General features: G+C 34.8%; 5 protein-coding genes and 1 pseudogene across 6 annotated transcripts; 4 read left to right on the forward strand and 2 right to left on the reverse strand.

Annotated features, from left to right (window-relative positions):
- The first annotated feature begins 20,360 nt into the window (after positions 1 to 20,360).
- Positions 20,361 to 22,470, forward strand: LOC108995839 (protein ELF4-LIKE 3-like). 2 transcript variants are annotated; one of them, XM_035694383.1, is made up of 2 exons: positions 20,361 to 20,607; positions 21,786 to 22,470. In XM_035694383.1, exon 2 carries the CDS (start codon positions 21,827 to 21,829, stop codon positions 22,169 to 22,171), a length of 345 nt encoding a protein of 114 aa, XP_035550276.1. In that variant the 5' UTR covers positions 20,361 to 20,607; positions 21,786 to 21,826; the 3' UTR covers positions 22,172 to 22,470. The 2 variants fall into 2 exon arrangements, with proteins under 2 accessions (XP_035550276.1, XP_035550277.1); XM_035694384.1 differs by lacking the exon at positions 20,361 to 20,607 and adding an exon at positions 21,154 to 21,619.
- Positions 22,471 to 29,868: 7,398 nt separating this feature from the next.
- Positions 29,869 to 37,752, forward strand: LOC108995838 (40S ribosomal protein S3-2-like). Its single transcript, XM_018971470.2, has 6 exons — positions 29,869 to 30,057; positions 30,242 to 30,389; positions 30,477 to 30,648; positions 36,823 to 36,877; positions 36,967 to 37,098; positions 37,252 to 37,752. The coding sequence occupies exons 1-6, from the start codon at positions 30,028 to 30,030 to the stop codon at positions 37,429 to 37,431; spliced, it is 717 nt and encodes a 238-aa protein (XP_018827015.1). The 5' UTR covers positions 29,869 to 30,027; the 3' UTR covers positions 37,432 to 37,752.
- A 2,857-nt stretch (positions 37,753 to 40,609) lies between these two features.
- LOC108999595 lies at positions 40,610 to 42,133 on the forward strand (annotated as a pseudogene).
- A 201-nt stretch (positions 42,134 to 42,334) lies between these two features.
- On the reverse strand, positions 42,335 to 43,086 carry LOC108999594. The gene has a single exon (XM_018976494.2). It carries the CDS (start codon positions 42,851 to 42,853, stop codon positions 42,485 to 42,487), a length of 369 nt encoding a protein of 122 aa, XP_018832039.1. The 5' UTR covers positions 42,854 to 43,086; the 3' UTR covers positions 42,335 to 42,484.
- Positions 43,087 to 52,308: 9,222 nt separating this feature from the next.
- Positions 52,309 to 54,534, forward strand: LOC109020210 (HVA22-like protein j). Its single transcript, XM_019002632.2, has 6 exons — positions 52,309 to 52,533; positions 52,869 to 52,948; positions 53,077 to 53,175; positions 53,938 to 53,994; positions 54,076 to 54,139; positions 54,285 to 54,534. The coding sequence occupies exons 2-6, from the start codon at positions 52,917 to 52,919 to the stop codon at positions 54,489 to 54,491; spliced, it is 459 nt and encodes a 152-aa protein (XP_018858177.1). The 5' UTR covers positions 52,309 to 52,533; positions 52,869 to 52,916; the 3' UTR covers positions 54,492 to 54,534.
- An 11,062-nt stretch (positions 54,535 to 65,596) lies between these two features.
- LOC108995855 (mechanosensitive ion channel protein 10-like) lies at positions 65,597 to 70,047 on the reverse strand. The gene is made up of 5 exons (XM_018971491.2): positions 68,347 to 70,047; positions 68,128 to 68,251; positions 67,429 to 67,722; positions 67,145 to 67,347; positions 65,597 to 66,200 (listed from the first exon to the last, which is right to left on the reverse strand). The coding sequence occupies exons 1-5, from the start codon at positions 69,831 to 69,833 to the stop codon at positions 65,930 to 65,932; spliced, it is 2,379 nt and encodes a 792-aa protein (XP_018827036.2). The 5' UTR covers positions 69,834 to 70,047; the 3' UTR covers positions 65,597 to 65,929.
- Positions 70,048 to 72,089: the final 2,042 nt, after the last annotated feature.

Raw genomic sequence — 72,089 nt, forward strand, 5'->3', positions numbered from 1 at the left:
CCCGTTCCATACCTCACCCAAACCCCAATAATTCTGTTCTAGACCAAAACATGACTATTTCCGAGCTCACTCTAGAGGAGCCAAGGCATTGGAACACCCTACTTCTCAACACCCTTTTCTCGAAAAACTCCTCAAGGAAAATCCAAAAATTCCCTCTGGCCAATCACAATTTCCACCATATCCAAGACAAGATCAAATGGCTTCATCATTCTTCTGGAAATTTTTCTGTCAAATTAGCTTACGTTGCTCTTGTTATTGAAAACAACTCCTCCAATCCCAACAATCATCTCTTAAACTAGAAGAGTTTATGGTAATTGAAACTGCAAGATAGAATGAAATTACTTCTCTGGAAAACAAGTCACAACATCCTTCCTACCAAAACTTTGATCAATAATGTCATTCATCTTGAGGAAGATCAAATCGCTTTTCCTTTGTGTAAAACAGAACCAGAAGATCTCTCACATCTTTTCCAAAACTGTATTTACTCTAGAGTAGTGTGGAGACACTCAATATGGCCAATTGATACCACCCCCTTTGCAAGACAGCCTTTCTCTATTTGAATCAAAAACATTCTTAACCCTTAAGAGAACCTCAAAATTCCAAAGGAAGAACACCATTCTTTTCAAATTTTTGCTACCATTGCTATGGACAATCTTTCGTTCCTTAGAAACAAAATGGAGTATAACCAGACTGCTATCATCCCCTCTCCCTCTGTCTTTGTTGAGTCGGTACTCACAACCTTCCAACAGTACTCAAGAGATTGGTTCATAAAGAATAATCATATTGGAATGAATGAAGAAAGGCACCCAGGTGGCTATTATCTCATCATGTTTGATGTTGCAGTTAGAAATCAAGGTAGCATCTTAGCATCCTTATGCTGGAACGACTCAAGAGAAATCATTTTTGCAATAATAGATTCCATTAATAGTGTGAGCCCAAACCTTGGGGAAGCCACAGCAACTTTGATGGCCATCAAAGAAGCGAAAAGATTGTGTTTGAAAAAAATAATCCTAGAGGGAGGACTCAAGCATTACCATAGAAGCAAGCAATCTCAAACTCATCTATCGCACACGATTGGACCATGAGCCCCATTATCAGCGACATCAAATATCATCTACTCTCTTTAAAAGAATGGAAGGTCAAAAAAATTCATCGATCACAAAATCGATGCGCGCACAATCTGGCACAATGCGCAGCAACGACACAAGCATTTGGCAACATTCCTTTAATCCAAATTCTACCTTCTTAGTTGAATTTCCATAGTGGAAAAGACCCACCTTATCTATCTGTATAATTAAACACTGCTACTTTGTCCTCATGTATCATGGTTTTTTTATATTAATGCAGCTAACTTGCTCAAAAAGAAAAAAGAAACTTGTGTGGGAACCTAGGACTCTTTCAGTTTCAGTTGTACACCACAATCGCTTTATATCGGGCTCAACCTGCCAGCTATGAGTATCGTGTTCATGGAAATGTTGGGAACTGGGCCAAACCCACCAAGAAAGTAGGCCTGAGGAACAAGAAAGTGTGGTTAAATCACCTCACTCGCCTCTTTGTTGTTTTCTGGGTAATTCTTTTTGGGGTTATCTCAAAGGGAATCTATTGCTCGCATTTGTTGTTTTCTGGGTACATCCTATTTTTTTTTTATATAAACAAAATAAAGAATAGAAAAGAAGAAGAGATGAGTACAAATTCATGCCACCATACGAATAGTTTATTGTTTTGATATTTCTCCAACCATTATTTAAAGCCCCAATGATTTCAATGATTATCTGTACCCTCCACGACTGGTTTTGTAAATAGGAGACAATCTAAAGACAGCTGCTTCACTTCCACTTGTTATATAAACTTGCTTGTAGTCTTTTCTTTTCTTCTCTTAACACCTTGCGTGTGTATAGTTGTTAATTGTACATCTCCTTGAGGCATAATGGTTTCTATACGACAAGAGAATCGTTGATTTGATCGACCATGTATGCAGGAAAATGCATCTATAATTGATTATAATTTATAATAGAGAAATAATATATGCAATTTTATGACGTATAAATCTCGGACACTCTTTTTAAAAAATTAAATAAAATTAAAATTTATATAAAAAATTATTTTTTTAATTATGAATCTGACACGGGTCGTGATAAATATTACACATTCAATGGGCAATGAATGAGTTCGATTCCAACAAGAAAAGAAAACCAAATCAATTCCCACAAACACAATCAAACATATATATATATATATATATATATATATATATTAAAAGAAACATTTAAGATGTCACTAAATTAATTGTTATTATCTCAAGAGATCATTAATTTACATAGAAATAGCAAGGCCTGATTAATTAATATGAATGTAAGACTATGTAAAACAAGAAAGGAGCAAGGTCAGATGGTGCTAGCCCAAAAACAGACAAAAGGAACATAGGCAAAGGCTTTTATTTCCATTGCGCAGTCAAACAAATATAATAAGGTATGAGTAACTCATCCTTTGCGGCAGTTCTACGCATAGTAATAATAATTATATATTATGTCGAAAAGCAGCTTCGTTGTTAGAAGGCCTAGTTGGGAGGCATATTCCCAAAAGCTTCTTGTCTTTGTATTTTGTATATACAATGTTTAGTTGTTTACCCAGCTGTAACGGGTGCAAGACTGGACAAACTTTTATTCCCAAACAGAGTAGCATAACTTTTCTTTTTCTTTTTCTTTTTTAATAAAATAATTAACCTAAATGATACTTTGTATATTTTTAAAAACATAAAAAAAAAAATGAAATCGCGCTCGATGTTTTGTGCATAAAGATGTAATCTACTTGAGTTTGAGTGAATAGTGAGTGATGAAACCTTATTCGTCTCATTTTTATTCGAATATGAGTCGAACTTAAGTTTTTCATTGAGTTGTATTTTATGTTCATCATGGGTAGTCTGTTTAATATTTAAGCTAATTCAAGGTTGGTCGTAAGTTGCTTCATTTAAATAAAATATATTTTTTATATTGTATTTTATAACTTTGTTTACAAAATTTGACAAATAAACATTGACTTTTTGCTAGTATCTTTATAAAATTTATATACACATATGTTACTGATTATATTTATAATGATTCAAGTAACATGCTTATGGAACATGATTTCCTCTAATCTATATAACTAAATAAAATATATTTCATTATAAATATGTTGAGTTTGTGGAGCCTCGTTCGTGACTTGAGCGGAGGCTAGTCGAAAGTTCACTCGATAGAAAGTTCACTTGAGACTCGGTTGTCAGTTGGCTTGAGCAACAACCAGACAGAAAAGTTTGCTCAAGGCTCGCACAACATTTGGCTAGAGCGAAATGCAGTCAAAGAGTTTGCTCCATGCTCACTCGACAGTCGCTCAAGCGAATAATCCAATAATTGTGAAATTAAAATTTTTGCGGTATAACCATATATATATATATATATATATATATATGTATCTAATGAATAGTATGGCCATTCTAAAAAGTGTCTCACCCCCACAATGTATTTTGTCATTCCTCAAGATGAAACAATATTCTGCAGCTCCATGGATGTAGGCACGTTACTAAACCACGTAAGTTTTGTGTCGTGTGTGTGATTAATTTATGTTTTCTTTACTTTTTTGTTATTTTTTTTTCAACAATTGGTATCAAAAGCCAATGTTTGAGTCTAAAGGAGAACGATGCCAGGAGAAGAAGTGAAGGTATTTAAAATCAAGAAGTTTGACTGCACAGACTTCGGGAACTGAAAATGCAGATCGAGGACTATCTCAATGGGAAAAGACTCATTCTTCCTTTGTTGGGGAAGAAGCCAAAAAGCATGGAATATGCTGATTAGAACCTGTTAAATCAACAAGTCTTTGAGATTATTCTACTAAATCTATTAAGACCAATTGCACACAACGTTATTAAGGATAAAACCATAGTGGATCTTATGGCAGCTTTGTCTAGAATATATGAAAAGTCATTGGAGAATAAAAAAGTGCATCTGATGAAGAAACTATTCAGCCTGAAGATGGCAAAAGGTACGTCGATTACCCAACATCTAAAAGAATTGAATACTATCACCAATCAATTATCGTCAGTAGAAATTGAGTTTGATTATGAGATTCGGGCATTGATCATGTTGGCATCATTGTCGAATAATTGGGAGGCCATGAGAATGGTTGGAAGTAATTCTGCAGCAAATGTGAAATTGAAATACGACGATATCCGAGATTTGATTCTTGCTGAGAATGTGCGCAGAAGAGATCTTAGTGAGATCTCGTGTTCAAGTTTTTCCATGAACATTGATACCCGGGACAAGGGACATGACTATTCAAAATCCAACAACAGGGATAGGAGTAAATCAAGATTTGGGTAGCAGATCACTTGCTGGAACTATGGCAAGGCAGGTCACTTCAAAAGAGACTGTAGGAATCCAAAGAAGACTGAGGATGACATTGTGAATGTTGTGACTGAGGAAATATAGGATGCTCTACTTCTTGCAGTTTACAATCAGTTGATGATTGGATTTTCGATTCAAGGGCTTCATTTCAAACAACTTCACACTGAGAAATCATACAGAACTACTATGTTGCAGGTAATTTTGGTAATGTGTATATGGCTGATGGAGAAGCACTTGATGTAGTGGGAATGGGTGATGTGCGTATTATACTCCCAAGCATGAATGTGTGGACTTTGCAGAAACTCAAGTATATTCCCGAGCTAAAGAAAATCTGATCTCTGTGGGACAACTTAATGATGACGGTAATTCAATAGTTTTTTCAACGGTACGTGGAAGGCCACAAAAGATGCGATGGTCTTGGCTCTTGGTCAAAATAGTCTATATATGACATCTAAACCGAGTGATGTGATTGTTATCACTAAAGCAAAGAATAATACAGAGTTATGGAATCGCAGGCTTGGTCAAAGGAGGAGGCCTCATCTATTGTTTCTCTAATATATGATATGGTCTGTACAAGACCAGGCATTGGCCATGTAGTGGAAGTTGGGAGTTGCTCTAGTGATATTTTGACAAAAGGTGTTACACTTGACAAACTAAAGCTGTGTGCAACTTCAGTTAATCTTCTAACTTGAAGATATGGGCTATGAGCTGTAAAGGTGGAGGATCCGATTTTAGAGCTAGATGTTGATCTGTTGGTCATACCAATCTCCAAGTAGGAGAACTATTGGATTTGCGGAGCCTGGTTTATGACTTGATTGGAGGCAAGCTGAAAGTTCGCTCAACACAGCGCTCGAGTGAACTTCGAACAAAAAGTTCACTCAAGGCTCGCTCGTCAATTGGCTCAAGTGAAGACCTGATAGAAAGTTCGCTCAAGACTTGCTCAACATTTGGCTCGAGTGAACCTCGGTGTGAAGCCCACAAATCTCGTTTGAGATTTGACGGAGCTTGAAGTATCGGGACATGCAATACAAGGTTTCATACCCCTGTTCATGATAGTTAAAGATGCAGTGCACCTAGCATGCATCTAACAATATGCAATATTTATAACAGATATTTTTTTTCTTGAGCAATACACAATGTTATAACCCATAAGTCAAAATATAGTTCACATATCCCATAAGTCATAACATAGTTCCTACCAGTTTTCAAACTAAATAGACATTGTACTGGAGTTGGAACTCCTTAGTTATAGACTAACATATGTCTAGTCTATATGTTAAGCTGCTCACGCAGCTCGGTTATCAGTGCCAAAACCACATTAAAAAGTTAAAGTATCATCCTCATTAATTCTTCGAGGCTTGTCCACGATCTACTCAACGTCATCCAATCTGGGACACGATGTTCCATCTAGCTCTAACATAGATCTTACCATTTCGGGGGGAATGGTAGTTGGGACTACCAAATGAGATTTGTTTATAAATCTCAACAAGCTACCAACAGTATACATATGCATGCATGACAGTAACATATTGCATCATGACATGAACTTAAACATGTGTGGCATGACTTGCCAAGTAACACGACATGTACTTGACTTGAAAATAATGTGACTACACATGGACATAACATGATTTGACTGAACGTAGCATGACTTGACATGAACGTGACATGACTGGAAATAACTTGACTTGACATGAACATGACATGATTGCTTGTGTAAATTGGATTTGTGTATTCTAACTGAGAATAGGAGTACTCAAGTAGTTCGCACACCTTCACACTGAGTATCCTTTATATTACGGCAAATGTACGCCCTTCACCGTAGCACCTAGTAGCTCATGTGTCTTCACCGTATTACTCGGTAGATTGTATCTTCTTGACCATAATAACATTTAACTTGATAATTGTTTCATGCTGGACTCGTAATATTTTATTGCAGACACTTATGCACTTGGGGTCGTGATAACATAAAAGACTCATGCATGATGTTAATGTCGTGTTTCACATGCCTTTGGGTTGGGTTCCAGCAACTCGGGTCTTCGGTCTTTCACCTGCATACTTAAACACACACAAAGAGCGATGGGGTCTTGGTGGTGGCTAGGGAGTCTCTGATGCTAAAGTCAGTATATCTTCTTAGTAGTTTGTGTGTAAACTAAGAGGAATCAGAGAGAGTTTCTCGTACCTGGGAATCGACTTTTATACTAGATTTCTGGTGGGGACAGCTCATCCTTGACTTTAAGGAGCCTATGTCATTTTTACTGTTCATTTAATCATAATTCTTTAATGCGGCGTGGCTCCATGACTCACTTTACCTAACATGCTCTCCCTGTTAAGCCTCTCCATGCCTACTGTCAATAGATCACGAGTTCTCCATATTTTCCGCCCACCTACCTGTGCATATTCCCAATGGTAGTTTGTTGTTAGGGTGGTGTCAGGGCGGTGAGTCTCATCTACCCTTCTTATCCACTTTCTTTACGCATGGGTTGCTTCATAGGTGGGTTTTGCTCGTGGGCCAAATATTCTACAGAGGCTCATTGACTCCTTTTAGAGAAGAATCATTGGGCTTGACTGGGCTTGGCCAGGCTCTCTGACTTGCTTCCCTAGTGGTCCCTCATAGGCTTGCTTTAAGGACGATAGGGGGAAAGAACCCTCTTACAGTTACCCCGTCAATTCTTATGGGACTAGTCCAATGGGAATTCCTATTTGCCTTCATCTTCATGCTATCACTATCACTAAGATTCTCATCCCTAGAAATGGGCAGTTATTACTCTCCCGACTCTTCTACTTGTTAGGTTTTAGGCTCTAGATCATGCTCATGTGGCTCTTTTGTTATTTTAACGATGTCAGGCAACAATTCCTCTTCTGACTTCATTAGCATGTTTTCTGACGATTGGACTTTGCATTTGATTGCGCCCTTCAGTCCTCTCAGCATTGAAGGTGTCAGGCAACTCCTTCTCCCCACGTCATGTCGCACAGTACATACTGCGAGATTCATGCATATCTTGCCAACTTCGTGGGACGCATGCGTTCCCATGATTTTGGAGCCCATTTTGCCTTCTCTTCCTTTCTCAAAGCTCTACGCGCTTCTTCCTTTTCTCTTCAAATCTCCCTCTGTGTGTGTCCTGTTTCCATTCTTCCATATCCACGTTCACATGGCTCCAAAGAACTCTTCACGTCTTGCCCTTAAAAACCCGAAGCTGGCCAAGCCTCCTAGTTCTTCGCATGCTTCCGGGGACCTAGATCCTCCTGAGATTAGCACCAGAGATCCAACAGGTTCTCGTGGCGGTCCATGCTAACTCCTGGTCATTGAGGCCAACTTATAAGGTGCCTAGCATTGTAAATTTTGAGGTGTTGTCTCCCAACGAAGGCGCCTTGGACTCCAAAAGGTACGCGTCGAAGGTGGCTGTGTACCTTAGCATGTTCTCCAACGTCTTTAGGCTGCCTTTCTGCCATTGAGCTCGTGATGTGTTGGACTACTTGCATTTGGCGCCTACCACTCCACCCAAATGCATGAAGGATCTTGGTATCAGGTTGCATCATCTAGCGGCTAGTGCTGGCCAAAATTTTACTGTGCGTGAGTTCCTCCTTACCCACAATCTCCTAAAGCGGAGTGGCAATACTTGCAGTTTCATATCCAATCAAGCGATGGCTCGTTTGGAGCCACAATATAACAGGGTGAAGGGGTGGAGCCGACCCTTTTTCTTCTTGTCTGATAGGAGATGGGAATTCCAAGTCGGGTAGGTCAAGAGCTCCAAGGGTGGGCGATGACAAGAGCTCCAGACCCTCGACGACTCTCAAGGAAATGAGTCAGATCGAGGTCGTTCGCACCTGGGTGAAAGCCCACCCGTACAATGTTTTTTTCCCGAGGCCCTATTGGATGAGGGCAGTCTTTGGCGATACTTGCCTCCTTCGGCTAACATGCATTTTGCCAACTGGACCATGCCGATACAGGCGTCTATGCCTCAGGTCCGTAGTCATTCCCCAGCCCGCCTGTAGAGGGGAAAGGGAAGAAATCCAGGAGGGAGTCTCCTACCAAAGCTGACTCCGACGAAATGCCCATTCCCCCTCTGGGGCAATTTCGATTGCGGTGCTCGTTCAGCAGCCAAAGTCGAGGTCACTGAAGAAGGTGGTGGTGACCGAATCACCTCCTCGCGCAAGCCTTTTTCTTCTCCCTCATGCGAGGCGGGTGGCTCTAATCCTCTTCAGTAGGTTCAGGCAAATCCGTCAATGGCCAACCTCTCACAGCACAAGGAGGTTCTCCCAACTATTTTAGAGGCTTCTTCCCTTACCCGGCGAGGCAATTTTGGGGTTGCGGAACTTTCCCCCGGAAAGGAGTTACTCTTTATGCGATTTTATGGGGTTCTTTTGGACCATCCTGTTCAGGAGTCCCAAATAGTTCCCCCATCTCCCGACATTGATCTCGAGAGGGTTCCTTCACCCTTATCAGAAAAACGCCCCACTGGGGGTGAAAATCTCCTTGACTGGGTTTCCATCCCATATTCTCCCATCACTTATTCCCCTGAAGTCGAGGTTGTCTCGACTGAACCTAGCTTGGAGGGTGAGGGGGTGATGACGTGGTGCCCGAGAGGGAGATAACGAGGGTCATGTCGTGGGCCGAGGGGGTTCTATTGGATTTACTCGAAACTGAGGTCGCGGTGGTGTTAGTGGAGGTCAACGAAGCTCCAACTATTGCGGCCGATGCAGAGGCTCCACTGCCCTTCACTTACACCATCCTGACCTTAGCTTCAGCAAAAGTGGGAGTTAAGGTCAAAGTTCACAAGGGTGGTGAGGTCGCGGCCACAATGGAAGATGCTGGTGTTTTCTTGGCCTTCCATGACACCATCCCAAGCTTGGTGTCGATGAGGGCTGATGCCGAGGTGGGGATGATAGCGGCCAAGGAAACCAAGGGAGTCCCCCTCGACCTTGGTACAGATGTGCCGGCTGGCGAGGCTCCAACAGTTTCAGTGCGAGGTTCATCCCCCAAGGGGGGGTGGTGATGGCATTATGCTTGAGAACCCTTGTAAGGAGAGGAGGATGTTGCCCCAAAAATAGTGGTAGGCGGGGATCGTTATCGACTCGCCAAGGCCAAAAGGCTCAGGGAGTTCTTCTCCAAGGTCAGTTATCGACTCGCCATATTTCCCCTTTAAGCTTTCTTGGTGCCTTTTCCTTCATTGCTAACTTGGAATTTTCATGGCAAGGTGCAGGGCAGTTGGCGGCATTCATTATGGACGACTGAGAGGCAGTAAAAGTCAAGAACTGGGTGCTCTGATATTTGGCACGTTTGACCTTTCGTTATGCCAAAGAAGTAGGGAGAGAAAAGGAGTTGGAGGAAACCCTCGTCAAGGTGCAGTTCAGTTGATGGCAGAGGCAGAAGAGAATACTCCAGCTTTGTCGACACAAGGCCCAACTTAAGTTCGACATGGCGAGGTCAAGGGAGGAGGCCGGCTCGAACCGTCTTGAAGTAGCGGTATCCGAGGAGGCCAGGCACAACCTTCAGGAGTAACTCGATTTCCAGCAGGAGGAGTTGGACTAGTTGCAAGCTGACAACTTGAAGTTTCTAAAATAGCACGACTCCGACTCCTTGCCATACAAGTGGTTGGATGGGAGGTTGGAGGAGGTCTCCAAGTCTCCGCAACAAAAGAGGGATGCTCTCAAGGCCAAAGATAAGAGAGTGAAGGCCTTGGAGTTTGAGAAAATTGAGGCCGATCATGTGATAGCCACCCATGAGACCACCATCTTGGACTTGCACTTTCACCTTGATAGCATTGAAACCGCCCTTCCTTGGCTATGCGAGGAGTTGTCGCATGTCCGCTTGGTCCATGACGACACCTGGAACTATGGCTACTTGGAGGGTTTGGAGAGAATGAGAGATCGTGTGCTCTTGAATCTCTAAAGCAATTTGAGGGCACTGAAAGTGCAATAACTCCCTTCCGACCCAACGACGCTGAAGCGTGGTGCCTTGATAAGAAAAAAACTCATCCCGAGCGAGCTCTCGAACAAACCCCGCTAGTGACAACCTCACCAGTCAAACATTTCCCTTCCTATACCGATGTATTTCTTTTTCTTTTGTTTGTAAAGTTATGTACATTATTTCCTTTCCTTGTAAAGAACTCTGACCAAGTAACTTTAGACGCCTTTGCGGCCATTTGCTCATGCTTTGTATACATCTAACTTATCAATAAAATTGTCTTTTTCTTTGCTACTAGACCTTGGATGTTTTGTTTCTTCCTTAATATTCTTTTCCCCCTGCTTTTTTCTTCTATTAGCCTGGCGAGCCTGAAGCGAGAGATAAGTCAAATCTGTGGAGATACGATACTTGGCTTTCCTGGTCTTCTCGTTGGTCTCGTAGACTGAGACAAGGTTAGAGCAAGTCCGTGAAGACATGGTACTTGGCTTCTCTGGTCTTCTCATCAGCCTCGTAGACTGAGGCAAGGGTTAGGCAAGTTTGTGGAGACATAGTGACGCCTGGAACCACAACTATCTGAAAGGTTTGGAGAGATTGAGAGATCACGTTCTCCTAAATCTTCAAAGAAATTCGAGGGCACTGAAAGTGTTAGTACTCCCCCCCCCCCGGACCCGACAACATTGAAGTGTGGGGCCTCAATAGGGAAGGAGAGCTGATCCCATTTGTACTCTCAAGCATCCCCGCCAGCTGAACATTCCCATTCTTGTATCGACGCATTTCTTGTGTTGTGAAGAGAACGAGCCTATATTCCCAGGGGAGAGAGGCCGAGATGCCTTAGGCTAAGCCCCTTCTTTGGCCTCCTAGGGGGCATGAGCTGTCGTGTAGTTGAAGAGTTGTCTCGCTCTAGATTTTCATTTGGTAGAGGAGGAGTTCGGCGAGAATTATGAGGCGCTATTTGTCTAGTGTTCCGTCGTTGGAGATGGCGTTATGTCAGACAGTCAAAGGACTAAACCCGTTCTCCACTAGGAGAAAGGGTCAAGATGCCTTAGATCAAGCCCGCCCATTTGGTCCCCCCGAGGAGGTAGTTCGCCAGACGATAGAAAAGGTGGTCCACTCTTCGCCGTGAGGCGAGTGGGGACGTCTAATATACCGCTGGATAAAATAAATTAGTATAATTTATCATTGATCTACGAGTGCGAAATTTGCAAACCTAGGTTCTTTTGCCGGAGACATGAGGCATTAGTCTGTTGGTGTTCCATTTGGTGGAGAAAGAATGAAGTGAGGAGTCCAAGGCGTTGCTCATTTGGCGTTATGTTGTTGGAAATGATGTAATGTCAGGCAGTCAAAAGTTTAAACCCACTCTCCACTGGGGTAGGGGTCGGGATGCCTTAGGCTAAGCATTGCCCCTTTGGTCCCCCCGAGGAGGTAGTATGTCGGACGGTTGAGAAGATGGTCTGCTCTTCGCCTTGATGGGTGTGGGGTAAGTTGTTGGGCAGCCAAGAGGCTGGAACCACTCTCCCACACGAGGGAGGTTGAGCCACTTGCCCACATATTGATCCTCACAAGGAGGTAAGTCAATGAGTAGATGGAGACTGGACTCGCTTCCACTCGTTGACCTCACAGGGAAGTGTTAGGTTAGACTAGCACCAATCCAACTCTTTGTCGTGGTGAAGGTCAGGATAAGTTGTCAGGCAGCCGAGGGGCTTGACCCGCTCTCCGTCGTGGAAATGACAAGATGGATTTGAGGTGCATCTCTCCTTGCGCAGTTTGGGACTGGACTTGCTCCTGCCTATTCACGCTCACGAGGAAGGTAAGTGTCAGGCAACCAAGGGTTGGCCCGCTCTCCACCGCGAGAAGGATTAAGCAGCCTTAGGCATAACTCATCTCTTTGGTACCCCACAGGGAGGTAAGTGTAGAACAGCTGAGTAGCTGGTCCACTCTTCACTGTGATAGGGGCGGGGTAAGTTGTTCTGGTAGCTAAGAAGCTGGACCCACTCTTCCTGGGAGAAAGGCTGTGCCGCCTACCCACCCTTTAGCCCTAATGGGGGGTAAGTAGTCGGGAAATTTGGGACTAGACCCACTCCTACCTGTTCACATCACTGGGAAGGTAAGTGTTGGGTCAGGCTGGTGTTGATCCCACTTTTCGTTGTGGCGGAGGTTGGGGTAAGTTGTCAAGTAGCCGAGGGGCTGGACCTACTCTCCGTCGCGGGAGGGATGAGATGATCTTAAGTTACCGGGCCGTTTGAGGCTGGACCCACTCCCGCCTGTTGACACTCACATGGAAGGTAAATGTCGGGCAGCCGAGGGTTGGCCCATTCTCTGCCGCGAAAGGATTAAAACAACCTTAGGTGTAACTCATCCCTTTGGTGCCTCGAGGGGAGGTAAGTAGTCGTCGATGGAGATTTCGTTGATGAAGATTATGTTGATAGAGATTACGTTGATGGAGATTATCCTGATGGAGATTACATTGATGGAGTAAGGATTTGAGATAGGCAAGATGCATTTTATCTCTTAAAAGCCATATTCTCATTAATAGAATTTACATTATCAATGTGGAAATATAAATTACAAGTCATAAGATTGTTTCTCAATAAAACTTTTGCAGATGCTCAACATTTCATAGGCGTGAACCACGTGCACCCCGCCATCTTTTGGCTTTAATTCTTGCGTGTAACACTCCCACGCCAGGAATTGTTCTCCTTGAATTTTTCCCACCCCCTGAGAGGTTGGGGACTTCACCTCCAAATTCATTGTTTATTAATTTCGACTCTCTCTCTCCCGTGATTTCTTTCTCTTTCTTCTTCCCCCTTTCTCTCCCACGTTTCTTCTTCTCTTCTTCCTTCTCTTCTTCCCTCTTTCTCTCTCGCGTCTCTTCATCTGTTCTCTTCTTCTATTTTTTTTTTCTCTTCTTTCTCTTTTTCCCTCTCCCGCATCTCTTCCTTCTTTCCTTTCTTCTAGTTTTATTTTCAATTCTTCCCTCTTTCTCTTCTTCCGCAACCATTCTCTCCTGCAACCATTCTCTCTCGCGACGGCACTCTCTAGCACGGCACAACAGCAGCTTTTCTCCAGCACGACAAGCACACGATAAGATTTGAAACCCTAGCCTTGATTTTACTCTTAATTTTTATTGTTTGGGTTTGATTTTGTTGATGTTGTTTGGATTTGATTCGAAACCCTAGCCTTGATTCCACATTGGCTTATTGTTTGGGTTTGATTTTATTGATATTGTTTGAGTTTCCCGAACTGTCGATTGAATTAATTGGAGCGTGGGCTGAGTTTCTTGAGTTCCCCTGTAGTTGCATTATGGTCTTGGGTAGTTTGAAACATGTTTGTAAGTTTGCATTATGGTCTCAAGTACTTTCTTTGATATCGCTCGTCTTCATGTTTGTAAAGAAGAGGATACTAAAATGTGAGGAGTGTGTTAAAAGAAGCAAGGAAAAAAAAATTGAAATTAGAAGTTTTAGCATGTATACCGTAAAAAGAGAACCTGTCAAGTAATTACACATTAAAAGAGAACCTGTCAAGTAATTACTCATAACAGATTTCTGTCAAAATTATCTCTATAAATATGTCAAACCGCCACTCCACCCCATGCAGGTCTTTAGCCACAAGCTCTTGAGAGGGCCTCTGCTGCTTGTAATCCTGAAAAAATGGAAATTCAATCATTTTTACAAAACTTTATCAGACTGAATCAGCTAAGTTATGTATGTTATAAGGTTTTACAGAACATGTGAGGAATAGACTTTGTAGGTGATCCTCCAGCTCCATCCTCATCCACCCCCAACTCCCGAAACTCTTTTCCATTTAAGTTTTTTTCCCACCAACTAGAGAACACCGAGAATATCATCACAATAACATATATTTGAACTACTTGATTAGTATTCTAAAGAAAATTTAACTTCAAAACAATAAGAACCTTACATGTCAATTGAATACAACCTCTACTGAAAAAGATAAAAATTTCTCGACTTATAACACTGATGGTTTCTAAAACCAAGCAAGAATAGTATGAAATTAAGAATAATACCTCTGGCGGAGCAAAGTAACATGTGTATAGACCTCGTCATTCTCCCTGTTAGCCTGTTTTAAGAGAAAACAAATATTATTACCAAATTAAAATAAACAAAAAGATGTTAAATTGTGTGAAAGCAAAATTGGAGGAAGCTTTAAGAAGGAAGAACACAGCATTCAACCCAAAGAAGAAGAAAAAAATCCTTGGAACTCACAAGTAGTTGGACATTTACAACCCTGCAGAAGATCTGTGGTTGGAGATCAAAGGTTGGCATCTCCATGGGTGAGAAAGGAGAGGCTGAGGCAGCCTGTTCTAAATGACCTTGAAGCAAGGAAAAAATTGACTCATCCATCTGCAAATGACTTCAGACTTTTTCCACAAAAATGACTTCAGACTTTTCCACAAAGATGATTTCTTGTTTGTAAATGTTAGCCCTGCTGTGAAATTGTTTAATATACCTGTTTTTTTTAAATCAAGTATTGTCTTTAAGCAATGGTTTGCTATTCAGTAGCAGTGTTTATGAGTCTAGTCCTGATTTTTTACAATTGTACTTGAATCAAGAATGGACACCGCATTTGATGAAGATCCCTTTTTTACCACTCTATTGCAAAGTGGTGAACAAGGGAGATCCACAACCGTAATGACTAGTAGCCATGATAATGTTCCACTCCAAGCAACACTATTGGAAGGTGAAAAAAGGCCATCTAGTAAGAAAACACAACGAGGTGTGTCTTTCACCGTAGAGGAGGACAATCTCCTCGTGTCGGCTTGGCTCAATATTAGCATGGATGCTATACGGGGGACGGATCAAAAATATTCTCAAATGTGGGAGAGAATTAGCAATTATTACAATGAGCATAAAAATACTAGCATGGAAAATCATTCTGGAGGTCATTGACCAATCGATGGTCGGTGATCCAAAAATGCACAAATAAAATTTGTGCTACTCTGGCTCAAGTAGAATCTTTACATCCAAGTGACGCGACAGACCAGGACAAGGTATGAGCTTCTAACTAAATTTCATTTTAAATCTTCTTGCTGAAATTTTATTCTCACATTCTTGTTTCATTCGCATATTTAGATTGAAATAGCTAAAATCATGTATAGAGAGACTGAGAAGGCCACATACAACATGGAACATTGTTGGTGTCTATTGAGACACCAACTAAAATGGCAACAACACGTGTCCATATTGTCTACAAGAAGGAAGTCACATGGGAAACGCCCTGCTATGGTGGAGTCGACTCCACTAGGAGACGACGCGATAGATGACAACGTAGAGGTCTTTTTTTAGAGACCTTCAGGCAAGAAGGCTGAGAAAGAAAGGGAGAGAAAAAGGAAGGTTGCAGAATCTTACAATTTAGAATTTGTTGAGGCCTTAAATTGCATGACAAATGATAGAGCTGTCTTCATGTCTGAAAGAAGACAAGTGACCAGTAAATTGGATGCTGATAGGGCTCAATTACTAGCGGAGAAAAATAGGAGAAATGATATGGAGAATAAGAAGATCGATATGGAGATAATGAAAATGGATCTTGCAGGCATAAATGGAATGCAACGAGAGTATTTTTTGAATCTTCAAAAAGAGGTTTTTGAGAAATTCAGGAATCGATTTTCATCTTCATCTCTATCTTCATCTTTTAAATATGTGTAACCTTTTGTTGGTGAAACATTTTGGGGTTATTTTGTATATTGTGATTGTATTTGTTTTGGGGTTGTAGCCCATGATTATTTTGTGACTTTTTGTTATTTTGGATCACAAATATGGGTGTTTGAGAATGTGGGCATCAATTAGGATGGCAACCTCTAGGATGTTCATAGTTTTATAGGTTGGTTACCACCCTATTCATTATTCTTATTTTGCATTAGTTGTTATCAAAGTCTTGTATAGCCTTCAAATGATGGCAGCCAATCTTCTTTACATTGAGTGATGATGTTTGTGAGAATGGGCTTGGTTGCTTTGAAGATCAATGGAATTGTTTTGATAATATTGATATTGTGTGATAAAATTTTGTTTATTAGATTGTAAAAATAAAAATAAATATGATTGTTAGAAATTATAGGTGATTATAGGAGGTTATGAAAATAGAATTAATTAAAAAATAAAAATTAATTATAAAAATAAAAAATAATAATATTTTATTATTATAGAGAGTGTGATGACTACTTCAATATAGATTTTAAGTTTTGAATGATTAGTTAAAAATGAAAAAGTTACATATTAGTTAAAATTTAAAGAGTAAAATAATCAATCTAATGCTAATACTCTTGTACATTAAAAAATTAAGTTTTGCAGTAAAGATTAATATTTTCTATTTAAGAAAATAAAAGGAGAAAAAAGAGTTATATGTATTGAAATAAATAAATAAGGGAGAAGGGAGAGCAAAGTCAAGTGTAATTTGAGGGCATGGTAAATGGTGCCCATAGGTACTGTCAGGACAAAAAACATCAGCGTTGGATAGCGTGTGTGTGTCCACCTCACACCCAAAGAGAAATACTATTTTACCTCTCCAAAGTGACACCTCTATTTGACCGCTCCATTTGACCACTGGTCAAAATTTTTTTTTTTTTTTTTACTTAATAATTAAGAAAGTGATTTTAAATGTATTGGTGTATTTTTTTTATTTTTTAAATATATTTAAATATATAAAAAAAAATGTGAAAAGAAAAAAAAAAAAAAAATTTTACGCTGGGCCCAGCGGTCAAAATGGGGCGGTATTGTAGCCGCACCCCACACCCAAAAGCTTCGGTCTCTCTCTCTTTCTGTACATATTGCGGGCTCCACCCAGTTGCTTTTTTTTTTTTTTTTTTGAGAGGGGAGAAAAGAATTGCCGTTCGGTAGGATTTTTGACATAATTATAAAAATATATATATATATATATTTAACTATTTATGAGAGTTGTTCAAAATTTAGTTAAAAGTTGAAGTTTTGGTTAAAGTTAAAATTATTGAAGATATTAATTTATATTAAAATGTTTATTTTAAAATAAAAATAATAATATAATATTATATATTTTAATAATAATATTTTTCAATAAACTTTTTTTATATATTTTATAAATGCATTCTATATATTAATTAATAATTTAATTTTTATTTAAAATTTTTGTTTCTCAACTAATTTTTATATTAACCTAATTATTCAACATAATATAGTTTTGTTTACAAAAATATAGTTCTTGGAAAATCTGACATAATATAACTTTATTTACTAAGGGAAGTGTTTTTAAAAAAGTTATAAAATCTTGTTGATTATTTGTGAATAAAATATAGATTTAATGGGCAAATGGTGACTCTCCAACTTTAAAAATTCTTTTAAAGTTGTTGTAGCTCAAAGTCTAAATGTTTTTAGCTAGTTCAATGTAGGTCATTTATACAAAACTTAGCTATATTTTAAATTTTATTGATATTTTACTAGTCCAATATCAATACCGTGACTTCTCTCAGCTAAAACGAAGATCCATATTCCTATTGACGGTTTTACCCTCCTTACATACCATCGGTTGTGATTGGAAATGCTTTGCAAAAATGTTTGAACATAATAGAAACTTTATTAGAAAAATCTCAATGAAATATTTCCAATGTAATTAACATTTTCTTCACTTAGAGCATTAGTAGTGGCCTAACCAAAATTTGATTAAAATTTTATTAGAAAATTAAATTTTATAAATTTAACTAGTCATTTTTCAACAACACTAAATAACAAACTCTTCAAATTTATCATTATTTTATTAAAATAATGATTTTAACTTTTTCATTTATTTTAATTCTAATTATAGTTTGAATATTTATTCGTTATTAAAAAAGTGCACATTAATTTGATATTGAATGATCCACTTGAAAGAGTTTCAAGAATTTTTTATTTTTTATTTTTTTTGTTTTTGTTTTTGTTTTTTGTTTTTTGTTTTTTGTTTTTGTTTTTTTTTTAATTTTTTAAAAAAGCTAATTAATAGACCCCATTCTAAAAAAAACTCAATTTTGTTTTCGAGATAAATAGTAAAGTTTCGCATAAGAGCGTTTTGAAAGGTAGTGAAGCAAAATCAGTCAATTGATGTGACATAATTTATTATTATAAGCAAAATTAGCAATTTTTTATGAAGGAAAATTATTTGGCCAAACTGTTTGGGCTAGTCAAATTTGGCCAGTGAAAAAGAGAAAGACCAAATTTATTGTATATTTATTGAGTCTGGTGTAGGAGATTTTTAACCAACTTAGCCATAATTTGGCCAAAATTTGACTTTGACTAGGCCACTACTAATGCTCTTATTCTTTATTATTTCGAAATTTCATTAGTTATAAAAAATAAGACATTTTCATCCTATGATTACTATTTGTTGCCCCCATCAACAGAATATTGGACAGATCCATCAAAAATGGACTAAGCCTCCAAATCAGTGTTACAAAGCCAACTAGAATGCTGCGATTGATAAGGAAAATGGAATATTGGAATAAGTGTGATCATTCGAGATGGAGAAGGCCAAGTGATAGGTTCTCTTAGTGCTCCTAGAAGTCTATATGCTAATTCTCGGGTGGCTGAATCTTATGATGTAATGGTTGCTGCAAATTTCTGTAAAAAAATAGGAATTAGATAACTTATATTGGAAGGAGATGTCTTACAAGTGATGAATAATTTTTCAATGAAGAATCTAGATTGGAGCCAGGCAGGTTAGTTAATTACCAAAACTTTGCTAGATTCTTATGCTTTTTGGTCAGTTGTCCATACAAGAAGACAAACTAATCAAGCTACTCATATTCTTGCTCGAGAAGCATTATTTCTACAAGAAGATGTCATAGGATTGAAAGGAATTCCAACATGTATTCAGTCTTTTGTATCTCTTGAGATGTCGTAAGATTTGTTGAGCAATAACAAAAAAAGAAAAAAGAAAAATCATGATGATTTTGGTGACGGAGAGTTGGTGCTTTCTCACCTTGTCATTGAGTCGAGGAAGGAATGCATGACAGCTTCGATAAAGTCTCAAAGATCAAACCCACCCAATATGAATATACAACTATCTACTCTAATACTTACCTAAAAAACCAAAGAAATGTTGAATGAAAAATCACGATGATTAAAGTGATAACGAATTGGGGCTTTCTCACCTCGTCGCTGAGGCAAGGAATGAATTCATGACAGCTTGGGCTGAAGTGGCATGCAAGCATATATATATATAGAGAGAGGGAGAGAGAGAGATAAATTGTAATGTGTAGGTAAAAGAGAAATGATTTGTACAAATTTCAAATAGACAAGTTCCATACAAGTCCTTATAAGAAAATGGATCTCACCTTAAAAAAGTGTAAAAAAAATTATTATTTAATAGTGAGACTCATTGTTTTATAAAAGACTTGAATGAGATTTGTCTATTTAAAACTTGTCTATAGCATTATTCGTATTTAAAAATGTATATTTTTTTTTTTTTACATTATAGACCCGAAATTTATATTGATTACTCAAATAGTCTTTATAGTCACTAATAATTTTTACATAAATTTCAAATTATTAAGCTCTCCAACCCCATGATTAAGACACGATACCACAAATAATGCTTCTATTAATACAAAGTCTAAAAAGCAGATGAATTTTGCTTTCAACTTCCATCATAATAACTTTAGGAAAGTACAAAGAATTTTTTCTAAAATAATAATATTTTTTTCTCCCCATTTTGACAACAAAATAAAAGTCATATAGAAAGAATGAAAAGAAGAACAAAAAATCATGGAAAAGAAAATATCAAGAAAGAAAAAAAAAAAAAAAAAGGAATGATGGTTGTGGTGGGTAATGAAACCTTTTTATCACAAAATGTAAGGAAATCCAGGGAGTGGGGTCCTTCTTTTCATGATGACAGATACATCACCAATCACACAAAGCAGGCTTGAGAAGACATGGTTTTGGATCTGAGAAAAAAAAAAAAGAAGACACAAAGCAGTTTTCCTTTTTTATTTTATTTTCTCGACTGAATCAAATTAAAAAAAGAAAAGGAAAATGTTTATAAAATACCAAATAACAGGTGGATATAGATTATAGAATAGAGTTGGAAAATTAAAATTAATTAATAGTATTTAGATGTACAGAACAGAACCGAGAGGGGTCCGAGCGTGACTGTCAAATCTAACATATTCTGTCTAAAGACTCTCAAGACTTTCTCTATCTAATCTAAAGCTAGCTCTCTCGGAATTCAAGAGACGCTTTGTTTCGGAGATTCGATTCAATCGGCGGGTCTTTTCTACTGCTCCTCCTCCTCCTCCGGAACCTCTCGTCGCCTTCTTTCAATCTGTGTCTAGTTTCCAAGAATATAATGTTCCGGATTTTCAAGGTACGACGAAATATCTATTATCTATGTAAATATACATCTTCTTTGGAAACCATGTGGGAATAAAAAACAAACCCAGAAATATCTTCTTCTTCTTTCTTCGGTTTTTTGTTCTTTCTCACTGCGTTTTTATTTGGAGTTCTTTTGAGCTCTTAAATTGATAATGGGTTTCGTTGATTTTTCTTCATGCTTTGAATTTGTTTATGCATTTAAAGAATGATTTGCTTTGTAAGATCTGTCAAGGTGATAGTGGGTTTCCAGTTTCCCTGTCTGGATTTTCTTTTTAGTTTGTGGGCATTATATTTATATTAGACTGTCTGGATGTAGTTTTTTTTTTTTTTGGGAGTAAATGTTATTCTTTTCTAGTTCAGTAATTTCTGCTTCTGCACCTGCAAGTTTTCGTGTACGGTTTGAACGTATGAAATTCCCAATTTGGTCCTTGTTTTCCGGTATTCCTGAATTTCAGATAATAGCCGCTTGGGTTATTTAATGAGTCTTTTGTTACTTTTAAGGTTTTTTTTTTTTTTTTTTGGCAACATTTTGGCCCATCTCTTTTAATTTTTGCCTTTTCGATTTTTCCATGTTTTTTTAAAATTTTCATGAAAGATTAATAATGCTGTCTGTGAAGCAGTACCCCCTCATGGCCTCATCTTCTCTGCATCATTTGACTGAGTTTTTCTTTTAGGTCTTTGAGATTCTTTTTTGGGGTTCTGAGCTTTAGGTGGGTATTTTCTGTGTACATTAAAAAGGTTCCCTTTTACGGAAATGGGATCTGCTTTTTCACATCTCATCATAAATACCAATAACAACTAAATAATAATAATAATAATAATAATAATACTGGTAATAACTCTTGGTGGATATCTGATCCTCTTGTAAAAAGAACCACCCATAGAGGTCATGATTCCTAGCACAGACCTTGTCTTATATGCAGAAATGCCTTGCAAAAAAAAGCCAAAACTTCTCACGTTTTGTCTGGGTTTGTGGTATGTGCAACTGTGTAAGGCATGTGCAGGTAGGATTGTAAGAAGATATGATTATGGGTGTTTATAAAAATGAATTCATGTAATTTAATAAAGACCTTTCTCAGCTTTTGTTCCTTCTGACCTGTTCATCTTATTCAAAGTCTTCTTCTTCATCTAGCCTTTTCTTTTTTTTTTCTTTTTGTGGGTTTGATGCAGGACTGGTTTTGATTTGATAGAATTCTGATTCTTTATAAAGAATGGAGGGTGACACATTCTCAGGACTTGGTAATGGCACCCAGATCGATAGCAAGGTCTTGCATACATTTGAGAAGAACTTTGTTCAAGTCCAGCACATCTTTGATCAGAACAGGCTGCTCATCAATGAGATAAACCAGAATCATGAGTCCAAGATCCCTGACAACCTCAGCAGGAATGTAGGTCTGATCAGGGAGCTCAACAGCAATATCAGGAGGGTCGTTGACCTCTATGCAGACCTCTCTACCTCCTTTACCAAATCCGTGGAGGCTTCCTCTGAGGGGGACTCCAGTGGGGCTTTGAGATCAGATGGCAAAGCTGGGCACAAGCGAAATAGGCCTGCATAGAGAATTTCCTAATCAAAATTCTTTTGCATGGTGGAAAACAAGAATTTCACAATTTGTGTTAAGGTGGTAGAGCATGATTAGATTCTGGAACTCTTGTGTCAGTGAACCTGTCCCTGGTTCTTCACTTACATTTCTTATAAAAAAAATAATTTCCGGGAAGTTCTACTTCTCCTCATTGTAACTCAGTTTAGCTCTGGATCTAATTGAAAAGTACCAAGCATGTTTGTATCATCTACTTTTTTATTCTGCTGTTGTTCTTGATAATTAGTAATATAGCTAGTTTTGTTTTTTGGGTTCAACCTATTGGTTCTTTTCCTCCCAATCCACCCATTTTTCTAGCTTAGGAATTTAACAGAACTGATCTGTTGTTTATATAATCCAACTCTTGTGGAAACAAGGACAATTTCTTGATTTCGTTTTAAAAGATATTTAAGAGCTTTTAGCTTCCAATAACTTTTTCTGTTTGTCAAAAAGGCTGAAATCTAATTTGGATCTCAACAAATTTGCTGTATCATCTCTTTTTCCTGTAACATCACAAACTGCTTTTGATAAAGACTTCATCCATTATACCTTCTATACCCTTTTGAAACTCCTCTCAAGCAAGTTTCTTCTAGAGCTTAGCTCACGAGAACTAAAAGGAAGGGGTTTCAGGTACTGTTTTCAGACATCTCCCTAGTTGGCAAAGATCTCTTCCCCCCACGCTTGCCAATGAACTGTTCTCATGATTTTCTGTTCAAATTGTATGTGTAGAAGTGAACATGGATACATCTACATCTCTGTGAAGATGCGCTGGAACAATTGAGAGAAAAGCAACTTCAGATAAATCTTTTTAGTTCCCAGTCACAAAGCACCACAAGAACAGAATCTCAGATAAGAGATGATGAGCTTTTGACCAATATTTTATTTCTGTCCTAACCAATGACGACCTCTCGGATGGTATTGGTAAGGAAATAAAGTATTCTATAGGTAGTTTAAAACAAAGCACTACAGTTCCTAGAGTCAGACAGATATGTATAAACAGTGACACCCAACAACAGGACAAAGGGACCCAATCGTTCTTTTTTATGGAACTGAGCTTCTCCATGCTTATCCCTTTGCATAGGTTCTTTCTATTTTCCTTTACAATTTTCTCCTCCTTTTTTATTCTCTTTATGCAATAAATATCCCTCATGACTAACTTCAACTTGATGATCCCCCTAGCATCTCTCTTTCTCTGATTGAGTACATGTCTTTTTTGGTGGACCCAGCAATAGCATTCAGCAACCTAATTTCCTGATCTTTGTAACAATGGCCCACATGAGTGATTGCTGGAAATGGCTCCTTTCTGGTCTAGATTTTGAAATATTAATGGTGAGGGTATTACTTCATCTACAAATTTTGTCCATGTGCAATCAAGCTATCCATATCTTTATTCTCTTTTTCCGACCATGATTTTTCTATGGTCTCAAGGCACTCGTGAGTGCACTCTGAATATTAACCTCCTTCTTCCACTACCTACTGATGCTATTTTGACAATAAATGAGATTTGTTGCAAAACATGGCTCCCACAAATTAACAGAAATATGAAAGCAATACCATTTTCTTCTTTTTTTTTTATAGTCAATTAGTACCCCTTTTGGAACAACTTTCCCAACTCATGACGGTAAAATAATATTTTAATAATATTTTATTCAACTCATTTAAAATCATCTCATCTCATCTCTCAATCCAAACAGAGCCAATATACAGATGAAAAAATATATTTACAAGACCATTTATTGACACACTAAACATGTCAGTGATGCGAAAACCTTCCATCTCAGCAATAATGTAAGTAGCACCCCCAACCTCCAAAATGGAGGTTTGGAGTTCGAAACCCCTCTCTTCCAACTAAAAAAAAAAAATACGTAAGTAGTATATATCTATTAAGATCATTGTGGCATTTTTTCTTTCCAAATATAAGAAAAAAGGAAAAGATATCAAAGACAATTAGACTGAAGAATCTTATCAAAATAAATCCAGCCTAGATCAGAGGAGTTTTAGCAGAAAGAAATTATTTATAGATATTGAGATGAAAGTCCAAGATTTCAATAAGTTGGAAGGAGAATTAAGGGACAAAATCAAATCCATTTCTTCAGGCCGCCAATGCAGGTGAAGTAAATAAGGTTGCAACAATATTTATTTAATAAATACACACTTATGTGCCATTTTTTTAGGTTATCATCAAGTGGTAGAAGATGAGACCAGTACTTACTTCAGAAACCAAGCCAAGACAAACTAAGCATTGCTTTTCACATAACATGTGAACGTGGGAATCTACTTTTTCCCTTTCTTTCCTTTTGTTCCTTGCATTTCCAGCAAATAGGCTGGAAAAGGAACCCAACCCTAGTTTCCCCCTTTAACCTATATGCAACAATAATGGATATTTTAGGTATCAACATCATTACTTGGACCCAATACGGTATCATTTTTTTTAACAATAGTACTAGTTTATCCCATGCTTGACCTGTCCAATTATGTCCTAATAACCATATTTATAATAAAAAAAGTGTTACAGCTACGAAGAGATTTCACAAAAATAAATTGATAAATATACGTGATTTCATGTAATATATTAAGTCTATTTTACTATAAAAATAACTTTACAAACTGATGTATCAGATCAAAGTACATCAATTTGTGAGTTTATTTATATAAAATTTCTTTATGGCTAAAGCATTTTTGAAATAATGTTGGTGACTAAATGACCTTACAGTATGATAATAGGAAATTTTACATAATACATTCTCGTTCTACTTTTATAATTACAATGAGATGATATTGCCCATCAACTTTTGAGTTTTTTTTTTTTTTAAATAAAGAATGATCCAATAGTAATAAAAGTGCTACATTTCACATAATAAGATAAAAATAAAATACGAGTGTGGTTTGTAACATTCCTCCTGATAAAATTTATCATGTATAAGGATCGTTCAACTTTCCGAATCATTATTCTCTTATAAAAGTATAAAATATTCATGCATAATATTAAGAATTGCAAATTCAATAAAAATCCATTTATAATTTTGGCCATTAAAAAACGATCAAAATAAAAACTTTGGAAAGATGCACAAATGCCCTTTTAACATTTTAACCTAATATTGACATCTCTTTGTTGGGTAACCAATAATAGAAGGACTTTTCTCATGTGAGGCTCCCCCCACGATATTTGATTGGACATGGTTTTTTTGGTAGCAATTGGGCTTTATTTTTATTGTTTAATGTGTGTATATATGCTCATGAAGTGGAGTGATTAAAATATGGAAAAATTTAATTGTAAACGATTTTATGTATTAATATGCGCACTCATTCAATATGATTGGTCAAAAAGTAAATTTTATTAAAAATAATATTAATTTAAATTTAAAATATGAAGATAATAATATTATTATACAGATTAGTACGTAAATTTACTTATAAATAATAAAACTCTTAAAATATTATGGTTCAATTATCTTCACTCTACATAGCAGAAAAAAGTATAAAATAAACTCAATTATCTATTAATATATACGTTTTAGTAATTATAATTGGTAATTTGAAAGTAGGTTCAACTTTCAGATTTTGGAGAATTTGACCAATCATTACCCATCCTCAGGGCCCAGGGGTTGTTGAGTGATTATTATCATTATTACATTATGGTAATAACTTCTTCAGATTTGTGTGAACTAGTAGTTGTCCTTGTTCTTGTTGTCGTTGATGTTTCCTTTTCTTTTTTTAATTTATGAGTGAAAAAGTTTTTTTATCGTTTTCCCACATCACCTGTATATACTGTTTCGAATAGTAATATGTTATAATTAGTGTTACTGATCCTTGTATCTTGTAGAAGAATTAAGGTTGGTTATTTTTTTTAATTTTAAAATAAAAATAATATTAATAAAATATATTTTAATAATATTTTATTTAATTTTTTAATTTTTATTTTAACTTATCTCATCTATAAAAACAAACGAGACAAGTTAACAAAGAGAGTAGTATTGACAAAAAACACTACAATGTCTAAGTTAACAAAGAGACTTAAGAAATGTTTGAAGAATGAGACAAGATGAAAAATTTATAAATAGTAGTGAAATTATTTGTGAATAGTAATAAAATGACTTATGTTATGATGTTTTATGAGGTTTTAGAAAAGGAGAAAGAAAAACTTGAATAAAAATATTATAAAGTTAAAATATTATTAGAATATAATTGTTTAATATTATATTTATTTTGAGATTTGAAAAAATAAAATTATTTTTTGTATTTTGTTTGAAAGTTTGTAAAAATTGTAATGATTAGTTTGAAAATATTTATGTTTGAATGATACTTAGATGTAAATGAAATGGAATGCGATGAGATGAGATAAGATAAGATAAAAAATATTACCAAACATCCCCTTAGCGATGTTACTCTTTGTTAACTTAGGCATACTCATAGTAGTTGTATGCTCTTTCTTTTTACAGTAGTCATACACGTTGTTTCTTGTTTACAAATTAATTTTTAAAAGTATTTTATCTTTATAAAAAAGATTTTAAGAATTTCTTTTGCAGAAATTTTTTTAAAAAAACTAATTTTTAAGTTCTTAAGATACTTTTTAAATAAGTTTAATTGTTTTGAGTTTAATAAGGTATTTTGTCTTTTTGGGAACATATAAGGGTAATTTTTTCATTTTAGGTGGAAAATGGATTAAAGTGAAATTTCTTAGTTGTTTGAAAGGAATTTGCATTTTTTCTCATAACAATTATTAATAAAATCAGAGTAATTATAAATGCTGAGATTAAAACCCAACTTAAGCTCTTAACTTTCTTTTTCTTTTCTAAAAAGTTATCAAGCTCATTCATACAACTTTTAGCCAAGATAAGATGTCCTCTCCTATATTCTCCACACTTCATAATGAATAAATTGTCTATTAGCAAAAGCACTATCTGAGATGATACTTGATACTTCAATGAATATCTTCAAAAAGTTGCATATATTTTCAACTTTCAAAACACAATTAAAGCTTTGATCTCAGTCTTCTAACCTAGGAAACACCTTCCAATATTAGACAGGTGATACTTCATCAAGCAGGAACATTCAGTCTTTTTTTTTTTAAAAAAAAAAGATAGTTGTAGTCGTGAGTATGCAAGCGTTGTGCAATCATTTTGAAAAAAGTGAATAAATACGGAACCCACATAAAAAAATAATAATTTTTTAATAATAGACCCCACTCTTTTCCAAAGTAACTGCACGGCGCTTGCACACACAACGACTGCATATAGCATTACTCTAAACAAAATATATAATTTACAATTTCTTTATAATCTCACTATAAATCACTTCAATCTCCCTTTTGAAGCAACCAAATTCCAACTAAAAATAATAATAATAATGATGATACATCTTTCATAACACAATCAATAATTTACCCAATCAAAAACATGAGCATTCTTCAAACAAAACTATTTTTTTTTAAGATCCTAACTCATGCATTATGTGATACCTTGTATGATAAGGATAATGGTAGATGGTGAATGAGATTCCACATTGCTTGGAAAGGAAAATTTCTTACTCTTTATAATATTCCAATGAGACTTCAATTATATTATTGACTAATCATTTTAGAGCATAGATCATGTGGTTTGGGCATTCTATTAGGACGTTACACATTATCTGCTCTAATTCAACAAATTTTATTCTCAATCTCCAACTTTGAAAATCCTCTTAATTACAAACTTTATTCAATACAATCCTTTGTAGTTACCAATTTCAATCTATGAAATGAAAAGTTATAAATATGTATGAAAACTTTGTAACTCAATGTCCACATGTCAATTGTGATATTGAATTTTTTAATTTCTTATTTGATTCATAAATAGTCATAAACTTGTTAAACATGTATAGAATCATATAAGCAGCAAGCTCTCATGTCTTTCGTCACCATATGTGAAATAAAGAAATAATGCTTACATCAGAATCCTTAGAATCAACTACCAAAACCTTTAACTACTTTTTTGGGGAGATTCTAAGACAAATAAGGGTGATTGGGCCGGCCCAAGGCCCAGATGGCTAGTCAGTTGCCTAAGGCCCCTGGCTAAAAGGGGCCTCAAAAATATGAAGGCCCAAAAATATTGAAAAAAAGAAAGAAAGATTCCCACTGATAGCCCAATGATAGGAAGTGTGCAAAAAATGAAAGGATCAGTTCTAAGAAAGAAAAGAATTACTTCGGGGTGGCTTAGCAAGATGCCGATTGTGAATGTTCTAAAGGGATATAATCACAGAACATCATGCATTTTTTTGGGGACCGGACCAGACCGTTATTTGTCGGTCCAATTAGGTTCGATTCGGTCCATATGAGCTAAAAATTTTTTTTTTTCTCTTTTCTTGTTTTGATAGATAAATTAATACAAAAAATTAATTAAATTAATAAAATTAAAATTAAGTGAGTTCTTTAACATGGATTATATAACTAACTCATTAAAAAAATAATTAATTATAATTATATTTATGATTTTAATAGTTACTTACTGAGTATTTTAGTATTTATAATGACTATATATTAAAATTCTAACATTTTATATGTGGACTTATAGTTAATGAATATTAAATAATTTAATTGTCTATAGATTATTCATGTTTACTTGCAACTTAAATATTTTAAAATAAATTACTTATTTACTTTAATTAAGAGTAAATAGTAGTGTTTTTAGTGTAAATATAATAACATATATTATCATATGATGTATCGTATGATATATTAGTTAATTGATAATAAATATTATTTTACATTTCATATGATTAATAGTGATAAATTAAATGAAAATTACATAATTAACTTATATAATTATAAAAAATTTAAAAAATTTATATATAAGTGATTAGGTCGGTTTTGATCCAATCCGATCAAAAAGAATCATATCCAAGATCGGATTGAGAACTGAATTTTGGAAACACCATAAATCGCGAAGGACTAGGAATAAATTCAATCCGGTCCGGAACAAACCATTCAATCCGATTTGAGCCGAACCATTTGACCGGGTCGATTTTTCCGTACTGAAAATTTTCACCTCTATATCCATTAGAACACTCTCATTGGATTAACAATATTTAGCTATTAAAGAGTAAAATATGCTCATATTAGATTAGTCAAATTTTAAATATTTGAAATTTAGTTACAGTGACTTTCAAAAGTTTTTCTAAATTTAAAAGTTACTGTACATACATCAAATACATATTTTATTAATTATTTCTCTCTCCCTTTCTTTCTATCACATACTTTATCATAATTAATATATTAATTTGACTTAGTGATATATTAATTTAATAAGAACATGATTATTAATTAACATATAATAAGTAAAATAGTAAAATATGATAAAATTAAATAAATTAATAATTAAAAAAATTAAATATTTTTTAAATTATTAGTTATTCATTACTATATAATAAATAAATCTATAATCTAATGTGGAGATTTGATGTGAATAATCAAAATCAAATTCATCTTATATTATTTTATTATTATATAAAATAAAAATAGTTATTCTAATGTGAAATTTTATGTGAATAGAATAGTCAAAAGTTAAATTTTTCTTATATTTATCAAAACTGTCCTTTAACTTTAGCTAATCCAATAAGAATGCACTTAAAAAGAAAAGGCAATCAAAACTAGAGAGCGGATAAAACGAATCCCATCCGTTCAAAGAAAACCCTAATTTTACTTCCACCGTCCGATTCATTTCCTCTCATACTTAAAACCTCCTCCCCCGCCGCCCACAAAAACCCTACAGAAGATAGGGTTTGCAAATCGCTTCGCCCCGTCAGAGCTTGCCTCCACAATCCTCTCACCCCCCCCTCTACCTGGCTTCAAATCCCAGACAATGGCAACCCAGATGAGTAAAAAGCGAAAGGTCAGCTCCTTTACTATCCGTTTGTTTCTCGAGAGAAAAAAAAGGACAGCAACAATCTGAAATAAGAAATTGTATTGGCCCCCTGTCTTTGTCGTAATTTATTTTATCAGCGATCGTATGTGATGCCACATGGCCTTTTTGCTATCGAAGATTTCTGAAGCTTTATTTTTTGGTTTGGTTTCAGTTCGTAGCTGACGGCGTTTTCTTCGCCGAACTGAATGAGGTACTAACCCGTGAGCTGGCCGAAGACGGTTACTCCGGAGTCGAGGTTAGGGTTACTCCGATGCGCACTGAGATCATCATCAGAGCCACCCGGACCCAAAACGTTCTCGGTCTGAAAATCTGATTTCTTCTGTATTTTCTTTTTGCTTTATTTTGTGCAATTGTGTTGATGTTTCAAGATTTTCGCATTTTTGTAGGTGAGAAGGGGAGGAGGATCAGAGAGTTGACCTCTTTGGTACAGAAGCGCTTCAAGTTCCCAGAGAATAGCGTGGAGCTCTACGCTGAGAAAGTTAATAACAGAGGGCTCTGCGCTATTGCCCAGGCTGAGTCTCTCCGTTACAAGCTTCTCGGCGGTCTTGCTGTTCGGAGGTATACATGCGTTAATTATATATTTTACCTTTAGTTTTCATTTTTTTAAAGTTTTTTTTTGTCTTGTTTTGTATTTGTGAAAAACGATTCTTCAGCGGCATAGAATTGAGGTTATCGACCTGTAGCATTTTAGGCTTTAAATGTCGAAGTTATTTATTAACGGAAGGAGAGTCCTTGCAAAGTCTGGTTTATACAATCAAAGAAGTGGTTAAGTTGACATTAGAATTAATTGGAACCATTATTTGTTTTTTGACAAGTTCATTGGAACCATTATTGATGGTACTAAATGTTGTCACTGGCCAGAGGAGCTGCAGATGCTGCGCTGCTCTGTGCCACTTCACATCATCATGCACTGGTTCGTTGACTAGTGCATAGTTCGGCACTACTAAGACCAGCAGGTGGTCCTCTAGGCAATGTACCCCACAGTGTCTTGGACCAGCGAAGTGTCTCCCAGGTGAGGTACTCCACAGGTGGCCCCCTATGTTAAAGGATGTGCACAGTGTCTACTAAATGATAACAAAGGGAAAAGTGATTTGACGACTTATCTCTCTCGTCTCTTTAGTGATCTCTCTTCTTGGGTCACATGACCTTTATTTAGAGCACAACAATTTTATTCCATCAATGTTGTCAAACTGTTGATGTTAAATTCTAGCCATGACATTAAATAGATGGTCAAATGACCCAAATATAATGCAAATTGATGGAGCTGTGTGGCCATGATAGGGTAAAATACTAGAAAATGACAAGAAATAAAGGAAATATGATTTTACTTGCTTCAGCAATGAATCCAACATCCATAGGGTCAGTGAAGTATTCCATTATGAAGTTGTACAAATACAAACTCTAAGCACCAAATATTCTCTCTTACAGGAAGGTAGAAGAGGTTGAGAACAGTAGCTAGCCTGCTCAATAATAAGAAAAATGATTTTTGCAAGCACCGAGCGTGCAAACTCTTTGAAAAAAAGTGGAGCTCACTAGGATTGATACCCTCATATGCAGGGGCGGGGTCACCCCCTGCCCACACCTCGCCCCTGCATATGTGGGGGCGGTAATCTCATCCACCCCGCCCCGCCCACTTCAAGGGTACTGATGCCTCGTTGGGCCTAAAAATTATTATATAATTTAATTTGTAAATTAAAATTTATATATATAACAATAATTTAAAAATTGGTAACATAAAAACTATGTTATTAGTTTTTAAATTTGTTAGACTTGTTCACAAGAGTGTTAGACTTGTTCAAAAGATTGTCATGTATAATTTTGTGAACAAGTCTGACAAATTGTAATATATATTTATATATACATAATTTGTAAAATATAAATATATTAGTGGGGGGCGGGGCGGGGTTGGGACTGCTTGCCCCCGCTATGGGGCCAGATGCAGGGCAGGTGGCCCTACGACCCCACTGCCCACCCCTAGAGCTCACTATAAAAAGAAATCCACTTTTTTTCAAAGGGCTTGCATGCTCAGTGCTTGTTTGTTTGCATTACTCTATTGTCCATCCCTTTCTAGTTCTTCTGGCTGGCCTTTATTGCCCTTTACTTTATTGGTTATTGTGCTTGTCTTGTCCCATCATTTCTTTTGCAAGATATCTATTTATGTAGGGCCCATTTCAAGTTTTGTTTCCAAACTTAATTTGGCATGGACCGCACATGAATAAGTCACTTGTAAAAGATGTGATAGGACAAGACAAACACAAATCTCAATAAAGAAAAGATCAATAAAGGCGTCAAAGGAGGGAACAAAGGGAATTAGGGCATATTAGAGGGGGACTTATTCTTTAGTGCTGCTTCTCCCTTTTCTCATTGTAAGAAAGAGCAAAAATGGAGTTGAGAGCTTGTAACTTTAAATATTTACATAATGGATTTTTCCTCAACCCCTTGGCAATAGGTTACTGTGCTGAACCATGTGAAACTCTCTTTTATTTTTTGCAAATTTTATAGCATTTATGTCTATGAGACCCCATCTCCACCAAGCTAGGGTCACATGACCAAATGTTGACTACTGAGTCTTGAATTAACCATCGGCAATTAGAAAGTCCAATTAGAAAAAAATGTGGAATTTGACATTCAATACGCCTTTAGCATGCCTATTCATATTGAGTAATGCTACATACAGTCGTAGAGTACGCACCCTACGACTGCAAATATCATTTCTCATTCATATAATAATATTTAGCCCAATGTGGGATTTTGTAAAGGGCACTGCTACACCCACCGAGAGTGGGTCTTGAGAAAAGCCACTGATAAGTGCAAATTTTTTTTTTCAAACATGTTTTTAAACATTTTTTTAAAAAAAATAACAAACTCATTAAAAACTACTTTCTTAACCATTAAATAAGTAACAAACCACAATCGATGGCTTTTTTCGGGTTCCACTCTCGATGGGAATATCATTTTCCTTTTGTAAAACCCCCTTCCAATAGTGTTAGGATTACCACTAACATAAACCACATTCAAGCTAGGTATAGAAGATTACATAAACATTAAGGCTTTGTTTGGATTTAGAAATTATCTCAACTTATCTAATTTTATCTCATCTAATCATTACAATTTTCTCAAACTTCCACACAAAATACAATAAAAAATTCAACTTTTTCAAATCTCAAAACAAAAATAATACTAAAAAATAGTATTCTAACAATATTTCATTCATCTTTCATCTCATTTCAATTCACTATCCAAACCTCTCCTAAAGTAATCCAAAATCATTTTGACAAGTTATTGTACTAATTGTAAAAACAAAGTCTTGTGCTTCTCTTAAAAGTTCCATGACAAATAATAGAATGTGGTTTGGATTTGCAGACTCATCATTATATACTTTTTCACCGACACGAGTTATGCAAGAGGGAGTGTATGAGGTTGAAGATTTAGGCCTGGCTTTTTTAGTGAAACAATCTCATCTCATCTAATCATTTTAACTTTTTCAAACTTTTAAACAAAATACAATAAACAATTTAATTTTTTCAAATCTCAAAACAAAATAATATTAAAAAATTATAGTCTAACAATATTTTATTCAACTTTCATATCATCTTATCTTATTTCAACTCACCATCCAAACCAGGCCTTACGCACTCAAACTGCAGCAAGAAACAATATTTATGTTGGGAGGATGTAATGAATTTCTCGATACCTTGCATCAATAATTTGGAAGACTTAACCCACTTGTGGGTAGTCCAAGTGATAAGGGCGAACTTGTGTGCTTGTGCCCATGTCACAGGTTTGATTCCCCCTGGTTTCAAACTGCGATTTGTGGGAGGCCATGACAGTGGGTTGTTGTGCTAGTGTACTCGGAGGTTTAGGTTCTATTGGTGAGTCCTAAGTGCTTTGCAGTGGGGTGTTTCCCTCGTCATAAAAAAATTAGTACTTTGGAAGACTTAGAATCATGCACCTGAGGCATAATCAAGGTATATAGAGATTGGTTTTCTTGATCTTAACTTACCCAAGGTTTATTGCAGCCTTTGTGAGAACCTTCCTCCAATATTTTGGCAAGAGTTCAAAGGGTTTGTTAGGGCAGGTGGCACAGCAAGGATTTATGGCAGTGACATGCAAAGTAAAATAAGATTTGGGGGCAGCAGTGCTGAGCTGTGGGAGAGGAAGAATCTCAGGTCTTTCTTTGGCTTAGTTCTGGCATCACAAAGTTGATCATGTAGGGTATTTTCTTTGTTGGTACCTTGGTTGAAAGAGTTGGAGATCCTTAGGGCTTGATAAGAGGTCTCGGTACCTTGGTTGGATGTTTTGTTTTGAGTAGCACTAATGACTGCTGACCGAAAGGGCTCTTCAGCTTTAGAGCAAATCTATATAGGGTTTATTGAGGCTGGTCAGGTTAGGATTTTTATGGAATAATGGCTAAGTTCTCAAGACCATGGGGGGTGGCACTAGGGCTTTAATAGGTACTTTGTTTTTTAAAAAGCTTTCAGAACTCTTATCTGTGTGAGTAAGGGGTGGCTAAAAGTCTTGACAGTCTATGAGGTTAAGAGCTCCTAGTTTTCCTTTTGAGTTTTTGCTACTTTTAGGGTTCTCAACAGCATGGGGGTCTTATCTAGGTGCAAGTCTTGGGGCTTATTAGGCTTGAAACAATAAATTTTTAAGAATTTTTATTTTAACAATACCCTATGCTGGCAGCTGAATTCTAGATTGGGCCTAGAATTAGCACGTATTATTTACACATCATTTATGCAAGAATCATACGCCCGTGGGCCAAAATTAAAAAAATTCATCCCGGCCCTACGGAACTAGGCTTGGGCGTTAAAGATTCAGTTGGGCATCACAATCTTTCCTATTTAAATTGATTCCTTATCAATTGAAACTTGGACTTTTTAATGTTTTAAGAGTGTTCCAATTGTAACCTTAACTAGTTTTTTTGAGGTACATTCCTAGATGTGACTTGAACTATCATTAGATCGTTAAATCTTGACAATAACTTTTGTATGCTGATTCATCTCTGTCATACCTTTCCCTTCCATTGTATGACTTAGTAGGGCATTGCAATTTGATACTATTTGTAACGATTTAAGGAATGTCAAGTTGTATATAGGCCTATACTACAAAAAGACTTATCATTAGAAAGCTCAGTTCCACCCAACGAGGAATTAGTGTGGGACTTGGCTCTCGAATACACCTTTTGTTTTCATTCATCTCTATCATACTTCTAACTTTTCCCATCCGATGTGAATCTTAGTGGGGAGCATCACCCTCTAAGTAATGACTTTTCATATTCAATTCTAATGTTTGTAGCTTGTGATTTAATAATGGGGTATGCTTGAGCATTGCTCTATTTCAAAATGAGTTTTATGTTTGTGTTTCTTCTGAATTTCACCTTGGTATATTTGTTGTGCTATATTGATTAAATGGGAAAAACATTCTTCTTTAGCTCGGTTTTTGTGTGTTTGTTCTTTGTCATCTATAAAGCAGAATGGTGTTTCAATGCCAAGATTGTGTCGGAAGATGACTATATAAACTTAAGTTCCCTTCGGTTATTGTTTCTGGTGAAATGGTCTGGTTTTCATGTCGTAACCTTGGGAAGGGAACACGATTATTCGATTCATTTGCTTTTCTTTAATTTCTAAAGGTTCTTCAAATTGTGTTTCTTTCGCACAATGAAGCCTCTGGACCTTCTGTGAATTGCTAATATGGTCTGTAGGCTTATTATTTATTTATTTGTTCTGGGTCATCCTTTTACTATATGCCCAGTCATCTATAAAGCAAGTAGGTTGTAATAATACCAGCTTTGTGTCGGAAGATGACTATATTGACATTGCGACTCAGGCAATTCCAACAATGACAAGAACTTGCTTAGATTTGTATGCTTGGGATCGGTACATGATGTTCATTTTTGTCCAAGATTATCCGAGTCTTTTGTCAACATTTCTTTGTGTCTGCCTGAATTATTGGTGTTCCCAATCCAAACCCCTACCCTCCAAAATGACGGAGACTTTTTTTTTTTTTTTCTGGATTGGTGGAGTTTGGAGATATACATATTCTGTATTTTCTCCGTTTCTTTTTTATTTTCCCTATTTCCGGAAGAATCTAGTTAATTGTACAGCAAACGGTCTGATTAGAAGAAGGGGTGTGGAAGTCATTACCTTACACTGTTTGGGTAGTTTGATTTTCTCATGCGAATAAAAATTATGATATTGGAGGCGATTTTAATGAAAGGAAAAGAAGTGATGCATGAAATTTGTACCGTGACAAGTTTCAAGATTGAGTGATAGCTACTGCATTTTAGTCAATGGTTCTCCCATGACAGGAATTTCATGTTAGGTCTTGCACTTAAGCAGGCCTTCTAAGTTTTGGTTTTTAGTTGAAACAAATTTAATATTGTACTTCACACCTGTTATGTAGCACAGTTTTAAGTGGCTGCTATTTAAATGATTGACACGTGAATCCACTTTTAAGTCTGCCACATCAGCAGGTGAGTGTGGATAACAAATTTGGATAAAGAATGGTATTACTCATATGGGTCGTGCTACAGGGCCTCCTGGGTTTGTCCCGTGGTTTTGACCATTAGTGCACTTTGGTTTTTTTTTTTTTTTTTTAACATTAAAAAGGAAAAAGTAAAAGAAATCAAAATGCACTAGTGGTCAAAGCCAGGGGGCAAACTAGCATTATCCTACTCATATTTAATGGTTTGAGAACTATATTAACTTGGTGGATATACTTCTCATACAGGGCCTGCTATGGTGTCCTGAGATTTGTAATGGAAAACGGGGCAAAGGGATGCGAGGTTAGTAGTCAGCTTTTAGCCCTCATGGTGCTAGCATTTATTTTTCTGCCCGGAATCTGATTTGGTGGATTATATTGGTAAATTAACAGGTGATTGTTAGTGGAAAACTTAGGGCACAACGTGCAAAGTCCATGAAGTTTAAGGACGGCTACATGATTTCTTCTGGTCAGCCAGTCAATGAATATATAGACTCAGCTGTGAGACATGTTCTTCTGAGACAGGTTAGCCGGAGTTACCTGTCTGTGTTGGTTATATCTATAGTTCTCTCTTTTGACCAAATCAATTTGTTTCACTGTTTTGAGCTGTTGCCTTCACATTTTTTTCCCCTTAATTGCAATTCTGCTAGCTTATCAAAATATCCAATTGGCACACAGGGGGTACTTGGTATCAAGGTCAAGATAATGCTTGATTGGGATCCTAAAGGAAAGGTGGGCCCCACAACTCCCCTACCTGATCTGGTTACAATCCACCCTCCCAAGGAGGAAGAGGAACATTTCCTCCGAGCACCAGTGGCTGACGCGGCAACCGATATTGAGGTCCTCCCGGTGGCTTAAGCTTAATGGTTAAAAATACTTTCCTCATCGGTTTTATGCTGTCATTAACGTGTGCGTTCTGTAATTGTTTCTTATTCGCAATTTTGTCTGGTACTGGTGGATGCTTTCGGGCCCTTATGGTGCTTTAAGGTTCTGTTTAGGATAGAAGATAGTGCTGAATGGAAGACGAAGGAAAACTGCTGAGAATATTCACAAGTAGTTTCCTTTTACTGGTGGTCAATTTTCTTAATTTCAGTGTGTAGTTTCAAAGACTTGTTTTATAATGTTTGTTAGATAGCTGAGCTCGCAGTCTCAAATAACATTATGTTTTCTTGAGAGATTCTTCTGTCGTGTTCCCTTCCTCTCCAAATTTCATCTTGTTTCTAATCCATTTTCTTTTTAATTTTCTGTCCTTTTTTAACAAAACCGCTGTTATAAACCTTTTCATAAAAACCACATTACACGATCTACTAAGAGAGGAGAAGCTTACGAGAGAGAGAGAGAGAATCGCATCGTAGAGACGATGCCTTCACATGTTTCTTTTTGTAACACAATTCAATGGTCCAGACTCGAGTGACGTTTATAAAAAATAATAATAATAATAATAAATAGCAATCGTTTTACAATTATATTTAAAATTTTGTTTTAAAAATAGACTTTATAAAAATGGTATATTTAAAATGAATTGAGTGTACGTTATTAGTAGAATTCTATATCAGTGAAATCATCAATTATTGATGGAAACGTAGATTTAAATATATATATATATATATTTATATAGATAGATATATATTATGAACACGGCCTTCTCCAACACCCCAGTAGAGTAATTTTGCATATAACCGTAAAATCTGTAAATGCTGTGTAATCATTTTGAAAAATAATGAGATCTACTATTAAAAAATTAATTTTTTTTTTTTTTTTGTGTGAATCTCATGTTTTGTTCATTTTTTTTTTAAAACAATTACGCGGTGGTTGTACAATTTACGGTTGTAAATATTTTTTTTCGTGCTAATAATACATATCAGGGCTCTGATCACCCAGCTCAAGTTTGGCCGATTCAGGGAAGGCTCCTAGTCTAGTTGATCCATTATAATGCTTAATTTATTTGATTATTTTCAACTTAATTTTTCCCATTATTGCTATAAGGGGATGAAATACTCTAATGAATGCTCTGATCAGAAGTTGAATTTGGAGTTAGGTGATATTTGGAGACTTCCCTTTCTAGTTTTTCTGTCAAATATCTTTCCTTTTGGAAGATTGTTTTAGCTACCACCTCCTCATAGATTAGAGGCACTGGTAGAATTTACACTGCGAAGGATTTTTTTTTTTTAGTAACTCATTTCCATTCAATCAAACCAAAGGGATACAAGGAGGGAGGTCCTCCAACGTTACAATATGATCATAATTGGAAAGAGCATCTTTTACTAACAAGTGAGCTATAGAGTTGTCATTTCTCCTTATATGAGAAACCTCCCACTTAGCAAAGTTTTCTAAGAGCTGTTTTGCTTCATATACAAATATACTTGCACTATTACAACATTCTTTGTCCATTCTCAGATTGTTGATGACTTGTAGGGAATCCCCTTCAATAATTACCTGTGTTAGACCAAACTCCAGTCCAAACTGTACTATTTTAAGAGCTCCAAAAGCCTCAGCTAGCAATGGATCAGGGAAGAGATGTTTCTTAGTCCTCATGGTTGCAATGATTTTGCCTGTGCTGTCCCTAACTGTTACTCCCACTCCGATGATACCTCTAGCCTTATCAACTGCACTGTCCCAGTTCATCTTGATCCAGTTTGATGGTGGAGCCTACCAAACATCAGCTGAAGTACAAACCTTACTGGAGCTACAACCCTGATTGGATGCCTCCTCATTTAGCACATCCAAGATGCTTCTTGCCTCTTGCACAATTACTTTTGGGTGAGCAAAAACACCTTTAAAATCTAAGTTGTTCATTCTCCACCAAATCTTACTGGCCACCATAGCAAACTCTTGAATGATCTTGCTTTCCATGGTCTGAAATAAGGCTTTGAGAAGATGTAGCATAGACATGTATGGTAGATGGCATTTCTGTAACCTTTTAGAACATTGACTCCATACATCTTTGGCTGACTCACACCCCTATATAGCATGAATTGAGTCTTCTTCCTCCATATTGCATATAGGGCAGAGGGGTTATTCTACTACTTTCTTCTTGAAGAGATTAGATTGGGTTGGAAGTGCCTCTTAACATGATCTCCAAAGGAAAACTTTAACTCTAGGCTGAACCTTTAATTGCCATAGCTGCTGCCAAAAACCTTTGAGGGAAGAGCTACTTGATGCTTGACTAGAAACAGGAAGGCTTCTTTCAATTTCCTAACGGTAAGCACTTCTAATTGAAAATTCACCATTTTTTGTACCTTGCCACACAAAATGGATTGAACACTCGATGAACGTAAATTTAGAGAACCTGCTGGCTACTAAATCTTGGGTTGCTCTTACTGTTTTGCTTACCTTCATCTTTGTGTCAAATATCAATTGATGTGGGGGTGAAAGGAAAGCGATTATTTGTGCTCTAAAGGATATGGAAGTTGGAAAAAGATAATAAAATTTATGGAACGTTGAAAACCTTTTGAACAATTATTAGATGCAGATTGTTGCCTCTCTCTCTCTCTCTCTCTCCCCGCACTGGCATTGGCTTTTGCAGCCCCTAAAATAGCTAATATGGCTTAAATTCGGACTACATTGGATTAGGGCATCATAAAACCATCCAACCTTTGAGCTACAGTAACTCATATGGGATCAACAAGTATTACCTCTATTGTAGCAAGACCAAAAAAGGTCTCGTCTGTTTTCGCAGATGAGATGAAATGAAATGAGTTGAGATAAAAGTTAAAAGTTAAATAAAATATTGTTAGAATATATATTTTTTAATATTATTTTTATTTTGAGATTTGAAAAAGTTGAATTGTTTATTTTATTTTACATGGAAATTTAAAAAAGTTGTAATAATTAGATTAGGTGAGATGAGAATGGTTGTGAAAATAAACACGTCCTAATTTTTTATGATTACTTCGTCCAACTGAACCCTACTTCCTCTTTACATCTTCAGTTTCTTTCCTTGCAATTTGCGGCAAAAGGCAAAATGTGTGATATTAGGCTAACTTTGACTAATAGGATGAACAAGGTGATACTAATGCTCTAACCACCTCCAAAATGTGGAAATCATTCTCCAGTTTCGAAGAATGATGTTCCAGCAGGTATAATTCCTATTGCTGCTTTTAATCCTTTGAGGCGCTGGGCTATCTAGGCAAGAGTTACTGCATAAGGGGATATCTGTCGCTACAACATTACCCAGGGGGATGGGAAGGTGTTCTCTTTTGACCTTCTTGACTCTGATTGTGGAGCTGTTCACTTGACTTGTTTCAACTCTGTTGCTGACAGCTTCTATGATGGTATCGAGGTTTACAATTTTTGTTTGATCTCTAATGGTAGCTTGAAACCTGCTCAGAAGATCTACAACCATCCGAAGAATGAATGGGAGATATTTCTGGAGACAAGTTCGAGTGTGGAGCTTTGCCCCGAGGAAGATGATTCTATACCAAGGCAACAATTCTCTTTCAGGCCTATCAGTGAAATCAATACTGCTGGCAACAATTCCATACTTGACACTATTGGTATTGAGATAGCTGTGAAACCATCAGTGCCCATTATGAGAAATAATGGGATGGAAACTCGGACAAGAATCCTGAATTTGAAGGATGGATACCGGCAGTGTTGAGCTTACCCTTAGGGCAGAAATCTGCAACAGGGAAGTTGAAAACTGGAAGAGAAGATCAATTCTGAGGGTTTCCCAATTTTAGGTGTCAAATCTTGGGAAGATTAATCGATGGGACAATTTCTGCTGCACAGCTCTTCATAAACCAGATTTGCCTGGGGCTTGCTGCTTGAGAAACTGGTTTGATCGAGAGGGGACAAATGCAGCTTCCATGTCCATTTCAAGGATGCGGGTATCGGAAGATCAGATAAGGCAGACTGGGTCACGGTGAAGGCAACCATATCTTTCATTAAGACAGATATACTTTCTGTTAGACAGCTTGCCCATTGATTATTGGAGATAGACTGTGTAATAAGAACGTGACAAGGTCAGGAAAGACAAGATGGCTATGTGACACGTTCAATCAGGAGTTTGAGGACTGTGATTATCGATACGTTCTTCAAGCCCAAATTTATGATCATACGGGATTAACAATGGTGACAGCTTTCCTTGATGCTGGGGGAGAGATCTTTGGTTGCTTGGCATAGGAGTTGTGTTTGTTCATGTGTGAAGAGCAGGAGGATGAAAGGTTTGAAGCAATTATCCAGAGCAGAATCTTCAAACAGTATCTTTCTTTCTCGAAATCAAAGAAGGAATATATGGTGAAGAACAAAGGGTGAAGATCACTGTTGTTAAGGCGGATAATGTGAGCTATTCTTCAGAGAGCAGATATACGCTTGATCTGATTTCAAATCTTTCCAGGTACAGAAATTGTTACTGACCCAAACAAGGGGGTGAAGGTGCAGAGGCTTTCTTTCTGGCTAGACGATTGACACCTTCTTAGCAGATACGAGTTTGTGTTTGCCTTTTAAAGAATAAATCCAGTACTGGGCAGAGGTCCTATTGATGTTGGATTCATTATGAAGTGTTCCAATTTCTTCATTCTGTAGGACATTAATTCATAGTGATAGTTGCTTTCTGTAACTTGATGGCATACAATTCATTCACTAATGTTTACTTAAGAGGATAATGAAATTCATACATCTATTTTACAACCCATTTCAAACCAACCTTTCTAGTGCTTTTTGATCCGAATTGGGAGCAATGTTATATAATCTGTGTCCCTTTGACTGCAACTGATTGCTGAGTTTGGGGAAGAGGGAGGGGTTTGATTGAGGCAGGAAGTAAAAGATGGAAAGTAAAATTTCAGAATTCAGTTTCCGACCAAATTACAGATAAAAGAGTAACATATTACACATACAACACAGAAATCATTAATGAAAGCATTAAACAGGGACATAAAAACCAAATGTCATCCTCAGAATTGCTTTCTGATCAGCTCCGTTTCACTGGGTCAAAGTTGGAAACACCAATGACAACACCAATAATGGCAGTAAGCACGACTCCACCAGCCACAATGCTGAGCAAGAAGTTCTTGAGCGACGGAGAAACCCCAGATGCAGCCTCAGCCACATCTGGTATCACCATGGAAGCCGTCAGAGCAGCCGCCGTGAGCCCCGTGACTGCCTTCTCCTTCATGGAAGCCCTCACTTGAACCCTCCCAATTGATTTTGAAGCAGCAGGTATGGCCTTGGAGGGCCTCACTAGAAGTGGCTTGAAGAAAGCCCCAGAGGTTGTTGGAACCCTCTTTTGGGTTGCATAGGTTAGTGGCATTGCCATTGAGACTGCAGAAGTGGAAGCCATCTCTCTCTCCCTCTCTCTCTCTCTCTCTCTCTCTCTCTCTGCACCCAACTGCTTCTGTGTATGAAATTTCTAACAAATAAAACGGGAGTAAAGGTTTTGGTATTGAGTTTTTTGTTTGTTGAAAGGGAATGAGTGGACTAAAGATAGAGAGGTGATGAAGGAGGGGAATGAGAGGTGGAAAGGTCTGTAATCTCTATCTCTGTCCTACGTGGCAGCTTCTCCATTCGATATCATTGGATAAGGCTATCTACTACCCCGATCAGAGCATTTTAATGAGTTATGTAAAACTCATATTTTTATAAAATTTGAATGAAATAATTTAATATAGCTCATTTAATAGATTATGTATTTTATAATTAATGTAAAATTTGTTTTATAATTATTTCTACATCTATGGAATACTATTTATACTTATATAAATATTTAATTTATTTCTCTATTTACTTTTTACTTTTTATTCATTTTCTTTATTTATTTTCTATTTTCTCCTTTATTTGAAATGAATAAATATATTATAAAGTATAATATTTAAATGATATAAAGAAAAAATAGATAAGTTAATGTATGGTATATTATAAAAATTAATATATAAAATAAAAAAAATAAGTTTTAATAATATATTTTAAAAGATAGGATAATCCATTCTTCTTGAATAGAGCTCTCAAGTGAAGTGGGTTGGGTCTAAAGCCCATTCAGGGGTGCCCAATGGATCTCATTTTGGCCTGAAACAACATCCGCCAGATCCTTTCCCGTCGACGTACAATTATATAAATTTGGTGCAAATCATTTATAAAAAAATGGACCAAATCATGAAAAATAATGTTTTAAATTCTTTTACAATGGAGTTCACTTTTTTACCTACAAATGTGAATATTTAGACTTGTGAAAATTATTATTATTATTATATATGTATATGGACATTGTTATCTGACCATCTGAGTTTATTGTTTAAATTGACCGTTTGACTTGATAGTGTCGCGTTACTATCATGTCATTTAAAAAATAGAACGTGAAAATCATTTTTTTTCATTATCCGTATTAATTTGTTATCATAATAACAAGCATTTTCAAAATAATTTACTGGCTACAAACGATTATCAAATCTCTTTTATAAACTCTCAAAATGTACTATTCAATTTATTATCAAATAATAATGTTATCATAAGTTTTGAATAATCTTTTATTTCTAAAATCATGATTCTTAAATTCCATTTCTATTATATTGTGTCTAAAGAAATATTATAGTCTACCTTTGATGACTCTTATTTTATAGAACATTCCCTTCCTATTAAGAAATAAGAAACGAATAATTGTGAAAAAATTCACGGGTCTAACTCATCTCATAAAACTGGTTGTACAAGAGAGGATTGCTCATTGCTTATAAACATGCCCAAGACCTTGTCCACAGCCAATGTGGGATTATTCCTCAACACCCTCTCTCACGTGCAGGTCAGTATTTTTTCTGGTCATTGTCACTGGATAAGTAGTGTGGGCCCTCATTCGTCCAGTGGCAGACTCTGATACCATGAAGAAATTCACGGGCCTAACTCATCTCATTAAACCGGTTGCACGAGAGGATTGCTCATTACTTATAAACATGCCCAAGACCTTGTCCACAGCCAATGTGAGATTATTGCTCAACAAATTAATCCTAGAAGATGGCTCACAATTGAACGATTAATGATATGGAGTGATAGCATATTATTGGTAATTAGAATTTATTATGCATTAGTTATTATTCATTCTCGTACCAATTTTTCATAGAGTGTAAGGTATTTTTCACAGGATATGAAGACCTTTTTTTATAAGATATAAATATGTAAAATAATGAATAGTAACTGATGAGAATAATTTAAAAACAAACTAAGGGCTATTTCAACGAACGGCCTGCTTTATTGCAAGCGACTGGGACCATTAGGTCCAACATTTTTTCCTTTCCAATGTTTCCATATTTTTTTTTCCCCATTTTTTCGTTATTTTATGAAGCTCGTCACAAACTATGAGATCCACTACCATTATAAATAAATAAATATCAGTACTCTTCATACTTCATACTAATAACTTGAAAAAATACACTCCATGGAAGAAATTTATTGTGAATTAACAAAAATATATTAATAAAATTAAGAGAATTACTTTGTCTGTTCAAGAATTCTACAAGAATGATTATACATTGTGATGTATTAGTCATTTTAATTTTGAGTTTAATTTTTTAATTAATTTTTTGTTTAACTAAGAGTTGCCAAATTAGCTGACTTACATTTTTATAAAAAAAAATATATATATATATTTTAGACGTAATCACTCTCTAAAATGAATTGATGTGAGCCATTTAATAACTAGCTAGGGGACCAAAATTTATTGCGTGATTAACTTAAATATGCAACTCTAATTAATAGAAGTAATCCACTAATATGTATAAAGAATCAAATTCGTACCGCTGATTTTAAATTTTGGTTAGGTGGAATAAAAGGCAGCACACTTTTTTTGGCTGGCCCTTTTTAGGAATGATAATATGTGATACAATCTGTAAATTTAATACGAACATAGTACAAAATTAGCATATTTGAATTTGATATTAATAGATTCAGGTTAAAATTGATTGACCTATTAAGACACGATTTATAAACGAGTAAATCTGCTTAATGCGTAATTAACCTGTTTTGACCCGTTTAAAATTTATATCAAAATTAAATTTTTATTATTGTTAAGTTGTAATATTGATATTTTTCAGTATGTTTATATTTTTATTATTTTTATTGTTGGGATTGTAATTTTAGATCTATGCACATATTGTTATTGTATGGTTTGTAATATTGATTTTATTATATGTTAAAATTTGAAAAATATTGATATATTTTTTAAGATATTGTGATTATTAATAAATATAGATTTTAACTTTTATGTAAAATTATGTTAATCAGGTCCAATGAGTTATACGTTTTAGTTCAATTTATTTACATGAAACAAACGAGTTTAACGTGTTGTGTTAATATATTTTTAATTAATTATTAAATAAGTCAAAATAAGTAAGTTTAATTTAATAGATTGAATTTAAATTGACCTATATAATTAAATGATAATTTTACACGATACCAAAAAGGACATGAGGTTATTATTAGACGCCCCTAATCCTCTGCGCTGGACGTCATTTAATATTGCCAGCAAGAATGTACTTGATTCCAAATAAACATTATCCTTTATGTGCGTAATATTATTTCGGAATCGGTTGGTCAAAGGTTGTCCTAACATATCGAACACGTTAGTTGATTCCGGAGGATTCGGTTAAAAAGAGAGAGCCCATTCCCATACAGGACTGACTATTGAAGATGGGGTGGGTGCGTGGAACCTGTTCGAGTCTTTGACCAAAATAAAATTTTCAACTTCGGTGATCGTGCTGATTCGTGATCAAGGATTTTTTTTTTTAATAATGAAAAACAGATTTCATTTTATTGAATAAATCAAAATTACAACTGTAACTTATTAATACAAAAAAAATCCAGACTATAATTCAATCTACCATCTGCTTTGGAGCACCCTTGCACACAAATTCAATTGGAATGAACATTGTCTTAACTTCTAAAAAACTCTTTCATAATAGAGAAAGAATTCTGTAAAAATAGAACTACACGACCCTTTTTCTAAAGAAGAGAAGTACTCGCCCCCTCTATCCTCCCAGGAAGGAGTATGAGACTTTACTTCTATAGACACAAAGTTCAATAGCCTATTTCTTTTTTATTAATTATAAAAAATAAAAACAGCAAAAGAAACACATTAAAAGATACAGAAACACAAAAACACATAAAAACTCTCAGTCACTGCCGCCCACCACAAGCACCGATGTGAGCCCAAACGACACTCCCACTGCAAGTATCGACTTCACGAGCCTAGACGACACAAGCACCTAGCTCTCGTACGGACACCAGCCTCCATTGTATAGGCGGCTCCTACGCATGAGCACCGACTGCACGACCACTAGTCATAGCATCGCCCGCTCCTCTCGACCAGCTTTTACCTCAGAGTCGGAGGTCCTAGAAAAGCCAAGCATTGCGTTGGCAGAAGGCTCTTTGGTGGCGCGTGAGAGTGACGTGCCTACTAGCTCTGAGGCTTTTACCCGCGCGAACGGCGATTCTCCCTTATTTGGCCTGAAAAACACAAAAATAAAACCAAAACACTACATAGGAAAAGAAATCGGACAGGGAAAAAGGGAGGGGGAATGAAGGAGAGAGGGGGGAAGGAGTCGAAGCTCCCACCCACACTAGCCGGATCTTGTGTTTGAGGGAGTTTAGAGAGAAGGGAGGGAGTGAGAGAGAGTGGAAGTTTTCTAACTAGAAAAAGCTAAAACCAAACGATTTTGTGCACCTCTTGCAACACTAGCCTGTTGCAGGCTCTTGTGGAGAAGAAGCCGAAAGCCAAGAAGAGAATACCCAAGGAGGGTGGCGCCAAGGACTTCGAGAAGAAGAAAAGAATGAAGAAGCGACCTCAAGAAGAAGAAGAGAATAAAGGACTTACATGATTTATATCTTCAAAGTCCTTAAGCAGGTGCACCCTGACATCAGAATGGCCATGAGCATCATGAACAACTTCATTAACGACATCTTATAGAAGCTTGCCCATGAGTTGTCTCGATTAGCCTGCTACAACAAGATCTCACAGGAGATCTAGACCGCCGTGCATTTGGTGCTGCTCGGTGAACTGGCTAAGCATGCCATCTCTGAGGGTACCAAGGCCGTCACCAAATTTATTAGCTCTTGAAAATTGTCTCTCCCAATTTTGTGATCTACGATTTCTATTTTTCTTGGTGTTATCGACTCTGTTTTGTCACTATAATCTGTAATGCCATACGGAAACCAGTTGGAATTGTTTGTATTGAAGATTATTAAGGATGCTCTTAACATATTTATTGAGTGCGAATGGAAATGCGTTTCGTTTATCAATTGAAAATTGCGTTTGACAAATTGAGAACAAGTGGAGCCAAACAATAGGGAAGATTTGAAATTTGATTAATATTTTTGGGTAGATGTGTGTCTGATCTGATTTTCATCTAGGCCAAACCTAGATTTAATCAAGATTGTGTAAATGCTAGTATGCAAAAAAGACCAGCTCGGCAAATTACATAATTGTGTATTATCTTCCTCACATCAATACAAGAACTAGCAATCGATCACATCAGAAAACCATGAATAACAGGAAAAACACCTCAATTTTAACAATAATCAAATATGCACAAAAGCACGAAAGTTAGAGAGATGTGAGTGCGAAACCCAGATTTAGTTCCTATGGTGAGAGAGACGTGTCGGTAGCGGATACGTGCAGAGACGTGCCGACGGAGATGAGAGAAAAAAATTAAAATTGGTTCGTGAGCGGTGGGGAAAGGCGCTGGGGCCTTGTTCGTGTCGTCTTTTTCACATTCTCTTTTTCAAAATTTTTCCCTTAATTTCATCAGTTTCATGGGCTCAAGTGAGTTTTTCTTTTTTAAATATTCTCGCCACATATGCAAGGGTGCACAAAGTATGCACAAAATGGACTGCCCATAGAAGAATCGTTTTACGAAGAGCTATTGTTTTTAGAGATGGCGTTGCCAAAAGTCAATGAGATCGTTACGGCCAATCCCGTTGTCGTTTTCAGCAGGGCGGCATGTTTGAAGAATAAGATGAGAATTTTATATTTTATTTGAAAGTTTAAAATATTATATTTTAATATTATTATTATTTTAAAATTTAAAAAAATTGAATTGAAATTTAAAAAATTAAATTTTTATTTTATATAAAAATTAAAAAATATATATAATAATAAAATAAAATAAAAATTTTATATTTTATCTTCTGCCCAACCAGCCTGTCCGTATTGGGCGAAGGTGAAGCAGCTGTTGACTCAAGTAGGGGCCACTTTGAAGGCTGTTGAGTTGGATTCGAAATTGATGGAATCGAGATATGGGTGAGTGGACTGGACAGACGATTGTGCCCAATGTGTTTATTGGAAGGGTGATGCTACAGCCCCCACTATTATTTAATGTATTTTATTTAAATAATTTTTTATATAGATCTTTTTAATATTTTAAAAAAATAAAATAAATTTAAAATATTATTAAAAAAATATTTTCTTAATTGGAAAGTAAAAAAATATATATTAAAAAATATTTTCTTAATCACAAAGTAAAGTAAAAAATTATAAAAAATATTTTTTAAAATTTTTTATTTTACTTCATGATTAAGAAAATATTTTTTAATAATATTATGATTTTTTTAAATATTTAAAATGAACATGCTACAGTCTCATTGGGGGCTCCCGTTGGGCTTAGCATGTACTTTTCTATGTGTATTGTTTTAATTTATTTTTTATATAAGTTTTTTTTACACTTTTAACTATTTTTAAAAAATAAAATAAATTTAAAATATCATTAAAAAACATTTCCTTAATCAGAAAGTAAAAAAAACAATCATTAAAAAAATACTTCCTTAATCACGAAGTAGAATAAATATTATTTTTTATTCTATTTCGTGATTAAGAAAGTATTTTTTAATAATATTATAATTTTTGTTTTATTTTTTAAAATATTTAAAATTATTAAAAATCTCTATATAAAGAAAACTAAAAAAAATAAATAAATAAATGCTACAAGCCCAGCAGGAGCCCCCAGAGGGGCATGTAGCATTTTCCTTATTGGAAAATGATAGAAGAATAACTATATTAGAGCATTCTCATCCGTTTTTCTATATCACTATTATTCTTAAATTATAGAAAATAATTTAGAAAAAATCTCAAAAACTCCCTCCATCATATTCCCTATTTTAGAATTTTGATTTAGGAATGACTACTATTTATTTCCTAAATCATCTTTTATTAATATTTTATTATAATAAATAAAATACATTCTTATTCTAATCAATTACATTTTCTCTTATACCCATATTTATTATAATTTTAAATAATAATTTTAAAAATAATTTAAATAATTACTAAAATATAAAAATAATAATTTTAAAAATATTATCAAATCAGTAAAAAAAAAATTAATTTTTTGTTTAAAATATTTACTATAGTAATAGTTCAAAATATAAGAAAAAATATTAAGTTGTTAAATTTGTAAATGGAAGTGAGAGAAAAAAATAATAAAGAAATAATAAAATAATATTATTTTAATAAAATTGCGAAATGATAGAGAATGAGATGTAGAAGATTTTTAAAAGATAAATAAAATTTAAGAAAAAATTATAAGAAATATCATTTTTAACTAAATTATAAAAAATTTTATAAGGATCTCATTGTGAATACACTTATAATTTGTTTACAATTAACTATAAAAAAAATTATTATCTTATTTATTTTAAAGTGTTGCAACTTGCAAGTATAAAAATTTTGAATTAAAGTAGAAAATATTAATATTTTAATATACAATAGTAATTAAATTATAATATAATTAGTGGTGTATCATTGTCCGGAGAGGGTTCCTCTGCTGAGAGAAGCTGGAGCTGTTGCTAATACTTATGCTTGAAGAAATTTAGTTATGTGGGCCATGAATTAAACTGTTTTTTATGGCGTTCCTGTATTATCCGTCCAATTTCTTCGCAAACTTAATTAAACTACATAGAATAATGATATACTTTTACGACTTTTTATTTTTTTATTTTTTTTAAAAAGAAAGTGTTTTTGACAGGCATTAATCGAAATTAGTTTCCAGAAGGTTTTAATAGGAATGAGTTAATTGAGAGCAAATGCAAAGTAAACTCAAACAAAAGCTACACTAGTCAATATGGTGGGTTGAAGTTTCTTACAAAATGGAAAAACTTGTCCACCGAACGTTCGATGAAATTTCTCGACATATATAGTCAATGGTTTGACTATTACATTATTGAGTATCCGATCTAGATATAAGAAGTATTTTATTTTATCTTATCATTATAATTTTTTAAAATTTTTACATAAAATATAATAAATAATTCAATTTTTTCAAATAATTTTATCTCATCTAATCATTATAATTTTCTTAAATTGCCATATAAAATATAATAAAGAATTCAACTCACTATCCAAATCTCACCTAAATTATATATAAATATTTATAATAACCCACGTAATATGGCTTGCATCACACGCAAATCATATAATGGGATTAAAGGCTAGTTTGAGTAGTGAAATATTTTTACCCCTATTATTTATTATTTTATTATTATTTATAAAATATCTAAAATTACTTTACTATTCAAACACAATTTAGGTTGTGTTTGGATGTTAAAGTGAGTTGAGTTGAGATGATAAAATATTGTTAGAATATTATTTTTTAATATTATTATTATTTTGGAATTTGAAAAAGTTAAATTGTTTATTATATTTTATATTGAAATTTGAAAAAATTGTAATGATGAGTTGAGATGAGTTTCCAAACTCACCCTTAAACATATAAACCCCAAGCATAGGGTTAAACTAACCCCCAACTACATGTACCAAAACTCGCAGATTTGGTGTCATCGGTCTAATTATCACGTGTCTGACCTCGAAGATGCCAATAAACAGAAGCATGCACCTAATTAATTGGCTACATGTTCACACCAGGTTATATAAACGTCACATTACCAAGGAATATATCATGTGAGAGAGAGAGAGATTTTGGTATCATGGGTACGTTAGTTGGTTAATGGTTGACCTAACATCATACTAAAAAGCCCCAGCGGCGGACCCTCCACAATTTTTTTTAAATTTCTAAATGTCCTAAAATTTATTTATATTTAGAGAATGCCCCCAAAAAAATTTCTAATCATTATATGCTCTCTAAAGTTTTCACAAATTTCAATACGCTTAGAAATGCCTCTCTCTAATTTACTTTTCCTATAGTTTCAACATTTTGTATAATTTTTATATATGATCTATTTTTAAGGATGTGGCCTCATTACAATTAATTAAAATTAAATTTAGAAGAAATAATAAATTTATTATCGAGATTTAATTTTATATATAATTATAATTTTCTAAATTTTTAATCTCTTTATTTTTTATTTTATATAAATATGTTACAATAGAAAAGATGGCCTCCTAAAAAGATTGCCAATTCCGCACGGTACCCATTATAGAGATTGATACCCATAAGAAAGGATAGTATATATTAGAAGCAAGCTGCGTGAAAACGATCGAAATACTAATAAATAATAATAATAATATAGTATATGGACAGTAAATCACGGGAAATAAATTTTTAATTATTTATTTATTATGATCTAGCTGATATCATTTACTTAAAAAAAAAAATTAATTAATTTTTTAAAATAATTAGACAATATTTACACAAATATTACTCTTTTTCTTTATACTTTTGAGGTCCCCACAGAAAAGCATAAAGAAAAAGAAAAAAAAAAAAACAACTCGTTCATGATCAAATGCTCTCCAGTCCCTCATCTAAAGGTTCTCATGCGACCATGTCATGATATAACAAGACAATATTTACGAAGGCCATCATTCAAGTCTCGGCAACAGTTCGAGGAAACTTAAAAGAGAGAGCTACAGGTTCAACCGTTACGTACTCGGTGAGACCCGCGCATGACCAAAATGAAGCGTCCGAGCCAAGAAATCATCCTCCATTTGTATCTCTCTTTCTTTTCTGTCTAAGCTAGTTTTTACTCTGTTTCTCTCCACCAACAAGACACATTCCTTCCAAAGAATCACAGTGACAGATCCTTCTTCCTAAGGTAGAAACCTCCATTTCTTCTACAGATTCTCTGAATTCTTGACACCTTATAGATGGATGGGTTTTGTTCCGATGTTTGAAATTGTTTTCTCATGAGTTTTCCATTGTAAGTACTCTCTGTTTTGAAACCCGTCAAACGGACATCAGCCATGGATAGCAGGTCCAGTTTGTGGGGTTTTTTTTGGTATAGACAACAGCGAGTACTGAGCAAATTTGTTTCTGTTAAAAAACATTGATGCTTCTTTGTCTTGCCTTTTGTTCTCTATGGATTTTTCGTTTCAATGAAAATCTGGCTTTTCAGAATAACGCTGCTAAATAAAAGAGCTTGGATTCCAGGTGTTGCAGGAGTGTTATAGCGGGTGCTTGACGTGAAGGGGAATAAATATGTTGGGGGATTTCATTACCAGATGTCTTCTGTATGTTTCACCGATATCTATTCTCCGAGATGTTTATCTTAGATCTTCTAATTCGCTTTAGCTCCTTGCTGACTTGTTCTGATTGATTACTCTGTTGATTTTGTTTATTAAAAATTTCTCGGTCCCAGGCTGCTTCTTTGTTATGCCTATCCCGCACTCCAGTGTTACAAAACCGTGGAGAAGAACAGGGTCGGGATCAAAGAACTCCGATTTTGGTGTCAATATTGGTAACAACCATACGCCTCTCGTTATTTTGCATCTTGTTCAATTCCTGTTGTCTAATTTTGTTTTCGCTAAATGTTAAGAGGGCCCTAATTGATGGCCTTCGTGGGTTCTTTGGGGACCTTGAGGCTGAAGAACTCAAAAGGATTTTCAGATCGAAAGGTCTTGAAGGGCTTAAGGCCAGTTCAATTTGATCTCTTAAGTTCATAAGGTTACCATGTAAGCCAAGGAACTGTTATAGAATTAGTCAATATTATCATGCGACTATTAGCAATACGAAATCATGTTTGACCCACCATAATGGGTTCTTGTAAATGGGCTTGATAATTACACATGAAAATAATTTATGAGAAATGAGTATCTCAGTTGGAGATCATCAGGCTCATACGAGCAATTTGCCAATTTCAATCTATAGCTCCCATTTAGGCTATTGAAAAATTTTGTACAGAACTATAGAAGTTAAGACCATACAAGTCACAAAAAAATTTGTATACTGGTAGAATCTCAACCGTGAGTAGTTAGGAGTTTTCCTATATGTATTAGGTCACAACTGTAACTTGACTTTCATAAATGAATGAAGTCTTTTTCCTATAAAAAAAAAAAAAAAAGGCTATTGAAGAATGATATGTGAATCCCTCCATCATGACAATCATATTACGTTGTGTAGGGTCATGGCTCATCAATACAAATTCACCATAATTAGATGCCTTAAACAGCACACCGAACTAAATCTCACCCTTATTTAATCCCTTTTATTTAATTTGCAGGATCATTGTGGCTATACTTACAGCTCTTGAGAGGGTGGTGGACGTATTCATGACACGGTATGCCTAGGTTTTTGATACACTGTATTTACTCTGTCTCTATTTAACTCTGTAATAAACATATGCCATACTTGTGCGAAGGTTCCCCTTATACGGTGAGATGAAGCTGGCACTTATTATCTACCTATGGTATCCAAAGACCAAGGTAAACATCAATTGAAAGGGAGTTTCAATGGGACTTTTGTTTTTGTTTTCTTGAGGGGTGGGGGAATTTTGCATAGATTTGCTACCATATTGACCATGGATTGGTTGTGACTGACATATTTAAATTGAAAATGTGTACAACGAAGGGAACCAGTTATGTATACGAGACCTTGTTGCGGCCGAACGTAGCTAAGCATGAAACAGACATCGACCATAAGTTGCTGGAGTGGAGGGCAAGAATGTGGGATTTGGCCATTTTCTATTGGCAAAACTGCTCGGAATTAGGACAGTCGGCGTTCCTCCAAGTCTTGCAGTACTTCGCTGCTGGAAGGTTCAATCACACTAACAATTAGGAATGTAACCGAACTGTCCGGTTTTGGACAAATTTTGTATTAAAAAAAAAAATCTATTGTATAAAAAAAATCCGTTGTATAAAAAAATTTACTGTAGAAAAAATCTGCTATAAAAAACAGAAAATGAAAATCTGCTAGAAAGAAAAAAAATATGCTATAAATAAAACTACGATAAAAACAAAAAATGAATATTTGCAATAAATAAAATATGCTATAAAATAAAATCAGCTATAAAACATAGGGGTGAAAATCGAAGTTGTCAGCATGGTTTTTGAGCAAAACCGACGCTAACCGACGTCTGAAAAATGGGGGAGGTGCCGACCGTAACCGGTCAATAGGTAGGAGGACACTGATCGAGGCGGTTCTTGGTCGGCGTCGATTCTATGGCGATTATACTGAGAGAATAATGAGAGAGACAAAGAGAGAGAGATGCATAGGAGAGAGAGAGAGAGAGAGAGAGAGAGAGAGAGAGAGAGAGAGAGTTGCAGAGATCAAATTCAGGAAGAGGATTCGGGAAAAAGAAGACTAATCAAAACAATACCGTTCCACTTAAGTTTAAGTAGAACGGCGTCGTTTCAGACTTATTATTTTTTACTTGCATCCTTAATAAAACGACGTCATGGCGTCGTTTTCGGTATCTGTTGTAATACTTATTAACTAAAACAATATCATTCTACTTAAACTTAAGTGGAACGACGTCATTTCAATAAGGGTATATTAAAAAAAAAGATTTCATTATATCAGTCGATTTAGCGGTTCGGTCCAGCTTCAAACCGAGACTGAACCGTTGAATGTCAGTTTCTTGAAATTTCCACCACACGCAGACCGGTTCTCCACCAGTTCCTGACGCAGCCAGTCGATTCACGTCGGTGGAGTCGGTTTCTGTACAACCCTAATAAAATAAAACAAGTCCTCCATATTACAAATTTGAAATTTACAAGTCCATATTAAGAGCTAGTAGCTACCACACAAGTCCGGATTACAAATTCAAGATTACAAGCTACCACACAAAGTCTAGATTACAAAATAAAATAGTAATAGTCTCTTCAAGTATCCACATTACAAAATAAAAAGACCGTACCAATATTAATTGTTTACACAACAAGAAAAATACAATCACTCCAGAATAAAGAGCTAAGCACCAAGCCACAAATTCCAATAGTCCATTCAAACAAACATTGCAATTGTATTAAAATAAACCAAACACTTAAATTCCAATTAAAAGTTATTAATTACATTAAATGAAAAAAAGCTTGAGGAAAGAAGTATAAAAAGATGACCTACCTTAATCATCTCCAACCGAAGAAACAAGTTTTGAAGAACTTCCAACTTCTTCCATGAGTTCTACACAAATCGAACAAAAAAAAAAACATAATAACTAAAACAATTTCAAAATATTATATATAATATAGAGATAATAAAAAAAAGGTGAATGAGGTTACATACCTATATCAAAATTCTCAAAATCATCAACATCATCCATTAAATTGTGAATGCTAATCAGGGCAGAAGAAGAACAGAGTCAATTTTGTATACAAATAAGGGCTTTTACCATAAGTGGAGATAAGTTACTGCATATAGGATCAAGTACTCGACCTGCTGTGCTAAAAGCCGACTTAGAGGTCACTGTAGATACCGAAACTGCAAGAACATCCCGCGCAACTTTTGAAAGCAAACCTTCCACCAATTTAACAAGTCGAATTTAGCATAATCTTCTTCACATTTTTCAGAAAAATACCTCTCCATTATGGATTTACTCTCCAAAGAGTTTTCTGACTCCAAACGCTTCTTTAATTGAGCCAATTTAAATGATCTCATATCTTCTACCTGACCAGTTGAACTTGTAATACTAGTCTCTCCCTCGCTTGATTGGCTTATGGTTTGAACTTGTGCCCCAACATCACCTCCGTCATTTTCACAATAACTATTGTATAAACGAGTCAATGCATCTTTAACCCGGTCCACCAACATAACAACAATCGAACTATTATCAACTTACATTTTTTCAAAACAAAATTGAAGATATCGCAATTTATATCGAGGATCAAGAATCAACCCAACATACAACAGGGATTCATTTTTTCAAAACTTTCCCAATACTTCTCAAATTTAGATTTCATATTTCATGTCATTGATCTCAAATTATGTGGCCCTTTTACACACTCCAAATTAATTGCATCTTGAGTTGTGGTTAGCTCTAGGAAAAAAAAACTTGCAAGTGATATAATTGGCCCCTGAGAAACGCAAGGTTGCATCATAAAAAAGTTTAAGAAACTTTACAAACAACCTACTCTTAGCTCAATCATCCTTGGTTGGAGACCATAACTTGGATGTCACTCCCTTACTCAAATCACTAATACCATCATCATCCTCACTATAATCCTCCCCAACACTCTTAACATATCCCAAATCTTCATCCTCTAGCAGTTGAAATGCTTTTTGAAATTTTTTAGCCCTATCCAACATCATATTGGTGGAGTTCCAACAAGTTGTTACATTTAAGCATATGTGACTTTTACAAGTAATATCCTCATTATTACAACATTGCTTAAATGTGCTCCATTTTTGTGGAGAAAATTTCACATATTTCATAGTCCCTCTAATTCTTGCAATTGATTGATTTAATTTTTTCAACCCATCTTGAACAATCAAGTTCAAGATATGAGCACAACATCTTATATGCAAGAACTCATGTTCCAAAATCGTATCATTTCTATTCCCTGTCTTTCTTTTGATATATGAAACTGTCTCATTATTTGAACTTGCATTATTGAGTGTAATTGTAAATATTTTGGGTCTCCCCCATTCAATTAAACACATTTCAATTTTCTTACTATGTGTCTCACCCTTATGGTTTTCCACATTACAAAAATTGATAATTCTTTTGTACATTTTTCAATCTTCATCAATAAAATGTGCGGTAAGACACATGTAGTTAAAATTTTACACGAATTTCCATGTATCCGTGGTTAGACAAATTTGATGCCCCTTAAGATCACTTTTCAACTTGTCTTTCTCTCTCAAATAAAGTCTAAAAAATCTCTTACAACCGTTATATGTGATGGAATCCTAGACCATCTAGGTTGCACAACAAGCATAAATCTCTTAAATCCCTCCATTTTCACAAATCTAAAAGGCAGCTCATCAACAATCAACATTTCTGCTAAGGTTTCTTTAGAAGCCTCAACACTAAAAGCAATAGGTACAAGCCCCCCACTAGTTTCTCCAGGATTAAAACCTAATACAGATTGGTTTCTATCAAGTTTCGTAATTGGAGACTTCTTACATTGTTTTTCTAAGTGCTGCAACATTGATTTTGTGCCATTTATATTAGGATCACAAGCATTAGTAGCCCCACAAAAGTTACATGCAACCCTAGGTCTCAACTTATCATCAGTTTTAATCTTTGTAAAATACTCCCAAACTACATATATTTTCCTACTAATACTAGTAGATGTCTTATTTACATTAGATTTGGGTGAAAGTAGATCATTAGTCGTTGTTGATTCCATTGTACTTTCCATTGAAGGTTGCACATCGCCAGGTGGTTCTGTTTCATTTGAAGGATCCATTTGTAACAACAAAACAATTAAACATATATTAATTTGTAATTTAGAACTAAACAGAACATCAAAACAATTTGGCTATGGGTGCTAAAACTAAGGCCCGTTTGTTTTCAGAGATGAGATGCGATGAGTTGAGATTAAAGTTAAAAAGTTGAATAAAATATTGTTAAAATATATTTTTTAATATTATTGTTGTTTTGGGATTTGAAAAAGTTGAATTGTTTATTTTATTTTGTGTGGGAATTTGGGAAAGTTGTAATGATGAGGTGAGATGAGATGAGATGTTTTTGGAAAACAAACAAGGCCTAAATAGAACAGCAAACCACGAGGAAGATCTTTGTTCAGGAACTTAGACAAATTGACTAGTGAATCAATAAAATACATCAAAAGGGCACCAAAAATTACAAAAATAGGAATGCTTTTGCACAAAAATCTTAAAAACTTCAAATCTTAATCAGTACAATCTGTGACAACAATCTATAAATTCATTGATTCAATAAAAACTAAATAAATTCTGTAAGTCCTAAATCTATAAATCTGTAAACTCAAAAAAAAAAAAAAATTAAAAAACCCTAAATCTGTTCCCTAAATAAATCATAAACCCTAAATAAAACTAAATTTGTCCATGTGTTATAAACCTTGAACCAATCATTTGAATCAAGAACCCTAAATAAACCCTAGATTTTCACATCTTACTTACAATATGGCTCAAACTTCAAACAGATCAATAACATATTAACATTGACTAGGAAATTTGCATATTACTTACATTACATTATGGACCACGAAATGGCACATAAGAGACAACCCTCGGATACCACGAATCAAATAAATGGCACAAAGTAATATCTATGAAATCAGTGTAATCAACAATGAAAAATCTCTAAAAATAAAAGCCTAAAAATAAACATTTGTCAAGAACACAACATTCGAATTTCGGCCCCTCTATAAACCCTAGGATAAAGAAAAATTTAACCATAGAATACAAAAAAATTCAACCATATATTCTTAAATTTTTAAATTTAAATCATCACAGATTCAGAAGCAAGAGAAAGGGGGGGTGTTTAGCGCAAAAATAATCGTCCAAAAGAGGGAGAGAAATGCGGGAGAGAGGAAGAAAAGTATCGGAGAGAGAAGGGTTGTGTGGCTGCGCCTGCACCTGCGAGCGAGAGGGGCTGCGTGCGATGGTGAGAGAGGGGAAGGCTGCGTGAGAGAGGGGACTCAAGGGTGAGGGGAGGGCTGCGAGCCTGCGTGAGCGTGAGAGACTGAGAGTGAGGGTCTGAGAGTCTGAACAGTGAAACATGGGAGTGAGGGTTGAAAGCCTAAACGCTAACAAAGTTGAAAGTTGAAACGACGTCATTTATTAATATAAAAACAACACCATTTCAATTAGCTGAATCTCTCTTTTATTGGGTTGCACAAAAACGACGCCGTTTAAGTATTTTGGGGAGTTGGGCTTTTTAATTCCACTGGGCTTTCTAGCCCGCTAGGCTTTTTGTTTTTTTTTTTATACATATATAAATATATACATATTTAATGCACTATACATACATACACACACATATATATATATATACTGTATACATACTAAAATTTATACATACTAAATATATACATATGTCTAACATATTATATATAATATATATAAATATAAACTATATATAGTATATTATACTATGATATTTATACTTGATATATATATATCTCTATATTAAAATATTAGTAATACTATATGTTAATGATAATATAGTATTGTTACTAATACTATAGTGGTAACATATATGCTACAAGTATATATATTATAGCTATAGTGATATTAATACTAACTCCATATAGTTAGTAACTCTATATAGTATAATATATAGTGTTACTACTACATATAGTGTGTGTGTATATATATATATTATAGTGATATAGTGATACTAATACTATATGTTATGCATTATGGAATATAATAATACATTGATACTAAATTATTACTAATACTATATATTATACTAATAGTGATATTAATATTATATATTGTTGTAGTGATATTAATACTATATATAGTTATAGTGATTAGTATAACTATATAATAGTATTAGTATTAGTATAACTATATATTAGTATTAGTTACGGTGATTTAGTATAACTATATCACTGATAGTATTAGTATAACTAATACTATAATGATTTATATAGTAATTTATATATAGACTTAAAGTGAATTACTAATAATATTAGTATTAGGCCATAAAATGTAATTAATATACTAATGTATATTAGTATTACTAATGTATTTATCGAAAAGAATATGTTGAGAATTTATTAGGCCACAAAATGTAATTAATATATATATATACTTTATATTTAAAACATATGATCAAACAAATATTCATGTTTAAAGATTTAAATTTTATGTTATAAATTATAATATAACATTATTTCATATATAATTATATATATTATTTAATATTATATATCATATAAAAAATATTATATATAATATAAAAATTAATTAAAGTATATATATACAAACCGGTCCGGTCCGGTGCCGAAAAATCTAAAATCGGAACTAGACCGATTTTGACCTGTTTTTAAAATAAAGGAACCGGTCCTGGACCGAACCAACCGGTTCGGATCGGTTCTCCAATTCTCCAATTTATTTTTTCGCTTAAGGAAGGCTAGGTCACGATTTTTCGTCGTTTTGGTCATTTCCTCCTCTGCCAACTCCTGCTTCCCGCCCCCACCTCCCCCAAAAAAAAAAACTAAAAAAGCTGCCATTTATTTCTTTCTTGTTAATTATCAAATTAACTAGCTGCTAATAATTTATGCATAGGCTACCTTCCTTTATTTAATATATATAAATATATATATATTTATATGCCGATTTTATCATTCTATAATCTTGGCACCATTAGGGGAGTGAAAAAAGGTAAAAAAGAGTACTAAAGAAGAAAAAAAGCTTTTTTTCTTTTGAATCAAAATCTTGCATTAAAAGGAAATAATATCAGTTGCAATTTAGCTATGTTAATATAGAAATCTAAGGTAGATCTTTTCCACTATGAAAGTTTAAAAGACAAGAAGGGATAGATATGAGGGGTATGTTTCCATATAAACAATTAGAAGTCGTCTATTGCGCAATGGAATGCGCACATTGATTGTAATCTCGATGCATTTTTCGAATGCTCTAACTATCAAATGACTAAAGGAGTATTCTGGTATCTCTGATTATAGGCTCAATTTTCCAATCCGCAGTTCTTTCTTATCCACTGCACTTATAACCACTTGAGAGTCTCCACCAATTGTTATCTTCTTAATAAGATGAGCTTGAGCTTCCTTAATGCATGTGTTGTGGCTTCTCCTTGATTAGGATTCTGACTATTTATAAAGCTAGTTATTACAAATACCACAAAGTCATCTTCTGATTTGCAGACTGCAGTCATAGTGCTTCCAGTATTCCTCACCGCTACATCAAATGTTAGCAAATAATGACCTTTTGGTATTGCCTTCAAAATCCTAGGATTGTTCAGATGTTTATTGCCCCAAGCATTACAATGTTCTTTAAAATTCTTTAAAACCCCATCAATAAATTTTTCTAGTGTAGGATTAAAGGAACCATGCACAACTTTGTTTCTTAAAAACTAGATGTTGTCCATAGATAGGATTGCAAAGATTCGAAACTGGTGTTCTTTTGGAGTAGGAATGTTGAGAGAATTGGATGGGTTAAGAATTCACTCTATCCAGTTTGTAATCTCATTTGGAGCAAAACAAGAGATGTTTATAGGCCATGGGAATTGTCTCCACAAAACTCTAGAAAATGTGCATTTTAGGACCAAGTGAGTGAGACTTTCTTCTTCAAACTCACATATGAGGCAGACTAATTAGCTATCACTCAGTGGAAGACAATTTTCCAACAAGAATTTTGTAGGTAGGACATTGTTCAGTATTTTCCAGGAGAGCATCTTTAATATATCCTGAATGCTTAGTCTCCAAAATTTTTTCCAAATAGCAAGAGTTATTGTTGATTGGTGCTGGTTAGAGGTCTAACTAATAGCTTTGTGGGCAGATTTCACTGAAAAGTTCCTTAAGGCATTTAAAGTCCATACCACCTTGTCACTCCTCGAATGGAAACTATTATGGGCTAATGGGATTTTTTTGTATCTCATTCACTGTGTTTTGATGGAAAAGAGTCTAAAGTAAAATGATGTTCCATCTTCTGGGTTCCTTTAAAGTTAGTTCAAAAACCAGTAAGTTTGGATCTTTGTGAGTGGATTCTAATTGAGAGATGGGAAGAAAGGTATTCTGAGTTGGTATCCATGGGTCTCCCCAAACTCTAGTATGAATGCCATTATTAATCTGGTGACAAGCATTTCTCTTCATTAAATCTCTTTGTTGTAAAATACATTTCCAAAACCAAGAGTTTGACCTCTTTGGTGAGATTTGTGGGAATGAGGAGTTTTTGATATATTTGTGCTCAATGATTGTCTTCCAATTGGATTTGCTCCCATTAACCATTTTCCAACTCAGCTTACAAAGAAGAGCTTTATTAAAGTTTGATGTTAATCTTAGTCCTAGCCCTCCCATAGCTTTATGTTGCTAGATAGACTTCCATGATTTTGGTGTAAAATTGTGAAGCTTGTTTGGGTTATGTCCCCACCAAAATTTCATAAAAGATCTATCAATGTTTTTTGAGACAGACTTGGGAATTAGCATAGTTGACATCATGTAAGAAGGGATTGAGCTTGCAACTGATCTTATTAGGGTGGTTCTACCCGCTTGAGAATGGAGTTTTGCTTTCCAACCAGCCAGCTTTTGAGAAATTTTTTCTTAAATGTTATCAAAATGGATTTTCTTTGAGGTAGAGAAGGAAAGTGAGATTCCAAGATATTTAATCCTTGAGGAGGCAAGATTGAATCCTAGAAGCTCCTTTATGTTTCTTTTTTCTTGAGGTAGAGTGTTTTGGTTGAATTGGATGGTGGACTTTCCAATGTGTACTTTTTGTTCAAACAAGTCTGAATATATCTCAAGACAGTTTTGAAAAATTTAGGCATTTTGTGTACTGGCCTTGCAAAAAAGGATCAAATCATCAACAAAGAATAGATAAGTGAGAGGAGGACCTGTTCTACTGATGTTAATGCCATTTAGAATGCCCAGGTTTTCTTTTCTAGCAATTAATCTAGAAAGAAGTTCAATTCCAAGGATACAAATTAATGGAGATAGAGAGTCTCATTGTCTTAAACCTCTTGAGAGATGAAGAAACCTTTAGGAACTCCATTGCTGATCACAGAGAATGTAACACTAGAAATGCACTCTTTTATCCAACTGATCTAAGAAGGTTGAAATCCTAAACAAGTGAGTATTTTGATTAAGAAGTCACATTCCATAAAATCAAAAACTTTCTCCATGTCAATCTTTATAGCCATAAGACCTTGTTTTCCCTTTTTCCTTTTGAGATGGTGAAAATTTTCTTGGGCAATGATGATATTCTCTTGAATAACTCGACCTAGGACAAAGATTGTTCGGTGTGGAGATATGATTTTGGGAAGAATAGTCTTGAGTCTGTTTGCTAAGATTTTTGAAATAATTTTGTAGTAAACATTTGAAAGACATATGAGCCTGAATTAATGGAAAGTGTTTGGGTTCTCTGTTTTTGGAATAAGAGCTATATGAGTGTGGTTTAGTTCCTTAAGGAGTTTTCCATGTGTGAAAAAACTCTTCACGGCTGCAGCCAAATCCTGTTTCAAAATGTCCCAAAAGTGCTTATAAAACAACCAAGTAAACCCAATAAGTCCAAGGGCCTTTGATGAAGGAGTTTTTCTAAGAGTGAAAAGAATTTCTTCTTTATTTGGAATCTCACAAAGGAAAAAATTATTAGACTCATAATTTTTTTGAGGAAAAAGTCATCAAGCTTAAGAGAGAAAGTGGGCTCAGTGGAGGTGCAACTGTTTTTCAAATGTTCCAAGAATCTGTTTTGAATATCATTTGTGTTAGAAGTCCATTGATTTGGGCTTATTTTCAGACTCTCAATAGAATTTCTTCTTCTCTTCATGGTCGTCGACATATGGAAAAATTCAATATTCAAGTCAGTGGTTGTTAGCCACTGAAGTCTGGATTTTTGTCACCAAAATATTTCTTCTCTTTTTAGTTGTTTAGTGAGATTGTTTTTCAGCTCCTCTTCCCAAAGAATTGATTGATTAGTAGGATTAAACACAACAAAAATAGAAAAAAAATTCATAAGAACAAAAAAATATTATGAAATTCAAGCAAAAACACACCACAATAAGGATAATAATTTAAATATATGTACAATTTTTGTTTTGTTGTTTTTTTTTTTTAGAAAACTAGTTACTAAAATGAGAAGTGTTTGCTTTATGTGTTGTACAAGTTTTATCTATATTCTTTAAAAGATAAATTTTACAAAAAAACATAAAAAGACCCACCTCGAAATAAAGATGGGGGAGGGGCAAAGGTGAAGACAAATTTGTCATAAATTCTACATTACTAGCTAAAATAGTACATTACTGTTTTACTGTTAAATAACATGACAAATTTGTCATTTCAAATCTTTAAAAGTGATATACTATTTATCATCTCTACATCACATATTAACATATGATTTGTCATATTGGTATACGTGTGATGTAGGGATGATGAAAATTTTTCTCTTTCAAAAAGGAGCAATGCTTTTTGAGAATCTCTGGATATGGCCCCTATTTGCTAGACAATAAGGTTTGATTGGGATGTTACCTGCATCTCAAAAGATCTAAATTTATTTATGAATAATAGTGAATTAAGACACTTGAGTAAGTTTTGTATAAGAATGTTGGTCCCATTAATATATGTTTAGATGTATGAAGCAAGTTAAGATGTATTTAACATTTTATGAAAATTTGAAAAAATAGTAAGTTTCATCAATAATTGATTTGTTATTGTAGTTATGAAAAAATAGTAGATCCCATCAAGTGATGAAAACATCTTGACCCACTTGAGATCACTTCAGATGGGCATACTTGTGTGCCTTTGGATGTTGCGTATAGTCTACGAAAATATTTTAGATCACTTCAACATCCAAACGCAATCTAAGTCTCGCACTGTTAAGCCATCATGCTTGCAAAATCTTTGTAACACATGTTTTAGGGAAGAAAATGTTTTACATCATGTTTTACTTGTTTCTTTATACTAGGGACTATTATTTTCTCTTTCATTTCATGTGATTTTTTTTTTACTTGTTTCTCAATACTAGGCATGCGCCTTCTAGGTCCAAAATCCATACCCTTGAGTAGAAACAATTTCTATGGACCACATTCCTATTATGAAAAGCCAATCATTTTACCCAATCTATGTGATGAGAACACATTACACTAACGGGTCCAAGATTATAAACAGGTTAAAAACATGCTGCGTTTGCAAGGATCTCCGGAATTCATATGGCACAGAAATTGTTGAGAAAAAAATATAAAATAAAATTCGTGAAATAAGAACTGAGATGCAGCAGCATTAAATCATCAACCTTACTAGAGATAAATTGTCAAAAATGGTGCTCTTTGCTCCAAGTAAAATCCAATGAAACTCTAGGCATCCTCCACATGCATTTACACCCGTTCTCAACAAACGAGTGAAATATTCAAAGTTACAAACTTACAAGTAAACTCATCCGAAACTGTTAGTGAAGATATTTCAAGTTGAGAAATGTTAAACTTACTACAAAGGTCTTACAAAATAAGTTGTCAGTTCATGTTATTGGTGATACATCATCATTAACATAGAGATTGACAAGTTTTTGAAACTCTAATGCAAGCAATCATGCGCACAAAGTTGATAAAATCAGAGAAGAACAGACGTACTTGCAGCAGAGGAATGTTTTTTTTTATCAATGCAGAGAGGTCATCACCGCACAGGTTGAAATGCTGGGGCCACTGATCCAACATATCTGAGATGTACTTCTTGAGGCAGCAAATGATATTTAATACCAAGGTCTTCAAAAATTTTCTTCAGCTCTAAGACAAGTTCGGATCTCCGGCTGTTCCTATCGCCATAGTTCTGAAAGTTTATGGTGTGCGTAATGTAGAGAGCCATTTTCATCTTGTTTAACTCCTCAATCTCCTTAACCACCAGATTGTGGCCAGGACGCCAGAGATGAGGCTTGCTCTCCAAGTACCTATTTTTTTTCAAACAAAGCCATCTCTATTCAAGGAAGTATTTTATAATCCCAAAAAAATGGAAGCAAAGGGCTGAACATGACAGATATCGAGTTGTACTATATGTATCAGAAAACCAATACTACATTGTTATGTTTGGTATGATGTATCCATCTCTGCTTGCAGATTAACTGTTGTTTGAATACATCAGAAACATCAAGATGAGAACCCCCTCAAAAAAAGAAAAAAAGAAATGCAATACATAGATGGTAAAAGGAGAAGAAACCATAAAAATAAAAATAAAATTAGTTGCAGCCGAAAGTAACTAATTTTCGGAGATGACCCAAGAGTACCTATGCATGCTTTAATACCAATGTTACCACAGCCTCACTAAACCACTGACTGGATTGAGAAAACCAAGCACCCAACTCTAAATTGTACTGCAATTGAATATTTTTTGATCGGTAATCAAGAAACTTATTCAAAGTAATAGGCAAAGCCCAAAGACCGCAATTGAATATTACCATCCATGAAATCAACTAGAATGAAACCGTTAAAAAATGGTGAAATTTTAAGGAATCCATCCAACCTTCAGAGTTCAATTCAGCAGTATGGTGTATTTGCATTGTGAAGATACCAATACAAACACATGATATATATATATATATATAGTGGTATTTTTTTTAATTATCAACAAATATTTGAAAGCTTAAGGGGGCTTCAACCTATTTTTTGTTTTCTGTTTTGTTGCAAGTAAAAAAAGTTTTGATTAATTATAATTTAAACCTGGTTCAACTGATTGGTTAAGCCAATAAAAGTTCTGATAACTATGCTTGATAATTGAAGAGAATATCTAATCCGCAATCTCAATTCAAACATATGAGTTGCCGACTACTTGTAATCCATATATAGAAGAATCATTTATGGTAATGCAGCATACTTAAATATAATTGGAGTAACTTACGCTTTTATTCTTTCTTTTAGGGCTCCAATAACCTGAACTGAAGTAGAAACATCAATAGCAAATTCAACAGAATCACTCATTTCTGGGCTCCTGTAAAAGTTGCTGATGGGTTTGGTAGCCAGAACTGGATTTGGATAGAATATTTTCTCATTGTCATATCTCAAGAAGACTGTCGTCAAAATGTTCATCTCTTCAACGACCATCTGTGAGGTATAAATGTGTCATATAAAGTGACCCACAAAGATCTAACAGAATGTAATTTGTTCCCAGGATTAGGGAGTTACCTGTACTCCATCAACAACACAACGGTCCCCTACATCAAAGGGGTGCATAACAAATACAAATATGATGGCTTCAAACACAGTCTTGGCAGAGTTACCAAACATAAACGCGACAAGTAGAAGTTGAGATGAAATGAGGAGAAGTACTTGCGTTGTTAAAAATCCCATCAAAAGTAACCATACAATAAGGGTCACAACAACCACAACCACTGAAACAAGTTTGTTCAGCTCATCTATGGCAGTTTTAGTGTCATTCAAGGAATGTGCCAATGATTTGCGCTCTTTGTAAACATTCATCTGCAAACAAGAATGACATAATAAGAGCCATGATTTGAAATTCTCCCCACAAGAGTTTCATTTCGATTACTGTTTAATGGAATTTTAAAAAAATGTCTTATACAAGTTTTAAGACATAAGTAGTGCGAGTCATGTAGAAGGGTAGGTTCTGAGAGTTACAACCACAAGCATCTGAGAACTTGATGGACAAAGAACACTTAAGTTTACATTGAGGAGCTACTTAATAATACTGTTTGGACTTTGGCTTTGGCATATTCAAAATCATTCTGAATTTCTATTTGTACAGAAGTAATGTTAGCACGCAAATAATCATCATGACATGTACGAGCAGAAATTCACAATCTGAAACATTATTAGGAAGTACCCAAAGGGGGGATAAGGAAAACAAAGTGGCATTGATCTTACCAACCAGTTCTTTAAATCTTTTCTTTTGATCTTTCCAGTTTCTGCTGCTCCTTGGATGAGTGGAAGCACATTATCCACCTCCTCCTTTTTCATGAATCGCAAGAGGTCCTCCTCATCAATGTACCTGTAGTAATAGTTTTTAAAGTGAAAATAGGGAGACAATCAGAAAAAACAATACACCGGAAAATTATAGGAGCTTTCAGAAGATTATATTCTCACTTGCTTCCATGCTTTGCCACATTATTGAAAATCCGATAAGCAGCAGCCTTTGCTTCCCACTCGCTTGTAATTTCCTCATCCTTCTGCTCACACTCATCATCATCAAGACTTTCAAGTGTGTTTGAGACGGTAGACAGTCCAGAACTGCGTATGACATTAATCAACCCTTTCATTGTCCAAGCAGAAACTTTATCTTGCTTCATTTTTTTTAGCTTTTCTACATCAATCACCTCTTCTTTCCCCCCTTCTTTTCCCTCATCTTTTTCTTCCTTCAAATTCCGGAAACTCAAATGCCCGGTGCTTGATGAGCCCCCAACTCTTTCTGCCATCTCCATCAACGGAGGCCCCGAAAGGGTCCTAAGAACATATTGATGAAATATCGATTCTTGAATCCGATCAAAGAATCTTGTGCTTTGGAAAGAAATAGCCAGTAACTTCACCAACAGATTCTTCACAAGCCATATAGCTACACCAATAAGGCAAGCAGCAAGAGCCCTAGTAATATAATTCAGAGCCCGAGAAGTTTCTTTGGATCTTTTTACTCCCCTGAACAGCAAAACCCATGCAAGTAGAACCAAACTCAACCAAATAAAAACCTTAACATTCCTCTTCAATCCGTACACAAAATACAAAACCTTCTTTTTAAACAAGAAGTTCTTTTCAATCAAAAAAACCAAAACATTAATGAGCCATCCAGTGAGCAATCCACCACAGAAGACTACCAAGAACAGCACACCCCATTTCCACAGTTCCAGACCCCAAAGAGCACTGTTTTGCAATCTATGAACAGTTAAGCTAGCCATCAAAAACCCCATGATGCACACAAATGCAACCCACTCAACCAAAACCATCATTTTCAGCTTCTTACCGTTTTTCTCGCCCACTTTCAGATTGGCCGACTTGTACACTTCCTCATCATCTTCCTCCTTCGCTCCTGGCGATCCGATCAACGGAGTTTTGGGTGTGACTGGTAATGATTTCAAGTTATCCCGTGGAGGAGTAACACTCACTTTATGAATTGGGGAGACGACATTCGGCGAGTTCCGATTGGAAGAACTTGCATCCGCCTTCCTCGCAGCCAAATTGGTATCTCCAGCATACGCTGGTTCCACCAATCTCGACTTGGGCTTGGAGAACGCCGACCGCGCGAGCAATTTCCTTTGAGTTAAGGCCTCCGATGGGATCTTTGGAGGCTTATTGAGATTCGGACTTGGGCTAGGAGAAGACGAACTGGCAAATGCGGACATCTGAACTCTTGTTTCGAGTTCTTCGAGCGCTGTTAGCTCAAGATTTGAATCTCTAACCCATTTCGGCGAAGACCCGAGTTTGGAATTATTTGAAAAAGAGTAAGAACTGCTTTCGACAATTGCAGGGCCTTGGGAATCTCTGCTTTCTTTGTTTCCGACAAAAGCTTCGTCGCTACCCAGAATCTTCACTACGACTTCGTTTGATCCTTTCTTCTCTGCAACGCCTTTCCCTCCTTCCATGGCGATAGCTTTCCCTGGCACTAAACTCAAAGTTTTGGAATTACCATCGCTCAGGCTTTAGCTTTACAGACTTTCCCAGAAACTAAAAAGAAATTTTCCCGCTAATGGAACAGAAACAAGACGACGAAGAAGGGGTTCAAATCCAGGACAAGAGCATAGTAATGGTCTGTTTGGATAACAAGAGAAGTAGGGTACAAAAAAGGAGCAAACTTGTGTACAAGACACTGCGCGATGATAGTTAAAAACATCAAAGATAAACATGGGAAGAACAGCGTTAAAAAAATAAAAATAAAAAAAATAAAAGCACAGTCTTAAAATATGAGAGTAAAAAAATAAAATTATATATTTTTAAATAGAATATTGAATGTGAAATTTCTGTAACATGATTAAGGTTTTGTTTGGTTTTAAAATTTATCTTATTTTATCTCAATTTATTATTATAATTTTTTTAAATTTTAATATAAGATATAATAAATAATTTAATTTTTTCAAATTCTAAATTGATAATAATATTTTTTTATTCTAATTCAATTTAACTCAACTTAATTTAATGTTCACAACCTAAATTTGTTTTAGTAATACTACATACAGTCGTGGAATGCACAAATATCATACAGTCGTTTTGAAAAAGAGTGAGATCCACTATTAAAAAATTAAATTCTTTTCATATGGATCTCATATTTATTTATTTTTTTCAAAGTGACTGCACGACGCTTGCACACTCATGACTACAAGTATCATTTCTCATTTTTATTAAGACAGAATGCATACGGGTCCGTATACACACACCCAGACTCATCTTATTACACCGACCCCACGTGATAGACGACAAAAAAAAAAAAGATAATTGATATATATATAATATATTTATAATCGTGAATTGTGTAATCATCGCGTAATTATTTTTAAAAAAATAAATAAAATATAAGATCTATATGAAAAAAATTAATTTTTTAATAGTAGACCCTACTTTTTTACAGAGTGATTATGTAGCGTTTACGCACTTAACGATTATATGTAAAATTACTTATATATATATATATACATGTGATGTAATTGTATTCATATATTGACATATCTTACCAAATTTCATTGTGTTATCGAAGAAAATTGAAGAGAAGAAAATTGAAGAGAATGATGAACAGCAAGCAAAAGGGAAATATATATCTAAAAGCAAATAAGAAAAAGTTACAAACAGATAAAAATATAGAGTTACTATTACGTAGGGCACAAAGAAGCAAAACATAAGAAGACAAACATATGTATACAAAAGACATAAACTAAAGCAATATAAGAAATGACAAAATGTAAGTAGAAGAGACATATTTAGAACATTTGCTATTTAATACTGATGATATAATGTAGATAATATATATGGTAAAAAAAAAGAGAGGTAGAAAAGGAAAATGAAAAATCGAGAAGAAAAATCCGCTATTCACCACTTTATAACAATATTTATAATGAGTTGTGCTAGGCTGCCGCCCAACTTTGATCACTGGGCGTGCCGCCTAGCACAAATGTGTGTTTTTATTTTTTTTGTCATTTTTTAAATATATTTAAATATCTTTTTAAAAATATACCAATATACTAAAATTACTTTCTTAATTATTAAATAAAAAAAATTAAATACACAAGCGGTCAAAGTGAAGGGATAAACTAGCATTTTCCATTTATAATAGAATATATATATATATATATATATAATGGAAATGGGTAATTTCTAAATTATCAGAAATAGCCTCAAACAGTAAATATTATTCAATGCCCCATATTGACATGGATGCAAGTATGTTCGTAGACATTTGGCAAATAAATAAGAAATATATAGAGAATTTTAGATGTGTTTAATAAAAAATTTGTGGCTATTAGAAATAAATGTACTTTAAGAATACGGTTCTTTAATAATAATTGAATTACAATATAGTAATTAATAACATTTATCTCTATAAAATGTGATTAAATAAAATAAAATAAATATATTACAAATATAATATTATCAAGTGAAGTCTGAAATTCTATTTAGGCAATCGAACGAGAATGCTCTTACAGATTTTATATAAATATTTTTATATTGATATGTTATACCATATTTTGAATAAATTTTGTTACGCACTAATATATCGGACCTATTTGAAAAGTATTATTATAATAGTATGTTGTCTAGAGAAATAAATAATGTATAAATTTTTATAATGTTCAAATTTATTTGCATGCAAAATTTTAGAACATCACATAAGGGAATAATGTGGTAATACA

This window comes from Juglans regia, chromosome 10 (genome assembly GCF_001411555.2).
Source record: "Juglans regia cultivar Chandler chromosome 10, Walnut 2.0, whole genome shotgun sequence".
Lineage (NCBI taxonomy): Eukaryota > Viridiplantae > Streptophyta > Magnoliopsida > Fagales > Juglandaceae > Juglans > Juglans regia.

Coding starts and splice junctions, on each gene's coding strand:
- LOC108995839 (XM_035694383.1), top strand. CDS start 21,827: ATGGAGGGTGACACATTCTCAGGACTTGGTAATGGCACCCAGATCGAT.
- LOC108995838 (XM_018971470.2), top strand. CDS start 30,028: ATGGCAACCCAGATGAGTAAAAAGCGAAAG. Junction 30,390..30,476: donor CCGGACCCAAAACGTTCTCG/GTCTGAAAATCT, acceptor GCATTTTTGTAG/GTGAGAAGGGGAGGAGGATC. Junction 37,099..37,251: donor GACATGTTCTTCTGAGACAG/GTTAGCCGGAGT, acceptor ATTGGCACACAG/GGGGTACTTGGTATCAAGGT.
- LOC108999594 (XM_018976494.2), bottom strand. CDS start 42,853: ATGGCTTCCACTTCTGCAGTCTCAATGGCAATGCCACTAACCTATGCA.
- LOC109020210 (XM_019002632.2), top strand. CDS start 52,917: ATGTTGGGGGATTTCATTACCAGATGTCTTCT. Junction 53,176..53,937: donor CGATTTTGGTGTCAATATTG/GTAACAACCATA, acceptor TTTAATTTGCAG/GATCATTGTGGCTATACTTA. Junction 53,995..54,075: donor GTGGACGTATTCATGACACG/GTATGCCTAGGT, acceptor ACTTGTGCGAAG/GTTCCCCTTATACGGTGAGA.
- LOC108995855 (XM_018971491.2), bottom strand. CDS start 69,833: ATGGAAGGAGGGAAAGGCGTTGCAGAGAAGAAAGGATCAAACGAAGTC. Junction 67,348..67,428: donor GTGTTGTTGATGGAGTACAG/GTAACTCCCTAA, acceptor TATACCTCACAG/ATGGTCGTTGAAGAGATGAA. Junction 66,201..67,144: donor CTAAAAGAAAGAATAAAAGC/GTAAGTTACTCC, acceptor GAAAAAAAATAG/GTACTTGGAGAGCAAGCCTC.